This window comes from Podarcis bocagei (assembly GCF_964188305.1).
Source record: "Podarcis bocagei genome assembly, chromosome: 3".
Taxonomy (NCBI): Eukaryota; Metazoa; Chordata; class Lepidosauria; order Squamata; family Lacertidae; genus Podarcis; species Podarcis bocagei.
This window is the reverse complement of record NC_138127.1, coordinates 18,173,051-18,243,651: the sequence shown is the minus strand read 5'-3', so window position 1 is coordinate 18,243,651 and position 70,601 is coordinate 18,173,051. Positions and strand designations below refer to the sequence as shown.

General features: G+C 41.5%; 1 protein-coding gene across 1 annotated transcript; it reads right to left on the bottom strand.

The window, feature by feature from the left end:
* Positions 1 to 11,774: 11,774 nt before the first annotated feature.
* Positions 11,775 to 64,445, bottom strand: FAM83B (family with sequence similarity 83 member B). Its single transcript, XM_081187072.1, has 5 exons — positions 64,285 to 64,445; positions 51,264 to 51,767; positions 26,704 to 26,868; positions 22,999 to 23,123; positions 11,775 to 14,530 (listed from the first exon to the last, which is right to left on the bottom strand). Exons 2-5 carry the CDS (start codon positions 51,705 to 51,707, stop codon positions 12,103 to 12,105), a joined length of 3,162 nt encoding a protein of 1,053 aa, XP_081043198.1. The 5' UTR covers positions 51,708 to 51,767; positions 64,285 to 64,445; the 3' UTR covers positions 11,775 to 12,102.
* Positions 64,446 to 70,601: the final 6,156 nt, after the last annotated feature.

The window sequence follows — 70,601 nt, the reverse complement described above, 5'->3', positions numbered from 1 at the left end:
ACGGTGTCTGCAGGTGCCAGGAAGCCCAACTGTGCCTCCTGTGATGCCCACAAAAGGTCTCAGGAAATATCCACTTCCCAAAATGGGAAGCAGGAGACTGTTTGCTCTTCCTCCTCAGTTCATATGTGCACTGAGCAACACTCACATTTAACTGGATTCCAGAACTAGACACCCTCCCTCCCTCCCATTCTGAACAGAGGAGAGATGAAAAGAGCTTCTCTCTTTGATGTTCTCTCCTTTGCCGTTTTATGCCTAGTCAACTCCCCAACCCCACCCAACCACCACAAGCTCAGATAATGTGTGAATGGAGAATGAGAGAAAGGACCTTTCCCTACCCATCTCATGTGAAGCAGGCCCTGGTATATTCCAAAGGGGGAAGGGAACAGAGCTAAAGGAAGCTGTACGAAACAGTTAAAAGATAATTCATGCATCCAGAATGTTTTATTCCTAATAGATTCAGAGATTGCCCTGGAGCATGATTATATATTGGCATTTTATGTTTTTTTGAAGATTGAATCTTTTACTTCAGGCATGCTCTATATGCAAAGAATCAGAGTTGCAATAATAAAGCAATATCCATGTCTTTTGCTTCAGCTGACTAAACTGACTAAATTATTTGCATTTCTAATTACCGTACTAAGCTAAATTTGGAAGCTTAGTAATTGCTCACCTAGGACCTTGGAGGCAAAGGTTCAAATCCACACTCAGCCATGAAGCTCACTGGGTGACTTTTGGACCTGTCTCTATCTCTCAGCCTAACCTGCCTCACAAAGTCATTGTGAGGATAAAATACAGGGGAAGGGTGGGGGAGAGCTATATATACCACCTTGAGCTCTTTGGAAGAAAGGTGGGATATAATATATAAGTAGAAACAAAGAAAAATGAATTCTGAGGTTGTGGAGAGCTCTATAATGTTATGTGGGGTTGTAGTGGTAAAGGTAAAGGTAAAGGGACCCCTGACCATTAGGTCCAGTCATGACTGACTCTGGGGTTGCGGCGCTCATCTCGCTTTATTGACCGAGGGAGCCGGCGTAAAGCTTCCAGGTCAAGTGGCCAGCATGACTAAGCCGCTTCTGGTGAACCGGAGAAGCGCATGGAAACGCCGTTTACCTTCCCGCTGGAGCGGTACCTATTTATCTACTTGCACTTTGACGTGCTTTCAAACTGCTAGGTTGGCAGGAGCAGAGACTGAGCAACGGGAGCTCACCCAGTCGCGGGGATTCGAACCGCCAACCTTCTGATCGGCAAGTCCTAGGCTCTGTGGTTTAACCCACAGCGCCACCCACGTCCCATGGGGTTGTAGGGGAAATCGTCTCAAATTGCCTCCCCTCTGGTAGGAACCTTTGCTAGATCTTGGTCCCTCCTGTGAACAAAATGAAATGGGCTATTGGCTCCAATCCAATATTTTTATTGCGTTGCCTCAGCAAACTCATGTTCCCAGAAGGCATTTGCTAATGGAATGAGAACATGGGGGCAGAGAAAGGAAGGGGTGAATTGCCTTGTAACATGTAATTCTGCCATTAAGTGTTGCAAGGTCTGAAAACTTTAAAGATTGTAGTGCCTGTATCAGGAAAGAATGTCATTCTGAAGTGCTCTGCGTCTTGTACTGATGTGTTCAGCACGAAGGTTAAACTAAAAGTATGCTCCCGGGATTACCCTAATCTATACCTGTTGTCCAGACATAGTTGTGCAACTTCCTTGCGCTTCCCTGTGGGATGAGAAAAGGGAAGCTTAGTTTGTACTGTAGGACCGGTTAACATTCTGGGGAGCCCAAGCAAGCTCTTGGGATTTTGCAAGTTGCGTTTTCCGATGACTCAGCAGGGAGTTTCCTCAGCTTTATGTAGTCATGCCTGTAAACAGGAGCCTTGGTTCATTGGAGTCTTAGCTGCAAAGGGTGTGGTGTTACAAAAGCCCTTTTGAACAGGGTGGGGATAATGTGGCTTTATATTTCACCACCTAGCAGAGGATACTAACTCTTTTTACGGTATTTGGTCAGTCACGCACAACAGTGCTGGAAAGCTGACTTTAGCTTTTAGGGAACAATTCTAACTCCCACCCACCCCTGCCAGAAACCACATTCCCTCTCTGCCCTTGGACTTTATGCTGTTCCCTACCAACAACAAATACTGTCGGGGGAAGGACTCCTCCACCTAATCCAACACACACACACCAACGCTGAATAAGCAAGGTTTGATTGTTCTGCCTGTCTCTGCCTGTATCTCTATGTGTATTTGTACTATTATTAATTATAACTGGTTTTCTATCCAACAGCAGATGTCTGTCCCACCCTTCTTCCTGTAGGAGCCCAGGGTGGCAGACAGCAGTCACAAAACACAAGCGCAATTAAACGACCGTTAAAATAGTAACTAAAACCTGTATAAAAACCCAAAAACATGAAGTACCATGCACACAGTAATACTTGAGAAGGTTAGGTAAAGGTAAAGGGACCCCTGACTATTAGGTCCAGTCGTGGCCGACTCTGGGGTTGTGGCGCTCATCTCGCTTTATTGGCCGAGGGAGCCGGCGTACAGCTTCCGGGTCATGTGGTCAGCATGACTAAGCCGCTTCTGGCGAACCAGAGCAGCACACGGAAACGCCATTTACCTTCCCGCCGGAGCGGTGCCTATTTATCTACTTGCACTTTGCCGTGCTTTCGAACTACTAGGTTGGCAGGAGCAGGGACCGAGTAACGGGAGCTCACCCCGTCACGGGATTCGAACCGCCAACCTCCTGAACGGCAAGTCCTAGGCTCTGTGGTTTAACCCACAGCGTCACCCACGTCCCTTTGAGAAGGTTAGAACAGGCTAAAAGGTGCACCATCCCATGTGAGAATTTATTCAGCCAATCCCAATACTAGTCAATAATACATCTACATGAAAATGGGTGAAAATCTACCGTCCTGCACAAATGTAACTCTACTTGCACAGAGAACATGTTGAAATGGAGAACTGTAGGATGTGAAATGAGCCTCAGTCGATACACCTGCAATTTCCCAGCAGGAATTTCATTGGGTTGCAGGCTGGTAGTAAGAGGAGTTCTGCTCATGCTGGAGGAAGAGGGTGAGCTGAGAATACAATTTTTGGCAATTTCCCCCCTGTGATCCATTGAAAAGCAGCAGTGGAGAGTTTGGGGACCCTCCACAGCAGCACAGGATGTTGCACTGTAGGATGGAGAGGGGTGGGAATGGGAATCAGTAAACATTACCTACCCCACCACTTCTTCCAGTGGGAAACATCTGCTGGATCCTGGATCCCTGTGCAAATGGAAGGATCCCTTCTAGAGCCATCTTGTTATATAGAACAGATGAAAAAAACAGGTTGGAGCAATCCTGGATATAATTGCTGTTTCCCTGGAGAATGTGTGTGTTACACACCATTAAACTGATCGACATCACATTAAGGACAGGGAAGCGAAAATTTCATACAAGGCCTAATGAAACGTATGGGATTCGGTGCTGCTGGCTACTACTACTACTACTACTAATTTATCATTTATACCCTGCCCATCTGGCTTGGTTTCCCCAGCTACTGTGGGCGGCTTCCAACAAAGTATTAAAATACAGTGGTCTGTTAAACATTAAAAGCTTCCCTAAACAGGCTGCCTTCAGATAACTTAGATACTCTGGTCTCTAGCTTACGTGGCTTTGAAGCAGGATTAGATTACATCAGTGGAGGATAAGTCTGTCTGTGAACAAATGTGAAATAAAATGGGAACCTACTGTTTCAGAGGCAGTTTGCCAATGAACACCAGTTGTGGGGAGCATAAGGCTACCTCTGGCTACTAACCATGATGGTTATGTTCTGCTTCCACTGTCATAGACAATAGCCTTCTCAATCCAAGTTGCTGGAGACCACAGTAGAGGCAAATGCTGTTGCACTCATGCTTCTGTTTTCAGGCTTCCCATGAGCATCTGGTTGGTCACTGTGAGAACAGGAAGCTTGACTAGATGGGCCCTTGGTCTAATCCAGCAGGGCTCTTCTTATGTTCTTGTGACTATCAGGAAAAACAGTAGCCTTCATGCTCTACTTGTGGGCTTCCTGGCCACCATGTGAAAGAAGATAGTTGCCTTTGGCCTAATTCCAAAGGTCTGTGCTTCTGTTCTTATATTTCGCTGCACAAGGGCAGTCATTAGACCCATTTCCTGGAGCTCTTTTCCAGCATCTGAACCCATCTTAGGAAAACAGGCAAAATTTCCACATGAATAGCTAAAGGCTCACCTAACCCAAACTGGAATAAACAAATACCGTACGCACTTTCCTGGGCCTCCCATGGTGACTCTGTACTTGAGAGGGAAGATTGCACATGAAGGCATTGAGAAAGATTCTCATTTGCACAAATAGCCTCCGAGATTATTTTGGGTGTTTATGCTAAGGAACTAAAGCCGACTTTTATAACTAGTAAATTGGTATTATTAAGATGCTGTTGTATATATAGGGAGGGCTTGCCTACTCCAAGGATTAGAGTTGTCTGAATTGGAGGCAGCCTTGAGATGTCTTTATTTATTTGCATTTCTATCTCACCTTTTCCTTCAAGTACATGGAGCTGGAGCATGTGGCCTCCCTTTTCTCATTTAATCCCTAGGTAGGCTAGGCTGGAAGACCAAGATTACCCAATGAGCTTCGTGGCCGAATAGGTATTTGAACTGTGGTTTCCCAGGTCCTCGTCCATCACTCGAACCACTATCCCACATGGGGTCCCTTTCACTTGCTTCACAGCCACTGCCAGGATTTTGTGGGCAGTTGGTGGCGGCGGCAGCAACTCTTCAGGACATAACATCACTTTTAAAAAAATACTTTTATTACATTTATGCCCTGCATTTCTTCTGCAATGGAACCCAAGGCAGCATACATGTGGTTCCTAGGCAGTCACCCGTCTACAGAACCAAACCTGCTTAGCTTCAGCAAGGTGGTGGCCTCATATGACCCACATAGAGGATGTCCTGGGAGAGGTGGAGGCTGGCAGTCACTGCACAGTAGCTGTTGAGAAGAGTTGCTGCCACCATCTGTGAACCATTCCCCCAATTTCCCCAAAAGAATCCGAGCCACCCAGTGGCAGGGGTGGATGGCAGTCTTTTCCTCGACAAGACAGAAAGCTGCCTTATACCAGGTCAATTTACTTCTACAGTGGTACCTCGGGTTACATACGCTTCAGGTTACATACACTTCAGGTTACAGACTCCACTAACCCAGAAATAGTACCTCGGGTTAAGAACTTTGCTTCAGGATGAGAACAGAAATCGTGTGGCGGTGGCACGGCAGCAGCGGGAGGCCCCATTAGCTAAAGTGGTGCTTCTGGTTAAGAACAGTTTGAGGTTAAGAACGGACCTCCGGAACGAATTAAGTTTGTAACCAGAGGTACCACTGTATATCTAGGCCAGCACTGTCTACTCTGACTTGCAAGGGGTCTCCAGAGCCTTGAGTGGAGCTCTTATCCATCACCTGCAACCTGATTACTTTAGCTGGAGATGCCCAGGGATTGAACCTGAGACCTTCTGCATGCAAAAACATTTGTTCAACTACTGAACTGTGGTCTCTCCCCTAACAGGGTCAGATCTATATCTATAAGAACCTGGTTCTGCTGCATCATATCTAGTCACTCATGGCCCTTAGACACTTCCTACTAGAGGTCAAGGTTGCCACCATTCAAGATGGCAGGTGGCATGTCCCCTGTACAAGTAGGGCGGAATGAGTAGTGGAACAACAGGCTGGTTGTGAACACCTCCTAATCATGGATATCTGATCTTTGTTTTAATAGTTTCATTTGGAGTTGGAAAACAGTTTCGGTCATCATTAGAGTCATGCCTTGCATTGCATAGGACACATGTTTTAAGAGCGGATATGACAGATGCAAACACAAATCCCCAGGGACTTGGAAGGGGAGGAGCAAGACAATTAGCTGCTAATGATACACAAGAGAACCAGAGATAAAGACCTCAAGAAAAGGCAACCAGCCTTGCAAGCTCCCCTCCAGCTTCCTGCAAAGAAGCCTTCTTCCAGAAGTCAGAGCCTGGTTTACTCTTTGCTACTTTTTATATGATGGATACAGTGCCGGGGGAGAGAACATCTTTCAGCCTGATGGCTGTATTCCCTCATGAGCAACCATTCCAGTGATGGGTAGGACAAGAGGCAAAAGTAGGCATGGTCAGATGCAAAAGGGGACACGGCTACAAATGGAACTCTTAACTTTGTACAGTTGGCTACCTTCCAGCCATGCAAAATCCAGAGTTTTCTGTACCCCTGAATCTCTCCATCCAGGCAAGCAAAAGGCATTGTCACTGTCCACCCAGGGCTTTGGAGCAGGGGCAATGAGGAATGTGACCTGGGGAAGAGTCAGAGGAGGCCTGGAGGACTGAACAGAGAGGGCTGGATGGCTGCTTTCAGCCCCTATGGTTTGAGTTTCCTGGCACTCGGTGTAATGTGTAGCAAGGCTCTGTGGTAGAAAATGCATGATTTGATTAGTGAAACAGTGAATATTTTCTTGCTTTTGATCTGGAGAGCTCTGGATTTGTTTACTGTTTTCTTTCACAGCCCAATCCCCTGCTTCAGCAGCAGGGATTGAAAGAAATACGGCATCCAATAGGGAGAGGGAAAACAAAAGCATGAAGTTGAATTTACATCCTTGCTCTCCTGTGCTCCTGTGTTGCAGAGGGTTGGACCAGATGACCTTTGGGATCCTTTCCAATTCTATGAATTCAGTGAGGATCTACATCACTGGAAGCTGCTTCAACCCTCAGTTAAATCACAGGCCTCACCCTTGCAAATTTTCATATTGTCTGCATCTTTAAGCTAGTATACTAACAGCGCATTAGAGAGGCAAGATGAAGAGTAAATCTGTTCAGTGTTACATTTTCTTTAGTCTATAAACTGGACCAATGTGCTCAAAGAACCTAGTAGAGTGTGTGTGCATTTATTTCTTTTTTAAAAATTGAAGTGAATGCACCTTCTCCTATTCATTTGCAATCCATGTATATTAGAAACAAACAAACAATGAATGGGCAAATCAGCACTGGGAAAAATCATAACGCCATGTGGAAGAAAAACTCCAGAGCTCTAAACAGCAGAGCTATAAGCAGAGTCTCCACTGTGACCACTGAAGAAAAACGGCAAATTAGAGGGTTAAAAGGGAGAAATGAATTGAATATGACAACAATGAAAATTAAACGTCAGGCTGTCAGAAGCGAAACGGCAAATGGAATGATTTTCTTTTCAATTGTACATCTCTATAATCTAGAGCTTATTGGTCCTAGTTCAGAAAAAGCCATTAGCACTTAAGTCCTATTGAAACATATCAAAGGGAAAATTAGTCACAACTAACTGAAGTCCGATTGATTTACACAGCATGATCAATTTGAGAGATTGTTTAGTTGGAACATTAGATTTTGCTTTGTTTGAATTTCATTAAAATTGTGTTGTATGCTTTTATGATTTTATGTAGGCTGCTTTGTGAAGTGTTTTTGCCTTGAAAACCAGCTTACAACTGAATAATGAATAAACAAAAGGATGTGATCCAAGCATAACTAACTTTCCATTTTCTTTACAATATCCATGCCATCTCTTTGGCTGTATACGCACCATACATTTAAAGCACCCCCTCAAGAATCCTGGGAATTGTAGTTTGTTAAGGCTGGCAGGAACAGTGGGGGCAAACTACAGTTCCCATGATTCTTTGGTGGTGTGCTTCAAATACATGGCGCGTACAAAACCTATAAGGTTTGTTGAAGGAATGAATTTTTAACTCAATTAACGGTACAGTACAAATCACAAATTTGAACTCTTGCCCAATCATGAAGCTCCCATCTGGACTGGGCAACACACTGCAAACGTCTGGGGTTAGTGATATGCAGAAAACCTTTCCTGAACACTTGGGATTTAGATGTGGAAGACATTGAATAAGTTGATAGCAATGTAACCTTTTATTTTGATCTACTACTTCAGGGATACCTCTTTCAAATGAATAATAAAATGGACTGCTCCTGGGTCTAAGCAATTAGACTTAGCTTGCAAACTTGCTTTTAACCACCTGGAATAATTTCACTCATTTATTTTCATTACAATTGGCCTTTGGAATGTTTTGATTACACATTTCAATCGAGATGCTTAATTATGGAGAGTTGTTTTGATTGGTTCTTTTAAAATGTGACATTTAAAGGATGGAACAAACTCCTTCAGAACGGCAACAGAACAGTTTGTGAGTCACCCACCAAACCTCATGCAGCTCACCAGGGTGGCCTGTCAATTACTGGATACACCAAATGACCAGCAAAAACAGGAACTGCAATGATAGGGCTGCATCTAGTCTATTCATCAGACAAATTAATTGAAAGCCTTTTTAGTAATTAAAAAGTGGTCTTAATTAATTGGGTAACAGTTTTTTTAAAAAAATGGGGGGATGAGAAAAATGTTTTTTTTAAAAAAATAGAGGTGGCAAGTGACATCTTAGGAGAAACATGTCCCTTTTTTCTTATACAGAAAATAAAATTCCCTTAGGGCTCAGATTCATGGCATGCAGTCACAAGGAGTTGTGATCCAGTACTGGTGACCCAATTTTGTGGCACCCATTCCTGTTGAACGTCTTGTATTTAACTGAATTCTATTTTATTCCAGCAGACTTTTAATCAAATTCTGGTTTTATAGTTTTAACTCATTTTCAGTTTTGCTAAACTATACCGGGTCTCCTGCACACTGCTTAGAAATGCCCCTGATTATATCTATATATATCTATATATATATATGGGCTGAAATAAAGATGAAATGAAATACATAACATGGTACCCACTCTCTAAAATCAAAGAATGATCTCCCTTCCTTAGTGGCTTTCATCGTTTCTCTGGAAATGCCATCCTTTGTCTCCCCTCATTTTACAGACATCCCAACAACATTGTTGTCATTCCAATGCATCCTCCATGTTCATAGAATCGTAAAGTTGGAAGGTACCCGGGGGTGGGGGGCATCTGGTCCAACCCCCCTATACTTTTCCATACCTGAGTTATATCTTTGTGTAACATACAGGGTGTCTAGTGTAATCAGGCAAAGCACTGTTTGAGCTCTTAAGGGCTTTAAGTTAAACACATCCTGTGAGCAAATTCAGCCACTGAGTGGCTTCTTGATTAGTGTGTGGAATCAAAGAAGTGGCAAGCAGGAAAAGGTTAAACACAGAGAAACACCACATCTCTGCTTCACACACACACCCCCGGAGAATTTTTCCCACTTGGGAAAGGCAGGTGCTCATTTTTTGTTGCATACATTTGTGTGCAATGGGTAGTTAAGCCCTGATAACTACGGAGCTCTCCTCCTCTCTACCCTGTCTGGAGCCAGCCATGACCAATCACTTTGTCCACATAGGCTGAAAATTGGTCTTTGTGACACTAAACCATGGTGCATGAGCCTAAACAAACTCTGGTAGGTTTCAGAAGAAGCCAACTTCTAATCATGAGCTATTGGTGCTGGGCTTGTTAACCAGAGTTTGTTCTAAACCAGGATCCCTAGTTTGAACATAACACCAAGTTGGGATTCTTCTAAAGTGAAGCTATGCTGTACCAAAATCCTACCAGTCACACAGTGGGAGGAGAGCAGGAAGGAGTATGCAATCCCAAGTCCCTCATAGTTTAATGCTAAACTATGGTTATGCCAAACTATGGTTTAGCACTGTGTGTGAGCATGACCATTATTGCTTACCCCGTGGAGGGAAACAAGGAAGAGCCACTAATTAGTGTGCACATTATGGGATGCTAGCACATGTTCATCACACACTAACAGTCAAAGCTAGAAAGTACTAAAATCATTTAATAAAAAGCTTCTAAGCCTCTTTGTCACTATGCAATCTAAATTGTCATGTCTAGGAGAATTATGGATGTCGGCTTTCTATTATCTAACAAAACTCAGAAATAAAGTTCACTTTATAAAGCACAAAAATACTTTGATGTCTCATTCATAATGTAAGGCTCCCCTTCCCTCCTTTTTGGAGCTGAAAAATCACAAGTGGATTAAGGATATAAACCAAATGATTGCTAATAAAACCTTTATATCACCGAACTATGAACAAAACTTCACTTTAATGGCATGGCTTTAAAATTTATTGCTGCATAGTTATGCAAGATGTTAATGGTCTTATTTTTCACATCTCTTTAAAAAAAATGCTGAAGGCCATAAAATACAATTTTATGACAAAGCAAGTTGGGGCTTTTTAAGGCCAGCAAGCTCTTGACTATAAATTCTCGTTCTCTAAAGTCTGCCTCCCCTCATCTTTAGATATATACAGCAAACAGTAATAACTTAATGGTTTGTTAAACATAAGAATACAGTGGTGCCCCGCAAGACGAATGCCTCGCAAGATGGAAAACCCGCTAGACGAAAGGGTTTTCCGTTTTGGAGGTGCTTCACAAAACGAATTTCCTATGGGCTTGCTTCGCAAGACGAAAATGTCTTGCGAGTTCCTGCGGGGTTTCTTCCTCCCCCCCCCTTTCCCCCAAGCCACTAAGCCGCTTATCAGCTGATCCTAAGCTGCTAAGCCGCTTATCAGCTGATCCGCTAAGCCGCTAATAGCGCTAATCCGCTAAGCCGCTAATGGGCTTGCTTCGCAAGACGAAAAAACCGCAAGACGAAGAGACTCACGGAACGGATTCTTTTCATCTTGCGAGGCACCACTGTATAATAAAGCAAGTATGAGAATGGGCAGACTGAAATACAGTTGTTCTCTGCTTCCATAAATGAGCACAATCATCATTTTGAAGCAGCTACTATATTTAAAAAGACAGTGATATGTGGGTTTTTTGATCCGGAGACTGTTGCCTGCAGCAAGATCCGAACACGCTAATAATGTATGTGAGCATCCCCTGCACTGAATAGATAGTGGTTGCAATTGTCTTTGAAGGTGAGGCGTATGGCTTAGAAAAAGATCCAAAGGCCAATCAGAGAAGCCTGCATTTGGCCCTTAGAGCTGAGGTTCCCCTCTCCTGTGTTATGGATGTTTATACTCTCTGACTCTCTTAATTTCCTGTTTCTTTCCCTTAGCCACATTTTGGTGCGATGTCTCAACTGGGCAGCCATAGCTAATGACTTGCCTTTAAACTGTATTTTGAAACCATGGTTTGAATTGGGTGGGATCAAACAGTAACAGGGAGTTTGTTTTTATATATTTCATAAAAATTATAACGCTTGATTGTTTGTTTGCTTTAAAAAAAAACAAAAAACCTCCTCATACCGGCTTACATAACAATAAAACAATAGTTACCAATTGGGATGCGATGACAAAATATGGTTAGAGAAAACTGGGGGGGGGGGGGCTCATGTGTGAGAAAGGAGGAATGGTGAGTTTGCCACATTTTTGCGAGCTTCAAGGCACTGTTGGAAAAATCAGGTTTGCGATATTTCAACTGTGCCAATAAAGCATATTTATATCCTATTGATTTTGATCCAGATTTACCCATCCGCTAGATTGGTCATGTTAACTTAAGCTCATTCTTTTGCACTTTTTAAAGGATAGGCTTTTAGATTAATAGCGCCAACTCAAATACTGCACTTGTGTTATGGACAACTGCAATTACAGTCTTCTCCAGTCACGTGTTACTTTAGGGTATGCATATTACTATCACTGAATGTGACAATATACATGTAGCTGCTGCTGAAAATGGAAGCCTAGTAGATATTGTAATGGAGGGGAGCAGCATTGCTTCTTTCGTTTACAAAAATATAGCAAGTCCAGCATTCAGAAAACAGTATATTCCCCCAACAGAAGCACAACCTTGAGAGTAGACATGCAGACTGCATGTAAAAAGATTAGTAACCAATGAGCATTTATTGTGCATGAAAGCAATTTTATGGAAAGAGTGGCTCCACCTTGCATGTTCTGGCAGGGTTTATAAAAGAATGTTTATTGCCAGCACTGAGGTGAGTTACACCTCAAACGACATAAAAACGCAAATACGTATCAACAGGTCGGATTCCGAAACCTATGCTGAACCAAAGTTATATACATGTATAGCAGTGTTCTAACTCCTGTAGTGATTTGAGTTAAGCTTTACAAAAGCTGTCCAGCAGTCTGTACTTAAGTATTTACAGCAGGTATGTTTTAAAAAATAAAATAAAAAAATTCCATAAGTAGGTTTCATTTATTTTTGTATATAAAATTCCCAAACTTTTGCATAATTCCTCGCAACTTGTTTTCATTGGGGTGCAATGGGTGGTAGACACCAGGGTTGTAATTCGCCACCTGGTTGCTCCTTCCATAATTATTCCTAGAGGCCTTGCTATTTGTCTCCGGATAGTGAGCGCTGTTTTTCTGGGTGCTGCTTGCTTGCTGAGTTCCTGTTGGCTGAGCAGAGCTTTCCACTTTGCAAAATGGCTCAAAGCGACTGTAAATACGCCTATCGCTCAAGCGAGGTCTTATTAGCTCATCGTTTGGCTTGGTGCTTGATAGACGAGGCGCCGCTGCACTGACCCTGTGCGGAGGAATAGCGGCAGCAGTTGGTGGGGGGACCCGATCCCGGCCTGCATTTGCACGCAGCTCCCTGACATCCTGGTATTGAATTTGCTCGGTGTTGAATCTGGGAGCAGATGGGTCGCCTGGAGGTACTTCCAACAGCATATTTTCTATTGGTTTCACAACAGGCCCCCTTTTCATGTTTTCTTCTGATGGAGGTTTCAGAGATTTTTGAGACTTTGGTGATTTTGGAGACTTGGGGGACTTGGGAGATTTTGGAGATTTGGGGGACTTTGGGCTGACAGTAATGTCCTCTTTACTCTTATGTAGGCTCCCCTGTGAATTAGAGGAGGAGTTTCTTTTTTTCCTGGGAGAACATTCCACCTTGATTTCCGCCACTTTGGGTCTTTGATTTTCTTCACCTTCTGACACCAGAGTGTCAGAACTGCTACACATTCTGTAAAAAGCAGGCGCTTTGTTTTTGGACAGGCTCTCTTTCTTCTCCGGTGTGAGGTTCAGCAACGACCTCAGTTTCTGCGACCCCTTCTTCAGGAAACTTGGGGAATTCTTGTTCTCTTTCTTCGGTGAGGCATCTTTCCCAGGGTCATCTTTGCTCGATTCAGCTAGTGCAGCCACAGAAATGGACTTCGGGGTGGTGGGAGACCTGGCCTGTTCACTTTTCAGCTTATTACTGTCAGGTGATAGATGATTGGCAACATCGTACAAGCTTTTAGAGTTTTGTAGGTCCTCCTCTAGCGGTGGCTTTAGAGCAGCCGGTTGTCTAAGTCTATTCCTATTTAGTGTGCTGTAGACGTAGCTGGCTGCCTCTTTGTTATTCCCAAGATCCAAAGCAGATTTTGAATTGTCAAACATTGGAAAACTTCGCCTTTTCAGTATGCTTTCATTCTTGAGAAATTCTACTGGTCTGCTTGTGCTCAGAGTTGAATATAGGTAGGTAGGCTTCTCTTGACTAACTGGCGGAGTTACACTAGGTTTCTTATCTTCTGAAATTGGCAGGTTGTTGTTTTTGACTACCTCAGGTTCCAGTGGGACGTGTGTGCTTGGTTCTGCCTCAATGTCATCAGCTCCATCTTCTGGCTTGGGAACATGGTTGGGCGTTCCTTTGGGCGTCACACTGCCATCTGAACCAATGATAGTCGAATTAGAAGAACTGGCACAGCTGTTTACTTCTTTCTGCTCTGGCAAAGTTGGCTTAAAGACAAAGGAGGAGCGCAGGCGAGAGTGAGCATAAAGGGCATGGGCCTTGATATTTTCCGCTGCATCAAAGCCCTCACACCTATCACCTATCCCTGAGCCATTTGAGTCTGCTGGAAAATCCGACTGGTCATTTAAATATGATTCAATGCGCCAGTTGCGCAGGAAAGATTTTGTGGTACGTTCAAGGGTCGGCATTCTCTGCTGTAGGTAGCGGACGTGACTGTCTGTTCCATTGAAAGATCTCCGTACAATTGAGTTCCTGTCTGCAATATTCAGCTTTGGCTGTGGCAGCCGGTCAACCAAACTCTGTTGAGGCACATTGAGGTTTTTGTAACTTCCGTGCAACGAAGATACAACACTGAGACTGTCAGATGGCACCTGCCAACCATGCGGTTGATTATTTGCCCGGTTCATTGCCCTGTTGAGCATCATGTATGGAGTCCTTTCTGGTTTCTCCCCTGCATAGCTGTGCCTTTTCCAATGTTCATTTACTTCGTTGGGCTGGTACTGCTGGATTCTACTCTGCATATGAAAACCTGGTGCAAACTGTGGTTTCTGAAAGATGTGGTTTCTAGGAGTGAATGTGTCATTGTCATTTATTCCATATCTGCCTTGTTTCTTCAGAAAGCTGGTGTCTAAGTTGTGGGTTTTGTTGGCCCTCCCAAAAGGGTTACGCAGGCTAGAAGCTGAAGCTAAGGAAGACTGTGAATGCTGGTAGGCATCGTTCTCCCAGAGTGCTCGGCGGCTATTAATTCTAACTAATTCTGGAGCAAATGAGCTGGGAACAGAAGAACGGGCGTACAGTGTCCTAAACTCTTCATCAAAAGATTCAACCAGTTGTCCTGTGATAACCTGGACCATGCTGAGGTTTGCTTTCTCAAAGGACCACATAAAGCTGAAAGATGAAGAAATGACAATTAGTAATCCAAACCAGGAACAGGCAAACACTTGTTAACTAGTGGTCAAGTTACATAGTGATAGGTTTCTGTATAAGAAAAGAAATCTGTTCTCCTCAGAAATGTGCACAGGGACCGTATGATCAATCAGATTTTTTTTAGTGATGAGTCACTGATGATTAAAGCTGGAGAAGCATATTGAGAATGATACCTATTTTTACCAACACAAGCTATAAGTAGAGGTAGGTAGCACCTATCATCTCTGACAACTGGCCATTCTGGCTAAGGCTTAAAGGAGGTGGAGTCCAAAACATTTGAAGGTCACCGTGTTGGGGAAGGCAGACACACACACACACACACACACACACACACACACACACACACACACACAGTTAGCTAATAGCAGACATGGAACCACTTTTTCACTAGTGGTGTGTGTGTGTGTGTGTGTGTGTGTGTGTGTGTGTGTAACACGTGTTGACAATTGTAAGCATTCTATCTTGCAGACATGTGTCTTTCTGCTTGATAAGGAGCACCACACAGGAGGCAAAAGCCCTAAACTGAGGGTTATGAAGTAGCTCCCCAAATAACTCAATGGAAAATTTCTTCAAGGAGAGTCCCAGTAGCCAAACACAATCCCTGATAAATTGAGAGAAGCTGAAATGAATTTTAGACACAATATCATCATGAGTAAATAATTTCATGAATGGGAAAAAAGTAATTTTCAATCACACAGTTAACCAGAATAGTATTTTATATTTGTATACTTACGGGTGTACCATAAACTGAAACCATGCAAATGTATTTTACATTAATTTTCATAGTTATTTGCCATGAGCCTGTAGGATAGGTATTTACAGATATCAACACCACCTTACTAATATTTTCACATAGCCATGCTGCTCAAACATAGCAGTTCTGACTATCATGTTTTAAAATATTGTTTGTTTTGCTGGGATGCGTCTAACCAAAGACAATCCCTTGCATTCACATAATTTAACAAATACATATATTGGTCAAGCACTTCTAGAAACAACTTATTTGGAAAACACATCCCTAGAAATCACTGCTTTGCCAGGAATCTTCAGTAAAGTATGCATTGCATCCCCCAATGGTCATCTGTTTACAATCCATCTTATGCCAAAGTACAATCTGCAGAAGAATCTGAGGGTAAGAAAACGTAATTTACCTTACCTCCTCTGTCACATCTGAATGTAACAAAAAGAAGCAGCAAATTAAGAATCATGGATCTCAAGGGCTATTGCGAATATAATGATGTAACACATTATTTTTTTAAAAAAAATCTGTCCATTAAGTAATTATTCCAACAATAAACTAGATTCAGTGAGAATGAACTATTTTTATAAACCATGGGATGGCACTGAATATCATTATTTTCTTTTTTTTTATATAGATTTTTTATTGCGTTTCTTTTCATAGATTAACAAATTTGTTTACATGGCAACATACAAGAAACATTTTTTATATATATATATAAAGAAAAATAAAAACAAGAAAAAAAAATGTTATGAAACTTTCCTTAACATCTTTCAGCAATTCACTTTTGGACCTCCTCGCATCCTCTCAGCATTGCATTCATTGTTCTAGCCAGTTCAGCAATTTGTTATCTTGTTTCCCATCTTATTATACCTTTAAATATATTATGTTACCAATTTCAAAAAATTGTAATTTAATTTTGACATTCTTAATAAACATAATAATTTGTTTCAAATATTTCTCGTTTTTTCTATCAATACTTACTTTATCATTTCTTAAAATAAATTGCGGAAACATAACATTTCTTAATCGTGCGCTATCTTAACATTCAAACAACTTATAATGTTTTTGCAAATAGTCCTTAAATTTTTTCCAGTCCTCCTCCATAGTTTCTTCGCTCAGATCTCGGATTCTGCCAGTCATTTCTGCCAACTCCATATAGTCCATCAACTGCGTCTGCCAGTCCTCCAGTGTGGGTAAATCTGGTGTTTTCCAGAACTTAGCGATGAGAATCCTAGCTGCTGTGGTTGCATACATAAACAAGGTTCTGTCCTTCTTTGGCACCTTCCGGTCCACCATGCCCAAGAGAAAGGCCTCTGGTTTCTTAGAAAAGGTATATCTAAATACCTTTTTCAGCTCATTATGTATGATTTCCCAGAAGGCCTTTACTTTCGGGCAGGTCCACCAGAGGTGAAAGAATGTCCCTTCTGCCTCCTTGCATTTCCAACACTTATTATCAGAGAGATGATATATTTTAGCCAGCTTGACTGGAGTCATGTACCACCGGTATACCATTTTCATAATGTTCTCTTTCAAGGCACTACATGCCGTGAATTTCATACCGGTGTTCCATAACCTTTCCCAGTCTTCAGACATAATGTTGTGTCCCACATCCTGTGCCCATTTTATCATAGCAGATTTAACTGTTTCATCCTGTGTGTTCCATTTAAGCAGCAAGTCATACATCCTCGAAAGTACCTTAGTCTTTGGTTCTAGTAGCTCCGTCTCCAGTTTCGATTTCTCCAACTGGAAACCCACTTTTCTGTCCATTTTAAATACCTCTTGAATTTGAGCATAATGTAGCCAATCTCGCACCTTACCTTTTAATTTGTCCTGGCTTTGGAGCTTCCAGTTATCTCCAACTCTTTCAATCAGTTCCCAATACTTTGGCCAGTAGGCCTCCATATTGGGCTTTTTTTTAGAAATCTTGGCTTCCACAGGTGATAGCCACCTCGGGGTCTTGCTTTCTAATAAATCCTTGTACTTCGTCCAGACGGCAAAAATTGATTTTCTGACAATATGATTTTTAAACAATTTATGAACCTTCGCCTTGTCATACCACAAGTATGCATGCCAACCATACACATTATCAAACCCTTCCAGATCTAGGACATCGGTGTTTTCCAACAAGAACCAATCCTTCAACCAGCAGAAGGCTGCAGCTTCATAGTACAACCTTAGGTCCGGCAGGGCAAACCCCCCTCTTTCTTTTGAGTCGGTTAGTATTTTAAATTTTATTCGGGGCTTTTTGCCCTGCCAGACAAACTTAGAAATATCCTTCTGCCATTTTCCAAAACATTCCATTCTGTCCACGACCTGAAGGGTCTGAAATAAAAATAGCATTTTAGGCAAAACACACATCTTTATAGCTGCGATTCGGCCTGACAAGGTAAGTTTCAATCTTGACCAAATATCCAAGTCTTTTTTAATTTCCAACCAACATTTTTCATAGTTATCTTTAAAAAGGTTTAAATTTTTAGTGGACAAGTATACCCCCAGGTATTTCACTTTTTTAACCACACTTAGCTCTGTCTCTTTCTGATACTCCTCTATCTCTGTAGGTGTCAGATTTTTGACCAAAACCTTAGTTTTTTGTTTGTTTAGCTTAAATCCCGCCACCCGACCAAACTCCAAAATAAGTTCCAAAACTCTCTTTGTACTAGATACTGGCTCCTGTACTGTCAGGACTAGGTCATCTGCAAAGGCTTTCAGTTTGTATTGTTTCGCTCCGACCTCTATACCTTGCACCAGCTGGTCCTCCCTAATCATATTCAGCAATACCTCCAGAACAGAAATAAATAGCAGAGGGGATAAAGGGCACCCCTGTCGTGTCCCTTTTTCAATTCGAAGTTCCTCCGATACCACATTGTTCACTATCAGTTTAGCTTTTTGTTCTGAATAGATTGCTTCTAGTCCATTTTCAAACCCCCGTCCCACTCCCATCCCTTTCAAGTTCTTCTTCATAAACATCCAAGAAATGTTGTCAAATGCTTTCTCCGCATCAATAAAGATTAAAGCAGCCCTTGTATTTCTAATTCGCAACAGCTCCAAAATATCAATGATGTTCCTGGTATTGTCCGACATGTGTCTACCAGGGAGAAAGCCTGCTTGGTCTTTGTGAATTACTTCATTTAACACATTTTTAAGTCTACTTGCTAAAATGTCTGCAAAAATTTTGTAATCCACATTCAGGAGTGAGATGGGACGGTAGTTCTTGAGCTGAGTCTTTTCCCTTTCTGACTTGGGAATCAATGTGATAAATGCTTCTTTCCACGTTTCCGGTGCCTTCCTCCCCTCCATGATCTGGTTACAAACCTCCAACAACGGTTGTATCAAGAAATCCTTCAAAGTTTTGTAATATTTGGAGGTAAGTCCATCCGGGCCTGGAGATTTGCCCAGCTGCATGTTTTGGATGGCACCTTCGATTTCCTGTTGAGTTATTTTGCTGTTAAGAATTGATCTTTTATCTTGACTTATTTTTGGTAGTCCATTTGTTTCCAAAAATTGGTCCATTTCCGGTTCTTTCTGAGGCCCCTGTGCGTAGAGCTCTTTGAAATATCTGTGGAAGCACTTTCTTATTTCTTCTGGTTTCTGAACTATTTTTCCTTGAATCTCCAGATTTGTAACCGTATTTAACTTTTGTCTTTTTTTCAGCTGCCAAGCCAGCAACTTTCCACATTTATTTGCTGATTCAAATGATCTCTGCTTCATTTGTTTAATTTTCCACTCAATCTCTTGATTGATCAGTTTCGAATATTGTGCTTGATGAAATTTGATCTCTCTTAGCACCTCTTTGGATTTCGGTTTGATTCTCAATTTTTTCTCTCCTTCACTTATTTTCTCTAAAATTTTTTCTTTTTTTCCATTCCAATATTTTCTTTTTATCGAATTCTGTTGAATCAGAAACCCTCTCATTACAGCTTTACTTGCATCCCAGATTGTTCTTTTCTCCACCGTAGTGTTCAAATTTATTTCAAAGTAGTCCTTTAATGTTTTTTGGGCCTTCTTCACAATCTCTTGATCTCTTAACAAGGTGTCATTCATTCTCCATCTGAAGGATCCAGTTGGGAAAAGTCTCAGTTCCATTTTTATGGCATTGTGGTCGGAGCAGGTTTTTGGGCAGATTTCCACTTTTCTCGTTTTCGGAGCCAGCCCTCTAGATATCCAAATTTGGTCGATTCGTGTCCATGACAAATGGGCCTCGGAAAAGAAAGTTCCTTCTTTACCCAAGGGGTTCTTTGTCCTCCAAATGTCGATCAAGTCCATATTGTCTGTCATTTCAAAGAAAGTTTTAGGGAGTCTGCCGTCTGTTGTTAAGTTTTGATTTTGGGATTTGTCCATATTTGTAGACACCACCCCATTCATATCTCCCATCACAATAATATTAGCATAGTCCAAATAGTCCATCATTGTCTCATGCAGCTTCTTGTAGAATTCTGATTTTCCATCATTTGGCGCGTAGATTCCTAATATCAAAATCTTTTCCCCTTGTGTTTGAATTTCAATTGCGAGGATTCTTCCATGATCATCTTTAAATAAAAATTTTGGCGACAGGTTCTCCTTTGCATAAATTACAACACCTCTTTTTTTAACTTTGTCTGATGAGATAAATTCTTGGCCAAGTCTTTTATTAATTAATACTTTCCTGTGGAGCCTAGTCACATGTGTTTCTTGCAAACATATTACATCCAATTGTTCTTTTTTTAGGATATGAAATATCCTTCTCCTTTTTTCCGGAGAATTCCCGCCATTTATGTTCCAACTAAGTAGCTGCAGAGACATCCTGTTCTATTTAAGATGTTCTTAAGATGGGGTGTCTTCCTTTTGTTCAGATCCCGAAGGTATAGGCGTTGGCCCACTTCCGGGCGGTGCTGGTGCTAGTAAAACTGGAAACCAATCCGCTCCTTTTTGGAGATCTTCTCCGTGGTCGTGAAGGAACCTTTGGTTATCTTCAGGTGTTCTTATTTTAACCTTCCTTTCTTTGTAGGTGAAGGATAATCCCTGTGGAAACTCCCACCTATAGGGGATTGCGTTGTGTCTCAGCAATTTTGCTAGTTCTGTATAGGTGGCTCTAAGGTCCAGCAGCTGCCTCGGGATATCTCTGTAAATTTCCACTCTTTTGTCTTGTATTTCAATTGCTTTTTTGAAGTGAAGGCCTAGGATCTTGTCTCTCTCTTCCTTTGTTCTTAAAATTATCAAGCAGTCTCTGGATCTGTCTTTCCTTACCAGTCTTCCCAATCTATATGCCGAGACAATCTTAAAATCCGTGTCTTCCTTTAAACCCCAGAACTTCGAGAATTCCTGTGTTAAGTATCCAATCAAATCTCCTTGCTCGAGTTCTGGAATACCTCTCAATTTGATGTTGCTCTCACGATTTTTCAGTTCCACCATTGACAGATAGACTTGTTGTTCACCCACCTGTTTGTGCAGGGGCCTAACTTCTCCTTTTATTTCTTCAACCTCTTTTTGTAGGACTCCCACTTTCTGGATTGCTTCTCCAGCTAATTCTCGATTTTCCGCTGTTGCTCCTTGCAATTTCTCTATAGCTTGCGTGTGCTGGGAAACTTGGTCAGTCAGTTTTTGAATCGAGGAAGTTGCTTTATCTATCTTCACAGACTGATCGTCCACCTTCTGATTTAAACTTGATAGTTGCTCCAATATTTGTTTTAATAATGTATCTGACCCACCTGCTGCCATATCTTCCTCAGTGGACTTCTCAGTTATTTCCCCTTGTTCTCTATGAGACACCAGTACAGCTGGAACCGACGAGCGGCGTCCTTGGGTCAATGTTGTTTGTACAAATTGTGCTGGTCTTCTTTCCTTTTCCTTTTCTTTTTCCTTAGCCTCTTTAGATTCCTTTGCTTTAGACGCTCTTGTTCTCCCTGCACCACTCATTACACATCTGTCAATGTTCAAGGTCAAATTGTCTATTGTTCCATGGGAAAGACAAATTCAGGAGTAAACAGCCAGTGAGATGGAATTCAAAACAAAAGTCAGTTCCCAGGATTTTGTAATCCGAAAGCCCTGTAGGGGGAGTGCCACCCGATTTCAAAGACAAGGAAGGAAGTAATCCGCCATTGAAGTTCCAGATTGCTTCAAAACAATAAATTCGTTAATCCAAAAGTCCCTTCATAAATTCAAGATCTCCCAAAGCACCTTTTATAAATCGACAAAGTTTCACGAAAGGTGCTTGTAACAGTATCCCAATCAGTCTTTTCTGCTCAAATGTAACAATTGCTTTCTAGCACAGTTTGCAACTGTTTCCGCAGTTTGACACAGTCTCTCTCTCTGGCAGCCCGACGATCTCTGGCAGCCCGACGATTCAATAACAACTATTATTATTATTTCTTCCAAAATCACTCCAGATGGCAGGCATGGGATTATCCAATAGGTCTGGTGAATGAGCTGGGAGCACCCAATGCTACAATGCTGTTTAGGCAAAACAGATGTGGACTTAATCCAATTCTGCGTAACAGACTATGGTAAGTTCTAGGTTAGCCACTATGAGTTTTCTTAGAAGATGCTGCTGCTACTGATATTTGGTTCTCATAATAATCATGCATGCTCCCCCAAAGAACCCATGTTGACAGTATATTGTAAGCTGGAGCCAAAAGGAAAAAGAGGGACTGAAATCTTTGTGTGAAGACATAAATTTCTCTGGCTACTTCACCCAAGCACTCTATGGTTTAAGAGCTCAGTCTTAAAGTGACAGATACCAATGGGTTGCTTCAAATGTCTCCTCCTCTCAGTGTGCTATCAAAAATGCTTCTGTTTCTGGTGCTCCCGCGTAGAAGCTGTAAGTTCAGAAACCACCGTCCCAATTATGCACATGGATACCCTTATGAGTCACACATTTCACACAAAGTACCCATGGCAACAAAATGTACCATCCTTCTAACAATGTACATCAGAGCCTTTGGTCTGCTCTGACAACATTCCTCTTGTTCTTAGGCTAACGGGACCCGAAGGGCTTCTTTTCCCACAAAACAAAAAACCACAGATTTCCAAAGGTAAATCAGCCCCTGTATTGAGGTTGTTCTTGGGATTCATAGATTCCTCCAGGAAAACAGCCTTTGTTCTTGCTCCATTTGAGCTATGTAAAAATCTGTGCCTTAACGTCTTTTTTAAAAAAAAACCTGACTTCTCTCCCTTCTTTTAGATTACCTATGTTTTCTCTCAGCCAAATGTTAGTTCCTCTTATCTGCCACACACAACCTTCATCTCTTCATATTTGTAACCCAATATGTACTCTCCAGCTTTCTTACATAGGGCAAGGACATTGATTATGCTTGACCAGGCATAGGCAAATTCGGCCCTCCAGATGTTTTGGGACTACAACTCCCATCATCCCTGACCACTGGTCCTGTTAGCTAGGGATGATAGGAGTTGTAGTCCCAAAACACCTGTTTGCCTTTGCCTGTGCTTGACTCATCTATCTCCATCCCCTCTATAGAGTTGGTCTCACAGTTGCTGGTCTCTGTAAATAATCTTTCACTCCTGTAATAACCCTGATCCTGGCTCTTCATTCCATTGCTAACCCCCTTACGGGAAAGGTTCAGTTGTCCCCATGGCACACCATGTCTCTTGGCCCAAGACCACCCTAGCACACGTTCCTCCTGTGGACAAGAACACACAGCAACATTACACTGAAGATATATAAATTATATCTAACATGTGCATAGCTTCTTACCTATAGGTACCATACATGACTTTCTTACAGTCAACGAGAAGAAATTTTTGTTCCATTTTCCCATGGAATTTCGCCCCTGACTTGGAGTAATAATCTTGTCCTTTTACTGTACGCACCCTCATGTTCTGGGAAAAAAAATGAGAAATTGTATGAAAAAGTCGGAATGCATTAATATAAACAAATACAGAACAATTTACAAGCCGGTCTTATGCCTAATTTCCAGTTTTGAGTAAAATCAAAAGGAGGTTTAGCCCCAAGCAAGGGTACAGAGGGTTGCAGCTTTAAACACTACCTGTGCTGAGAAAGCCAAAGCATGTTAATGCAGGGGGGGAAACCTAGTTTGTTTAACTGGATTAACTATCTAGTAATTGGATTTAAAACACTTCACAGTTCTTATTACATGTAGAAGGAACCCTAATCTCTTTAATCCAGACAACACCACAGAAAGAGGTTTTCATATCCATATTAGTTAAGATGGGACCATAAAATAGTGTGTGAGAGAGAAAGATTGGGAGAGAGAAAGTGAGAGCGAGAGAGTGTGTCTGTCTACCCAGCGCTGTTTTTCTGGGGGTACGCATATCCCTAAACATTTTGTGAATCTTTGTACTTTTGTCCATTAACTGTATTTATTCCCCCGGTTTGAACTATAAAATGGTGGTTTTCTTGAGTCAAAAAGAGAGTACCCCTAAACATTTTTTTTAGAAAAAAACCACTGTGTCTACCTATAGCTGAGGCTGATCACAGGGTTTATCAATGCTTATCTTTCCTCTGCTCTTTCCAGGCTGCAATTTAAAGTGCCTCCTTTTTTTGGCCCCAGAGTTTTCCTCACAAAAAACCCAAAAAACACTCTTTAAAGTTCTATCAGAGGAAGCATCAATCTGTGCAAAACCCAAATTGACTTTTGCTCCAGTTTGGCTTTAGAGAGTGGGTTTCTGCAGAAAAAGCTTAGGGAAACAACAACAACAAAAAGACAATGCTCACAGACTGAGCATTAAAACACAGATCTCTGCCTGGAAAGAGTAGGAGAACAGGTAAGTGTAGATAAGCCCATAGTGCTCTGGTACTACACATATGAATAGAAGCATATTAGAAGAGTCCTGCTGAATCAAAGGCTTCTCTAGGCTAGCAATCCATTTCCCACAGTGGTCAACCATGTTGGCTTTTTGCAGTATGGTAACGCTGCAGAGAGCTTGCTGGGGAGATCATGCATTAAAAAGAAAGGACTCAAAAATAACTTAAAGAAGGTTTTAATAAGAAATACAAAAACTCCATTTACACTAAATATACTAACAAACAAACAAACATGACCCAACCACCAACCCATCCCCCAGGGTAATGGGAGAGCTAGGTGCTGCTCCTTATATACTACACCCAGATGCTGACACACCTTAATCAAATACAACTCAGCAGCACCTGCTATGTTACACAGCTGTAAAGCTGGGTCTCGTTAGTTTGCTCTGGCCCTTGCTCCGGCCCCTTAAAGACATACACATGGAGTGGAACAATGATGAACCTTTACATTTAAAGAAACCATTCAACAAACCAGATGTCTATGGTATCCCGTAATTGAGGCATGAAGGCAATAGCATACCGCATCTATTTCTGGAATGATCATGACTTGTAGGCAGACTGATAGCTTTACCCTCCATGAATCTGTTTAATTTCTTTTCAGAGCCATCTTCGGAAGCAAATTCCGCAGTTTAGTTAGTTACTAAGTGAAGAAGTAGTGTCAGTCCCACCCTTCAGCCTTTGGTTGCCCATTGCTGCCATTTCCCCAGCTCTACAATATCATTTTTTTCGGTGTGGTGACCAGAACTGGCCATAGTTAGTGATATTCAGAAAAGCCGTACTCAGAGCAGACACACTGAAATCAATGCAGATAAGTAAATCCATTTACTCCTACCTTGATTTAGTCAGCTATTACTCATAATTCCAACTGTGGTCACATCATCGATTTATATCATGGCATTATATCACCAGCCTTATTTTCAATTCCTAGGGCTCTCCTAGGGCTCTCTAACATGGAATTTCTCACTGCCACATACTAAACCCACATTTTCAATGAGCAACCCTCATATATGCTTTTCCTGGTTAATCACCTCATTATACAGCATATTTTTGATAGGCAAAACATATTTGCTCTTTTGGTTACCATAGTCTTTTGATAAAATGAAGGGATCTTGCTGATGGAAGAGGACTTGCCACTTTTGCCAATTCCTCCCTTCCTCAGCAGCTCCAGACAGCACCTCTGACACGGTCCCAGAGAGTTTCTTAACCTTCTGAGATAGATTTTCAGAGAGTGCAAAGGGATGATAATTCCCCCCCCCCCCATTTTCTATTTTTATTTTCTTTGTAAACCACCCTGGAACTGTGGTATGTAATTTTTTGCAGCGTAAAATAAAAATGAAAATATTATTTTACTAAGGTTTGCATCACTGCTAAGGAGCTTCACACAGTAGCTGGTGTTGCTTCATGGGTTCCACCCAAATAATTGGTCAACTACAAGCCAGCCTAAGTCACCCTGATACATTATAATTGCGTACAATTTGCTACAAGAGGCGCAACACAAGTGACTTATAGGAGTAAAACCAACACAGCAGTGTGTGTGGGGGAAACAGGAACCTATTAAAAAAAACAAAACAGGAACACCCTCAGTTAAGGGCAGTTGGGTCAGATCAGTGCAATGATACCATAATAGCCAATTAAAATTTGCAGGCATGGAGATACAGCCTGTTTATCGCTTTGCCAGTATAAAACCTGTATTTGTGAAATGTCCTTGTGGCAGCTTGAAGCTGGAATCCTAGGGATTCCTCCATTTGAAGATCATAAAACATTCATTTTTAAAAAATCAGAGAGCCAACAGAACATGCAATTGCTGTTCTAATCACACAGCACTGGATTCTGGTTGCCAAAGTTCTTTAAGGAAGGAAATACCTTCTGCGTGTCTTCAAAAGAATGGATGCAAATGGATGGAAGGGGGCAAAAAAAACCCCACCTCCCGTTCTCCTTGCTATTCTCACCCACGCTATTGACTCCAGGTTTTGTTTGGCTCTTGGGCAAGATATCTTTAGGATGGTAGCCCTAGCTCTACTTCACTGCTGTTTCTCCTGCCCAATCATTTCCTGTTTCCCTCTGGGCTAAACACACACTACTTCCAGGAGGAGATGAAAGCCCGTGGCTCCTTCTTTTTGCTCCCATCACTGCTCACTTCCTTGCATCAACAGTTTTAAGCAGCTCGCTCCCTGGAGATCCTGGGGTGCACTGTCTGCACGTCCCAGATAAAGCCCATCAGATTGCACACAATTACAGCTGCACACCTTTATCCTGCCCATGCTTGCTCAGAAAGAAATCCAATTAATTTCAATGGAATTTACTAATGAGCACTTGAGAAAGGGTGTCAGGTCACCCTCCTTAACCCACTTATTGGAGGGTAAAGCTCAAATTGGACACAGTGTGACTTACTCCCAAGTAAACACAGATAGGATTGTGCTGTTAGAAAAATCTCGCTCTCATGTCAGTATCACTGCAAAGGCAGCTTTTAAGGTGCAGCATATTTGCAAGACCATAGAAAGTTTTTCTTTACAGACATTGCTCAATGTTCATACACTGCTGCTATATTCAATTTTTGCAACTAACATGTCAATTTATTATTTTGGAGCACTTGAGTGCTAAATATTTTCCTCTCTCACTGAACAAATGACTTACCCTGAGCCTTTGAACTTGACAGCCTTGTTTCTCTGTCATCTTCAGAAAGTGGTTGAAGTTAGATTCATCAAGTAGAAGGTACACTGAAATTCCCCTAGTAGATGCTTCTACAATTTCTTTAAAAATATCCACATCTGTAAACATATCCATAACGATGGCAACAACCTGCGGATAGCAAAAAGTGTTGATAGCATTTAATGTACTGATGATGATAGCCATTATGAAACATTACAGAATTTAAAATGTGCACCCTACACAAAGTGTTGCTGATGACATCTGCAATGAACCATAAGCTCTATGTAATGGACATTTCTTTCTTCCTCATACAGGAAAATGGAAACTGGTTATTTTATAAATTCTTGTGCTTAAATGTAATTCACACGCAGTGCTTTTTTTCAGCCGGAACTTGCTGTAACTCAGTTCTGGCACCTCTCAGGTGGGTGCCATTGCCATTATAAGAGAACAAGGGAGGCATTCGTGGTGAGTTCTGGCACCTCTTTTCTAAAAAAATAGCACCGTAAAGTATACGTTTAATTAAGTCATAGGACTTTAAACCCCCTCATACTTATTCCAAGCAAGTCCCACAGAACTCAGAAGGGCTAACTTATAAAGAAAGACATAAGCATTGCACTGCACACCTAACTGGTGAGTTGATGTATTGTGGCACCTTAAAATATTAGCACATTTATTGTGGCAACAGTAGTTTTAAGGTTTCACAATAAATAAAATAGTGCAGCCAATCTTCTGAAGCAAATTGTACTGGTGTTGTAAAATTTTCTTTGGAAGACTGAGCTGAGAAAATTTGACATTAGGGAGTTTTTGCTGTTCACAGCCACCAGGTGGTGATGATTGTGGGGAAATGGTCAATGCAGGAGTTTACAGAAAGAAGCACTAATGAATTCTCTCTCACACATACAACAAGAATACACAGTATAGTTGCTATGGAGAGGGTGGAAGATTTGGAGTGGAGGTCAGTTTTCCACTTACTGCAAGATACACAACCCAAAGAAGGCAAGAAGGTAGATTGCTCCTAAAACCATTAGTTTCTATTAAAAAAGGACTAACGTTGGCAAAAGCCAAGGACTTTGGCTGTGAACAAATCTTATTCAAGGTATTTTTTTCAGGAACTGAGTGGGCAACCCACTTTAGCAAAGGTTGGGTGACGCACCTCTCAAAGTTAGATAAAAATTAGATGTCTAGACTTGGTTGTGTCTAAGGATGTAGATTGATGCTTTTGAATTATGGTGCTGGAGGAGACTCTTGAGAGTCCCATGGACTGCAAGAAGATCAAACCTCTCCATTCTGAAGGAAATCAGCCCTGAGCGCTCACTGGAAGGACAGATCGTGAAGCTGAGGCTCCAATACTTTGGCCACCTCATGAGAAGAGAAGACTCCCTGGAAAAGACCCTGATGTTGGGAAAGATGGAGGGCACAAGGAGAAGGGGACGACAGAGAATGAGATGGTTGGATGGTGTTCTTGAAGCTACCAGCATGAGTTTGATCAAACTGCGGGAGGCAGTGGAGGACAGAAGTGCCTGGCGTGCTCTGGTCCATGGGGTCACGAAGAGTCGGACACGACTAAACGACTAAACAACAACAACAAGGATGTAGATTACTGTATTGAGGTTGGAACAATGGGGCTTGGCAACAAATATGAGTGAGGATCATGACAATAAGTTGGGGGCCCTGCAAAGAATTTGACATTGGTTGCCTATAATTGTACATTTAAAGTGTCCCTCCCACCCCCCAAAACCCAACAACCCTAGGAATTGTAGTTTGTAGCTCTGTGAAGGTTAATTACACTTGCCAAGATTCTGGGGGTATGTTGTTGTTTAGTCGTTTAGTCATGTCCGACTCTTCGTGACCCCATAGACCACAGCATGCCAGGCACTCCTGTCTTCATTCTTGGGGTATGGTGGTGTGCTTTTGATACGCTTAAAATGTATAGCGTGTACATACAGTGGCACCTCTGGTTAAGATTCCTTCTGGAAGTCCGTTCTTAACCTGAAACTGTTCTTAACCTAAGGTACCATTTTAGCAAATGGGGCCTCCCGCTGCCGCAATGAACCAATGCCGCCGCCTTGCGATTTCTGGGTTAGCGGAGTCTGTAACCTGAAGCGTCTGTAACCCGGGGTACCACTGTACAATACACTGTCAACACATTCAATGCCCAAATTTTGACCAATGAAAACAGGTTCCGTTTGCCTTTGGCTTTCTTGGAAGAGTGCTATGCACACTATTTTCCTTTCTCCGCACCCACTCATACCACAACACATAAATATGAGAGAGAAGCTCTACTGGGTACAGGAGGCAGAAGATATTCAGTAAGTGAGGCAGAGAAATCTGCTATTAATTTATTAATCCATATGGTATTGCCCACTAACCCCGCTCTGTCTGCTAGCCAGGCCTTTCAGATAGACCAATCATAATCATGGACCAAGTCTGAGCAGACAATCTAGAAATCCTCTGAAAAAGAATACTTCAGTGGCTCGCAACTTGTTTGTGCAGACATAGACAAAATACTTTGGCAGAGGATGCTGAGCAGACCACCCTGCCAAATGGAGAGCCCTACTGCTGCCCTGGCTCTGGCTGTGCTTTGACGCCACTGAGTCACCTGGCCGAAGTAGCAACTTTATTGCTTTGCTGAGGAATGCTTTTTGAAAATCCACTGCAAGGCCAGTTTATCGGTAAGCTTATCTCATTCAAAGGTATTTTTCAGATAAGCGGCCTGGAAACCTTGTGCGCCCCAGTCTGTTTGGCCTAGTCGATGTCAGCCTGGGAGCCTCTCCCAGCTTGTGCTGTGCTTGCCAGCTGCTGTAAACTGAGAGGAGACGGGTTGGAGGAGGAGAGATGAGGAACCTGGAAGCCCTGAAGGAAGAGTTGGGGCCTGTCCTGTGATATTTTTCTAAACTGAGAGAGAATGGGCAGTGACTCATCACTGTAAGAACATAGCAGAACCAAGGGCTGAGCAAGATGACCCTCATGGGCGTTGCATAAATATATGCCAGATGGCAGAGGTGAACAATAGCCTGGGATAGAACAAGCACAAGTCAGGGTCCGTGTCTGACACAATGATACAGGGATGTTTTTAGTCAGGAAGGGGAAGGAGTGGTTACCTTGCTCTTTCTTTACTCATATGTATGCCCTCCACCACAGAGCCTATAAATATCCAAAGAATAATACCACATGATGTCTGGAGCTACCCTGATGGCAGTCAATACTGAAAGGCTGCACTGTGGGCCCAAGTGACTGCAGCATAAAATGAACAGGCATATCCCACCAGCAGAGTTGTACTTAACAGGCAATCTTGGTGAAAACTGGAAAAGCGAAGTGTTTGAGAGGTATCAATTTTGGCAGCACTAATTTGATGAATCAGCAGGAATAGGTAAGATAGCTTTCAGGATGATCCAATGGCCCTTGTATTGGTGTGTCGCTGAGTTTCGATCTTCATTGCTGCAAGGGCCACTGGATTGTCTTATTTGTTACTGCATAGCCAATAAGAACGACTGACTCCTGTGTAGAAACTGCCACTGATACAGGGTGCAAGCAAGGAGCAAATAACACTTTGTGTTAATTTGGCTTTGGGTTTTTTTCAATGTGGGGCGATGGATGGGGAATTTGTGAAGCTGGAAAATCCACTTTAAAAACTCTGTTGAAACCTCTCTGGAACTAATGGAGCTTGTTCTTAATCATTTGAAAATCACAACCAGCTAACACAGCATAGATTATTAGTCAGACTTCTGACTGGTTGTTTGTAAACAGCAAGAAGCATATCTGAATGGTTCCCCTGCATCTTCTGCATGAGTTTGCAATATAAGTCTGCATGGAGGAGTGAGAGAGCAATAAAGCAAAAGATTCAAGCGTTATTCATTTATTTGTGTAATTATATCCCTCCAAGGATTAGAGCAAGATTTTAGCTTCATGTCAACCTGAGGTATAAAATGAGAAAATGACTTGGGTGAAGCAGTTCAGCAAAGGCCATTCTTCAAATATGATCAGCAACCTTGCACCATATAGATAGATTATAGATAGATAGATGATAGTGCATCTCAGGAAACATGTCATGACAAACCAGGAAGGAAACAAATGAGAGATTAGGGATAATTAAGACTACACTGAATGATTTGCAGAGTAACAACATCTCAGCACCCTAGATTTGTCTCTTCATAGCTCCTTGTGGAAATATGTAAAAATAAACAAAACAAAAACCAATGCTATTGCTTTGAGTCTGGTCTGAGTGAACAAAATGTTTATGCATCAAGCTCTAAAATATACAAAGTATTTTGTTAAAAGTTTTTAAGATGAACATTTTTCATTACACCCCCCTTCCGAGTAGAAACACCAGAACATTCATTGATAGTAATAGTTATATCTTAAGGAACTTAAACAAGAAAAATATATACAGCGACTTCTGTTCATAGAGTTCAGCTCTGGTTCGTATAGGATAGTTCCATTTTACTCATATCTTTGTCATACACAAACAACAAACCACTTTATATTCCTCCTGTACCAGGTGTGGGAAGCCTTTGGTCCTCCAGATGTTGCTGAACTATAACATGATGGGAGTTATGGTTCAGCAACATCTGGAAGGTCCAGTGTTCCTCACCCCTGGCCTATACAGTGAACACACAAAGTACAATGACATTTGGTCCCAGGGAAGCAGCAGATCAGACCCAGGAAAGATGCATCCATTTTTGTCACATTATGGACTCACCAACCGAAGCTTCCATATATGACGGCAATCATTCTCAATGGGAGGTAAGGTCATTTGGTGTCCTATTTTCATCATTCGATGATACTGAGTGTCAGAACATTGGTTTATTGATCCCAGTATTGCCTACCCCAACTGGCAGCAATTGTCTGTGGTCTCAGATAGGCTTCTTGGGAGCCAGTCCTTGGAAATGCCAGGGATTGAACTTGAGAACTTGCACATGTAAAGCTTCTCCTGGATTTTTCCTCCATGATATTTATTTTGAGAAGGGTCTGATACGAGGTAGAATGGGCCTTCCTACAGCTTTAACACCTTTGGTCATGATCAGCTGATTGCAAATAATAACCAAGGCACATGTGTAAGAGGTTGGAATTCTTTGCCTGTGTGTGTCTATAACTATGCAGCATCAATGTAATTGTTCTTGTACTAGTAATAATTCTTGCCGTTACTGTGCTTAGCTGTAGAGCAGCCTTCTTCCCTCTATTTGACATTACAGACATTACAACAATAAGGTGTGATTTGCAATTACCAACTGTAGGTTCTAACCATATTCATTTGCTTCTTATTTTCGGGAAACCAGTAGGAAAAAGACTTGTAAACAAAACAAAATAATTTACAGGGGTTGAAATCAGTGTTCACTGCATGACTGACTGTCGGTCATGACTCACAACATCAAGAAACCAATGATCTCTAAGCCCTTGGGACAACACACACATCAGTCAAAATCCTATTATCTTACTCATTCCACCTAGTCAAGCAAAGCTGCTGACCTTGTCTTCTAGCTACCATAATGGAGTAACATTCCATCTAGAGAATCCATAAGATAAAACCTGAAATCTAGGCTGCTATTGGAAAAGCCCCTGGTCTCCAGGCATGTAAATGTGCTTGTAAGCACATTGTGGAATTACTTCTGCAATCATGTAGCACGGTGGACTGATTAGCCAAAATGGGGAAAGAGACAGCGTAAAACCCCAAGGAAATACAGAGCTTGCCATGCAGATTTCCCAATAGCAGCTGCAACATTTAACAGGAAAGACTGTAAGCTTGAAACAAGAAAATAATCTTCTGTCAAACGGCAAAAAAGTTCTGGTGTTTCTGCCCTCTAAAAACAGAACATAATTCTGCAGTGTGGTTCTGCCAAATACAATGACAGACCCTCCCCCAAGTGTCCCTATTTTCCAGGGAAAGTCCTGGGTTCACAGAAGCCATACCAGTTTCTTATTTGATCCATGAATGTCCTGCTTTTCCTTAGGAGGTCCCTATTTTCATTAGAGAAATATTGGTGGGTATGGAGTCATGCAACCCCTGAGCCAAGGAGATATATAACTATACAGTGGTACCTCGGGTTAAGTACTTAATTCGTTCCGGAGGTCCGTTCTTAACCTGAAACTGTTCTTAACCTGAAGCACCACTTTAGCTAATGGGGCTTCCTGCTGCTGCTGCACCGCCGGAGCACGATTTCTGTTCTCATCCTGAAGCAAAGTTCTTAACCCGAGGTACTATTTCTGGGTTAGTGGAGTCTGTAACCTGAAGCATATGTAACCTGAAGCGTATGTAACCTGAGGTACCACTGTACAACCTTTAGAAGACATCTGAAGGCAGTGCTGTAAAGGGAAGTTTAAAAAAATGTTATATATATATATATATATATATATATATATATATATATATATATATATATATGTTGGAAGCCACCCAGAGTAGCTGGGACAACCCAGTCAGATGGGATATAAATAATAAAATTACTACTGCTGCTGCTGCTGCTGCTGCTGCTGCTACTACTACTACTACTACTACTATGGAATAGTACATCCTTATTTTCATCGGAGAAATGTTGGAGGGTATGCAATGCCTTCTGCTATATCACTTCTATTGAGGGTTTAAGTCCTGCTTGCTGCTTCATTAGACTTCTATTTAGTTTGGAGGGATAGTTTGAATACAAGGTACAGAGCGGTGGGTCAGGTCACCTGTATTGCTCCCTAGGTTTGTCACCACGTCCCCCACAGACCCCTCCCTAAGGGGTGCAGGAGATTGTGATCCTCAGGAGATCCACAGCCCACCAGTTCTGGATCCCTGGTTGAATGTAAATTACCATTGCTTTCCATTTTGGACTATAAATGTACTATCACTCTAGTAACAGACTGCAAGGGAACTGCAGAGAGCTGCTTTACTTAGATCCTTGGAACACAGCAGAAAAAGTGTTTAGTGCCAGCGGGAAAGATATGCATCAAAATGAAAAGGGGCACCAGGAGTGCCAGTCAAGTTACTTAAAACGAAAACAAACAAACAAACAAACAAACAAACAAACAAACAAACCAATAAAGGAATCCTGAACCTCAACATACAGTTATTTATGCTGATGAGAACTCTGTTGTTACAGATGGTTTTAAAACTCAACACTTTCTAAAACAGGCATTAGGCTTACTGAAATAGGCATTGCTTGTTACATTGCTATTGCCAGTGCTCCCCCCCCCCCCGCCTAGAAAAAGAGAACTCACTATGTTCTCTTAGAATGGCAACAGCGCCCACCTGAGAGGTGGTTCCGGCTGAAAAAAAAGCCCTGGCTATTGCCCTGTGCTTGCCATGATTTTATAAACATTTTGCCAATCCACCCCACCTTCACTGTTGCACCTTTAGAGCTGCAGGCTTCCTATGACTCACTTATTTTACAAGAGATATAAATACAATTCCTGACATCCATATCAACTTTTGCTTAAAAAGTCCCCCATCCACCCTTACATTTCTACAGTACCGTATGTTGTCACTACTGCTCCCCACCCCCCATGGGTTGCCCCCTCTTCACAAGAAGACTCATGCTTTCAGGATCTGGGGATGAAGGTGGGATCACCCTTAGAAACCAGTTCTCTGTCCTAAGTACAGTGGTACCACAGGTTACATACACTTCAGGTTACATACGCTTCAGGTTACAGACTCCGCTAACTCAGAAATATTACCTCGGGTTAAGAACTTTGCTTCAGGATGAGAACAGAAATCGCGAGGCGGCAGCAGGAGGCCCCATTAGCTAAAGTGGTACTTCAGGTTAAGAACAGTTTCAGGTTAAGAACAGACCTCCGGAACGAATTAAGTTCTTAACCCGAGGTACCACTGTATTCTAAACACAGTTTGGGGCGAGGGATATACTTTTTCATAAGCAAAACAAATACCCTGTGCAATTAAAAACAAACAAACCAGTAATGTTTTGTCATTATTGCTATAGCAGATAAAGTAAATACAAACGGGCTTCTTTGGGAGAAAGGGTGGAATATTGAACGAATATTAAGACAAACAATAAATGTTTAATTTATTGAAGAAAAGGGTAGGAGAAATCCACAAGTCCACGTCCTGATTCTCCCCAATTGTAAACAAATCATGCCCACCCCAACAGCCTTCTATTGTAAAGCAAGGGAAAAGAAAGTGCTGTAAAGTAAGTGTTCAATCACTTTTAATTAATTAATGGTGTTCTGGGGACTGTACAGATTTAACATGTAAGTTTTATTTATATTTCTATTTTATTGGGAAAAAATCAGTAGAGAAATCAGGTGGAAAAGGTGAAGAAAAATCAAAAAGAAACAAAAAGAAAAATGTGTTTGAAACTGATACAGTACAAAATATGGGTACTGTATATAAGTAGCATGATTATTCTAGCGGGTATAAAATTATTAACAAGTCATTGTGCTTTTTATAAATGAATTCCAAATATCATTATATTTAGCCAGGGGTAGTCAACATTTTTATACCTACCGCCCACTAATGCATCTTTCTTGATGGTAAAATTTCCTTACCGCCCACCAGTGCTCAATGGAAGGAGAAGTCAGTTTGTGCCGTAAAACCCCCTACTGCCCACCTAGAATCCTGAAACGCCCACTAGTGGGCGGTAGGGACCAGGTTGACAACCCCTGATATTTAGCCATATACAATCTACATCTAAAAGCAATCCGTCTGTATGCTGCAAGAGTTGTCATATCTTCTACCCATCGTTCAAAGGGGGCCATGGTGTTATTTTTAAATATCAGTCTTTTGGCAGAAGTAGGGGCACAAAGAGACCATTTATATTGACCCTCTGTCAAACCACGTATACTGTAGTTGGTATGTGGTGTAGGATAATATTATCATCTGACAATTTAATCTCCCGCAACGTACAGTGGTACCTCTAGTTACCATTTCGGGGTGCCATTCGCACCCCAAAAAGTCCAAAACTAGAGCACCTCTTCTGCACATGTGTGTGGCGTGATTGAGTGCTTCTGTGCATGCATGAAGTGCGCAGATCACTACCGCACAAGTGGCAAACCCGGAAGTAAACACTTCCGGGTTTGCCGCGTTCGTACCTTGAAAGTCCGTAACAAGAGCGGAACGCAACACAAGGTATGACTATAGTATTTCTACATCTTAATACATTCCTCCAAAAATCTGTGAGCATCGGACATTGCATAAACTTATGTTTCAAAGAAGCATTTTCTGTGTACATAAAGGGAAAAAAGATAAGTATAGTATAGGGGAAAAAACTTATTTATAGAACAGGAAAGGACATTCACAGAAAAGAGATCTGAATGCAGCAGCTCAGTATTATTGAAAAATGAAAAAGAAAGAAAACCTTGGCATGTATGAGTGAACTTTTGCCACTATTCAAAAAGAAATCCAGCATTTTCGAACACTGCAATCTTTCTTTTAAAAAATAAAATAGCACACAATATTGAACACAATATTGTGTATACACTGTTCAGAAAAGTTCCAAAGTTCATAAAAGGCATCAAGTGAAAAAACATAAAATTCCTGTCTTTTACTTTTATTGGGATTCTGGTGTAGGCTTTGCATTGTCTAGAACTGTGCACATCACACAACAGAAAGTTTAAAAAGAAACCCTATGATCACTTATGCCTTATTCAAAACAAACTGTGAAATTTCATTAAATGCCCTAAATGTGTTAGCATCCCTACATATGATGAGTCAGTAGCGGTGGCTGCATGGCTCCGCCCTTACTGTGAACGTACTATCTGTAGATCTAGGGCAACCAGGAAGGCCTCACTGAGATAGAGAGCATTCACAGTGTGTGTTTTTCCTATGAAGTCACCTTCACAGTGCCCTGACCCAGGAAGAAGCCAAGCTGCAAAGGTAAAAACAGTGGTTGCCGCCAGAGCCAATCCCATCAGTAGGAGCAGATTTAGCACATGATTTAGCACATTGCCAATGATACGCAATGGCAGTCCTTGTCCAGCAACATGGGGTGGGGCAGAGGTACCCCACACATTTTTTTGGGGGGGGGAGTGCTACTCCATACTGTGAAACAGTCCTGCAGAGCTACTACCTACCACGCTGGGGCAGAGATACTTCTCCTCTCCAAGGAGTGGAGTACAGGAGAAAGGAATGCTTCCGAGGGACACAGACACAGAGCCGAGCACGCTACCACGTTCAACACATCTTGGTATTTAATATGCAAAGAAATGCAAAGGAGGAAATGCAAAGAGTAGCAGTTGAATTGCCTGCCAGTTATCAGGATAAGAGCAGGAAGTGGGCAGGTGGGTTAACTTTTCCTCTCCTGGAACTATTTCATTGGGAAATGTCTGGGCATTGTGATTATTTTATAATTAAGAAGTAAAAGTTGATTGTTCACTGTATTAATGCATACTGCCCTTCTGGCAACGCACTCAAGGTGGCTTACAATTTTTAGGTTGTGAACTGCCCTGAGGTCTTTGGGTGAAGGGTAGTATATAAATTTAAGAAATAATAATAATGAAGAATATTACCCTTCATTGGTGCCAGTGAGAGACTTCTTCCAATGTAAATAGGCTCGGCAAGGGAGCAATATTCATAAGGACCACAGGAGCGGCGAAGGGATTAAACTCGCCCCACCCCCCACCCCAACTGGCTGCAATCCAAATATACCCACTCCCCAGCAGCTATTTGTATTTTTAAAAATATGTTAATTTTAAATACAAAGAAACATTTAACACTGTTTTTAAAGGTAAAGGTAAACCATTAGGTCCAGTCATGGCCGACTCTGGGGTTGCGGCGCTCATCTCGCTTTATTGGCCAAGGGAGCCGGCATACAGCTTCCGGGTCATGTGGCCAGCATGACTAAGCTGCTTCTGGCGAACTAGAGTAGCGCATGGAAAGCCGTTTACCTTCCCGCTGGAGCGGTACCTATTTATCTACTTGCACTTTGACGTGCTTTCGAACTGCTAGGTTGGCAGGAGCAGGTACCGAGCCACGGGAGCTCACCCCGCCACAGGGATTTGAACCGCCGACCTTCTGATCAGCAAGTCCTAGGCTCTGTGGTTTAACCCACAGCACCACCGTTTGGCCCTAATCTATATCACTGGATACGAATCTGATAGCAGTCAGATTTGCTCCTATGAAGTCTTGCCATGATGGTTTAGCTGCCTTAGCTCATGCAGCTAAACCTGGTCAATTTGCTGTCTATCATGCACAGACCAAGGGGACAGAACGGAAACCAATGCCACTTATTTGCAACAACAACAATAATAAGAAAACATTACTGCAAGGTACAAATTTGCTTATGCTCGCAGCTCCTTGGCAAGGCATAATCTATACAAATCACCAGTCATCTCCAAAATGGAAACTAAGGGCCATTTTTTCCAAGATGGTGTCATGAATATGCATGGTGGTTACTAAACTAGCAGGTATTCAATGCCACCTCACCCCTGCCTGGCTTTAAGGAAAAGTACGGTGCATTTCTCAAAGTATTTTCAACAAAGACTAGCTACCAAGCTTAAAGAGAAGCTGCCAGAAAGCGTTTCCCTCCCTAAATAAATATGTGTCCTCAGAGGGACTATATTGCCAGAGGGGAGAGGAAATTGAGTGGATAGGAGCATACGTGCTTAAAATGAAAAACATTTCTGGAAATAATTCACAAAGGTGACAGAAACTGGATTAGGAAAACACACACAGATGCTAAATTGCATGGGTTGGAAATGGGCTGTGCTATTTGAAAAACAGCCAGGGCATGTACCGTCTGTAAATGGAGCACAGGGGCCACCGGCCTGGACTTAATTATTGAAATTCAATAGCTCATGGCGTTTTATTCCCCACTGAGCATAAATTACTGCTAACATGAAATCTCAGTGTTTGATACTCATAGGTCACAGAGTTGCAGTGTGGAACTGCTTGGATTGTTATTAGTTTTTTAAAGAAAATGTTCATGGATTCCAAAGTAAGATCAAATTCTTACATTTGTGGACAGTGTATCTGGAAAACAGACTATAATGATAACAGCATGACAGGTAAGTACGAAATATAATGTAACTTTTTTTAATCAGCATTTTTACTGCCTACTTGTATGTACAGTGGTACATACAAGGGTAAAGGTAAAGGGACCCCCTGACCATTAGGTTTAGTCGTGGCCGACTCTGGGGTTGCAGCGCTCATCTCGCTTTACTGGCCGAGGGAGCCGGCGTATATCTTCTGGGTCATGTGGCCAGCATGACTAAGCCACTTCTGGCGAACCAGAGCAGCGCACGGAGATGCCGTTTACCTTCCTGCTGGAGCGGTACCTATTTATCTACTTGCATGTTGACATGCTTTCGAACTGCTAGGTTGGCAGGAGCAGGGACCGAGCAACGGAAGCTCACCCCATCGCGGGGATTTGAACCGCCGACCTTCTGATCAGCAAGTCCTAGGCTCTGTGGTTTAACCCACAGCGCCACCCGTGTCCCAACAGCGCCACCCGTGTCCCACAGTGCCACCCACATCCCACAGCACCACCCACATCCCATGAACTTAATCCGTTCCGAAAGTCCGTTCTTAAACCAAAACCGTTCTCAAACCGAGGTGCACTTTCCCTAATGAGGCCTCCCGCCGCCAGTGCCCTTCCACCGTTCAGATTCCATTCTTAGACTGAGGTAAAGTTCGCAAACCAGGAAACTACTTCAGGTTTTGCGTAGTTCGTAAACCAAATTGTTCTTAAATCGGACTGTTCTTAAACCAAGGTACCACTGTATAGTCAGAAGATGCCTTGAGTACAGGTCTTGTAATCTACTCAGCCAGAAGAATAGGTGGCTAACTAGAAGTCTAGCCGACCAATCCTAAGTGACATTGCTTTCCACTTATTGTCATTAAAAAATGAACTGGTGCAATCTTTTTTAAAAAAGCATATCTATGAATTTAAAATCATCAACAGCTGAACGAAACACAATTGGTTAAACAGTGATACCAGGCTTTAGGGGTAATCACAGCAACATGGAGCCATCACTGATCAATAGACTGAAGAACTTAAATATTGTATCTGGGCCCCCGTCAAGCAGCAACAATTAAACTTTTTCCATTTGTTAGTAGCTTAGCTTTGTGTTTAGGCAAGATTTAAGTGACTTGCATATTCTTAAAGTGATGCAAGCTGATCCAAAAACTAACAGAGGATGACTCCTTGGACAATAAGACTGCATAGGTTACCGGTTGTTCAAATTTCGCAGCATTCTTTCCTTGTGTTATCAACACAATCACTGACAAACTCCTGGGAGTGCAGATACATCATTCTCTATGGAATGATGCATTGAAATGGGCTCATTTGCTTTATAAATGTATGTATGTGTATATATTATAAATACACACACACACATATAATTATAAATGTATATATGAAAAGAAAGTAACTTGTATAAATCTCAAAACTTAAAGCAATATAACTATTTAATTTGAAGTTAATTTGTAAACATTTGGAAACACCCCCCCCCCAAATTATATTGGGGGCGAAAAACCTTGCAATGAAGGAGAGTCCATTACCTCCCAAGCAAATCCATTCCACTGTTTGCAGGGGGGGGGACACTTAAAACACTTCACTAATTTATTTTCAAATATGAAATAACTACACTAGATGAAGACATGTGCCATATTGCTGAACTTGTTCAATTATGTTTATTACTGGTGCATAGAGCAAACGCTAAATTAAATCCCAGAATGCACAAGCACATAATTTTCATATAGTGTGTGAAGAATATTTTGAATTCTGACTATAATTTTAGCATACTCAGATGTCTTCAGTACCGAGGAGGCTCATCTAATTGCAATTTTTATTTTATTTTTTAAAGAGCTAAGCACAGGCTCACTTGAACCTAACCAAGAATGTAACCACCAGCTCCTATCTATTATCCTTGTCTATGGAGATTGTCTAATCTGTTCCCTATGTGTGACAGATGCACATGTTCAGTCCTGTGGATATACAAAGCACTATACATGCAGGAGCAAGGCCTTTGGCAGCTCTGCGTGCAGAGTAGCATGGACAGGAGGACAAGAGAAGGATACAATGAGGTATTAGCATGGACACCTGCAGGATTTTTTTTTCCAGGGGGAAGGGGTAAATACTGCAAACATGCATCACTAGCATCAGAGAACTGGCCTACCACTGCTGGAAGAAGTGATGACTGAGCTGCAGTGAGGTCTGAGTAGACCTGACCTCTGAGAAACTAGTATTCCAGGTTAGCCACATCTCCCAGTCTTTTGTTGTTTTTCATTGGGTAGAACTGCTATTCATCTATGGATTGACCTACCTCCTGACACCCTCCAGTCCTTAATTAATTGCCCTGCTGCTAAAATAAACTTAACACCCACACTGCATTTACCCAGCATCCACACACACCCCAAGATAAACAACGCTGGACTATACTTCATTGTTGACATACACTATTTTAATTCCCCCCTCCACCCAGTTAAATACTCCACAGGGCTGATATAACCTCTCTCAGCCACAAGCCTATCCCTTGCAATATGAGATAATAATGATGGACTTTATCCGCATTGGTGCCAGCAAAGCAATTTTTTAAAATGTTTATGAAGTTGGAGAAATAACCTTTTTTTTGGGGGGGGGGACGTGAAAGAAGATTTGACATGGAAAGGTAATGAACTCCCACTATTACTGCTACCTTTCAGTTTTGGGAGAGTCACCCACCAGCTCCTTGTTCACCACACCACCAGCAGAATATGGACTCAGCTATACAGCTGCAAATAGAACGTTTTAAGTGCGTTTCAAGTGCACTATACAAATGTGACTCTAGATGGTGATGGTGAGCTTATGGCAAATTCAATATATCTTTAAAACTTTTTTAAAAAAGCATTTTCACAGCGGTTTTTTTTATATGTGTCTAGATTCCACATCTGTGTTTGTTTGTTGGGGGGAGGTCCTCCAGACCAAATCTTCCTGCAGACTCTTTTGTCTCACACATATGAGGGCATCAGTAAATAAACTAGGCTAAGGTGTGTTCTCACAGTTTTGGGTCTGCATTTAAGTGATATTCAAGAGAGTTGGCAAAGAATCCTGTTGAGATGATGAAAAAAGGAATTTCTCAATCCAGTCTTCCACACCCATCTCCTGCAATACATTTCCTTCTACATACAAAACATTTCCTTTTGATACAGATGCAGAAATTTACAATGCTTAAATTAAAACCGTATATTTAGTATACACTAGACTTCAGAAAGTTGAATGCCTAGGTCTTGGAAATGCAAAAGGAAATAAGTCCCCCCCCCCAAAAAAAAAACCCCAAGCAGGTTTTGTTTTACTGGCTTGTTATGCTGAAACTTAGATCTGGCTAATTAAATCCAGCTAAATTAAAGCACGCATAAGTAGCTGTGTTTTTGCAAGGGCTTGCATTTCTTTCAAGTCATATCAAACTGACAGTACACAAGTTCTGTCATGACTCCAAAAGCACACATACACATTTATTTTTACAGACAAGTTCAATGCAGGTCCAGCCTATTTGCAATCTTCACTAGCAATCAGTGAGATTCTTAACTGATCAGAGAAAAATTGACCTAGCCTGCTTTTTTCAGCAGCTCGGTATGTAGAAATAAACAGATGAAAGTTTTCACAGAATGGAGGTAAATGCCGATCTCAGTGTCACTGTTTAAAAAGGATAGCTAAAGGCCAGATAAAATGTTAGCAACCCATTAGCAATTTCATCATGCACAACTGCATTTGAAACAAGAAACAGTATTTTCAGATACTGTTAAACTGGCTGTCTAATTTAGGCTACAATCCTAAACACTTACCCTAGAGTCAAATCCCATTGAACCTAATGGAACTTGCTCTGAAAAAACATTCATAGGATGAAGCAGACCTTGCCAACTTGGTGACTAGGGCTGGGAGATGTATCAATATATCATCCAAAACTGGTTTGAAGTCCATAGAGCGATATCATTTTCATAATTTTTGACCTGGCAATGTATCGTGAATCATGATGTGTGTTAGGACTGGGTGATATATACAAAAATCATGATGTATGAAAAACTGGGAAGCCAGCCAATGCCTCTATCCTTATTTCAGACATCGTGGCATATCATTATATCGTGACGTTTAGCTGGTGATATGTTGAAAAGCAGATATCGCTCAGCCCTACTGGTGACCTTCAGCTGCTTTGGAATACAACTCCTGTCAGTCCCAGCCAGCACAGCAGGGGGGCAGGAGGTTGATTAAGGCTAGGATCATAAGACAGGTTAGGCTTGGCAGAACTTTTCCCATCCGAAGCTTTTCCCATCCGAAGCTTTTCCCATCCGAAGAGGGGAAAACAATGGAGAAAGTTGGGTATCTTTAGGATTTGTGGTCTCTATCTCAAGGAGAATCAAAAAGCTGCTTCTAGCAAAGTAGGGTATGTGAGTGGAGATATGAATGCTGGATCTGGTCCTTGAGATAGTTTTTTCCTGAGTGCCCAGAGAACCAGGCCTACTTTTAATCAAGATATGGTGAAATGTTTTCACCCAGTTTTCCACTCCTAAGGAGCAGGTGGGATATTTAAGTCCGTAAGAGGAACCCTACTGGATCAAGGCAGCATCTAGTCCAGCATCCTTCTTTCCCACAGTGGCCAACCTGATACCTCTTAGAAGTCCACAAGACAGATACAAAAAATAATAGCCCTTTCTCAGTGTGGTTCCCCAGCTATTAGTATTCAGAAGCATACTGAATATGAATGTTCCCTATGCTCATAATGGCTGATGTCCACTGATAAGTCTATCCTCCAAGGATAGACCCAATCTCTAATAAGTGGCTAAGGAATATTTAACTATTTAATGTTGCATGTCTCTTTGAAGGCTTGTAGGCAAGATGTACATGTGTGTAGGTATGCTATGCCCGAATGGAGGGGCTGCATCATTCCTGGCATGCTGTTATTGCTAAATGGTGCCAATTTTCATCACATGTGAGGTGGCCAGTTTGCAAAGCAGAATTCACTTCCATAGCAGGGCACAGAAGACTGAGAACTTCTGTTGTCCTTGTACCAATCACTGTCTATCACTCAGAGGGAGAGAGAGGGCCAGGGATTCACACTGAAAATTGAAGTTGTCTGGAGGGATCAAGAAAGCTAAACTGATGTGCCTTTGGAAATACTACGTGGTCTGCAAGCCAAATGTGCTGTAACCTTGTAGCAGATATTAATAGAGACCTCAAGAAGAGAGTCTTTAGGGCAGGCACAGAATCATGAGCAATTTTACAACATTTGTTCTCAAACAAATAGAAGAGAAAATCCCAGTTAGAAGACACAGTGACCTTATTCCAGAATCTGAATTACCGGTACCACAGAGGGGAGCAACAGCAGATGTTTGTACACTTTGTCATAATTACTCCAAGAGGGGGGGCAGAATTAAAGTTGCAAAGCAAGTGCATCCAGTATTGCACTCCATTGCATGTCCCTTTGAAGACTTGTAAGCAAGATGTACATGTGTGTAGGTATGCTATGCCCGAATGGAGGAGCCCCAAGGGGCTTGTGAAAATGTGGAGTCAATTTTATAAAGATGACAATACCTGCAATACTACTTCATCCCAGGAGCTGAGTCGAGTCAAGGGCTTATATTGACTTTCATTTTTGTTCTATTGGAACAATTATCCAGCCACAGTCTCTCATTTATTGGGTATGATTGTTATGTCCAGTGGTGCTTTTTAAACATCTTGACATAAAGGGAACACTACTGATCATTAATTACACACATGCTCTCAAAACCTGCTCTACTGTTTTCTTCCTATAATAGAACATATTTATCATTAGTTGGAAGTTGATTAATGCTTTTTTTCCAATCTGAAAGCAGATTTTTATTAAGCTTTGTTGTACTAAAAATAAAGAGGGGGGGCAGCCTCTGGTTTTCGTATTAAAATGAAACATTAGTCCTCCTAAAAACCACTGTACCACCCTACTAACTCTCTGTAATAGCACCCATCTATACCAGACTACAAACTTAATAACTTATCATCGAAGGCATACGGAGGAAATATGGGGGAAACTTGCAGCAAACCAAAAGAAACCAACAGAACTCTCTCTTGCTTGGAATTGTCATGGACTCACAAAACAATGTTTGAAAGGTGAAAATCTATTGGAGACATTCAGGACTTGAGATTCCTACTCTTCAAGCAATAGTTTAAGCACATACCACATTTATTTAGTTGCCATTTTGGTGTTAAGTGTTTTCACTTAGGAGTAAAGAATTCCCCACTCAGAGCTTCCAGTATTTTGTTTAACTTCCATAGCTGCATCAATAGTAACAGCGGCCAAAGCCATCACAAGTTCCTTAAATGATATTGGTCTTTAAAAAAAGAGAGATTCATCTTGTAAAAAAAGAAAATCAGAACAGTTTTTGTGAGCTTGGAGTCACACTGTTCCTTTATATCAGCAGTTTGTGTTGTTCACAGTATGCCTTCATCATATTCCCCATTAGAATATTAATTACCGAACAAACTGGATATAACAGCCCTGATAATGAACGCTGCCATGCTACTACTCATTGTCCACCCACTGTTTTCAGACTTCTCATTAGCTCTAATTCGATTATATGGTGGAAAGACGGCTCAGCCCAACACCTCTCTTTTCGCAGTGTGACATGTCTCCATTTTCAAATGATTAATAGATGCCACAATGCTTTTCAGCAAACATACCCACATTCTGAAGATAGGATCTGAATGATTTGTGCATTTGGTGTGACCACAAGCAGAAAGACAGCAGCTTTTGTGAAATTGCAATCAGATATAGTTTTCATAGTCCTATGAATTCAACCTTTATGAGAAGGAATGGTAACCTGTGCTGACCCCCCTGATGTTCTGGGACCCCAACTCTCATCAGCCCCAGTCAAAAATACGTTTATAGAATAAGCTAGCATGTTTCAGTAGATGCTCCATGGCTGGGGAATGATCTTCTTAGGTGTGCCTTGAACCCACAGAATATTCACTTCAACAGGTGAAGACACCTCTTACATTAGGCTTTTAGAGATGGAGAGCTGTGATAGGTGAAATCAGTTTTATGTATGATGCAACTTACTCTGTTATTACTTGACAATTTCATGTGAATCTTTTTTTAAAAATGTTTTGCTGTGTTTTATTTTGTTGTATTCTACCCTGTGACTGTTTTTTAAAACTGCTTTTTTATTAAAGGTTTTCTGGGGTTACAAAAGTACACACATAGTCACTATTTTCAGATTGTAAAGTCCTTTCTACAGATCAGTTTTATATTCAATATGAGACTTCGATGTTTTATACAGTATAAGGTTGGGGGAGAAGAGAGTTGGGGAGACAGCGTGGTGTGGGGAGAGAGAAGGGGGTAGTAAACTTTCATTCTTTTACATGGTATTTGTGCCAGGTTTTTGTGTCGGTGTCACGTGGGAAAGGTTCCCTTTCTATTCTTTATTAGTTATCATTGCAACTGAGAGGAGGGGTGGCTGCTTCTGATAGCAGAGAGACTTGGCTTGGGGATAGTATCCACAATATAAAAAACACTGCTCCAGAATCCCACCAAACCTCTCATCTCAATCTAAAAACAATAGGAGCATAGCATAGGCTACAAATAAACCCTACCCAATGGAACTATGTTCTAAACCTCCCTTTAAACCCACCTCAACCAAAAGAAGGGAATTCACCATGAAACTTATCTTTGGATGGTACCTAACACCCTGTGACTGTTGTGAAGGGTGATATAAAAATATATTTATAAAATAAGTAGTCATCAGGGATAATGGGACTTGTAGTTCAGCAACATTTGTAGGGCCAGTTTTACAATATGCCTATGATGTCCATGTAAGAAGCCAAATATTGCTGCTCTAACCTTCATTAAATTTGCTTTTCTGTCATAAAAAAATTTATTTGGGTGTTGTCCAGTGGAATCCTGGTCAATAGTTGCATCCTTTGATGTTACTTTATTGAAAACATGTTGCAATCCATTTCACTCGTCCAACATCAAGAGGACCCCATTTGTGAATCATTACCACTATGGAGTTCCAACATGGATAGGCAACAAGGAGAAGCACTGACGGCAACATATTGTCTAATTCTCCTTGAAAATATATTTCAATAAATTCAGTCAAGAACTCTTAGGAACGTATATCTCCTCCACAATCCCTTAGATCTGTGCTATGATATAAGCAATGCACCAAAAAACCCAACAATCTTTGAAGTATAAAACTCTCCACCAGTCAGTACAATATTTTAGTAGCTGCCATCTTCATGGCATTCCCAAGCAAAGGGGTGATGAAAATGCCTGCACTGGTATAAATTGTTATTTTCCCAGATCAGCAATTAACACTGCTGTTGAAAAGGTTTAAGGAAAGGTTTACCTTGAGGCAGACAGTACTGGCCTTTTCAGAGTGGTCTCTGGTATAACTGTGATCATTGGTTTTCAATTTATTTGTTATATTGCTTCAAGGTCAGTTTTCCAACTTATTCTTTGTTATTGTGTGTCCTTTTCCAAACATGAAAGAACAAAAGTATGCGATTTGTTTCAAGTTAGGAAGTCTAAAATTATAAACTTGCTTTTTTATACAAAGTACCCTGAGGAGACTGCTGTATATTAATCCCCCCCCCCTTTTTTTTCTTGATAGATGCCATCTCATTTGGTCAACCTTTATATGGAGAAAAGTATCCAATTTAAACTAAAGTCTCTCATAGCTTCATCAAAGGACATGGAGGGGTTCAACCTTTTCTTGAATACCTTAGGGGTTTTTTTTAATCAAAAATGCTATATGCATATACACAATAGGAATGAGACTTGGAGGAAAACTGGGAAAAGAAAATGCAATGATACACAATGGGGGAATAGAATAAATGAAGAGGGGAGAAAGGGTCTTAAAATAAGCCTTTAGGTTGCTGAAGAGAGAAGAATTAAAAGCCTCCTAAGAGCAGGCCTGCATGCTGCTGCTGCTGTGTCAGCTGAAAGAAAACAGAGCAGGATGGTGCTTGCCCTGCTCCTTTAGGTATGTGGGTGAAGACACAAATTCCCCTTAAGGAAATGAGTTCTTTACACAAAATTCAACGGCTTTAGCTTCAGAAAGTTCCAAACATGCCTCTGTGCTGGCACAAAGCCTGTGTTTATAGAATGGGTCAAGAAACTGCTATCTGCATTTCAAAGATTTTTTTTTAAAAAACCAGTACTTAAAAGATTTCTAGGGCAGTCTATAGGTCAATGAGCAGCAAGGATGGAATACCAGAACATGATAGGCCAGCATAAAATAACCTCATATGAAAAAACAAACAAACTTAAAACCAGCAGATTAAAGCCTATATTCCAAAACAGCCGTGACCTAGAAATTACCTCACGTAAAAGCCAACTGTAACAAGTGTAAGTTCAAGGCATTTTTAAGGGTCAGTACTGTATTGATCGCCGAAGGCTGATCGCCGAAGAATTGATGCTTTTGAATTATGGTGCTGGAGGAGACTCTCGAGAGTCCCATGGACTGCAAGAAGATCAAACCTATCCATTCTTAAGGAAATCAGCCCTGAGTGCTCACTGGAAGGACAGATCCTGAAGCTGAGACTCCAATACTTTGGCCACCTTATGAGAAGAGAAGACTCCCTGGAAAAGACCCTGACGTTGGGAAAGATGGAGGGCAACATGAGGCTGCCAACATGAGTCTGACCAAACTGCAGGAGGCAGTGGAAGACAGGAGTGCCTGGCATGCTCTGGTCCATGGGGTCATGAAGAGTTGGACACAACTAAATGACTAAACAACAACAACTGTATTGATGGACATCTTAAGGTATAGATCTTGGGGCCATGTAGAAGCTCTAACAGCGTCAATAAAGCAGGGTCGGCCCAAGACATTTTGGCACCTAAGGTAACCCCCAAAATGGTTCCCCTCTCCCTGTCAGGGAGGAAGGGGTAAGTGAAGCTCTACATCATGAACAAGTGGTACTGGGAAAGAGGATAATTGTGTGATTGTACTCAAGCTGATGTTTATTATTGCTTTTACAAAAAGCTTTCTAAATTTTAAATGAAATGCCAATAGCAGCTTCTGAGGGGCAATTTTACTTGAAACCCTGGCAGGGTAAGAGTTAAAATTCCCTCTCCATTATCTTGAGGCAACTCAGCCTTCCCTGCAGTAGCTATTTACAAAACACATAGTTGCATAAATGTAATCCTACATGTATCTAATTCAGCCCAAGTTACAGTTTCTTAAATTATTGAATAAAACTAGAATGTAGAATGTAGAATAGTCATTGGAGGGGGCTGATCTTATTCCAGTTCTCATTTAAGGTGACACATGTGCTCTTCTGAGCTGGGTTACAAAAAACAGACTTCACTGTTTTAGTTCACCTATAACCATTCACTCATTTGAAGTTCTTCAAAGGGAAGTTTTCTTTACACAGTTTATAACCTGCACTGACACAGTACCCAAAAGAAACTGTAAATCAGAGCAACTGATAATTTCATAGGAAAGTTCTATAATACAAGACTCAAATAAACCTCTTTCTCCACTTTCAAGTCTGAGCGATTAACTCAGTTGGTCAATCCATCCACACAACATTGACAATGGTCTTAAAGACAATGTTTTTCACTTTGTGTTGTAGTGACTGAGGTATACTGTAGTAGCCAAACAACCTTTGTGCTGTCTCATCTGTAGTCACTTGTCAGCTAGTAATGAGGTCATTAAATAAATTGTCCTCTTAAATCCTACAGAAGCGGCTTAATAAAACAAAGACTCAATCCCAAGTTCCATCTGAGTTCAAAAACGTTGCGAGTGCCATTTATTTCACAGGAAAGATCTACCCAGTGGTTCCCACAATGGGTGGTAGTACCTTCTCAGAGGCACTGGGGTTACTTGGCATTCCACTAAGAGGGAAGGGGGCAGGAGGGGAGTAATGGGGTGTCAATGGCTATCAAACTTTGAAAAGCTGGTATCACTGGATCAAGTGAATCAATGTTGTTGAATTTATTAAGCTAAATGGTTTCAACTGGATTTTGAATAAATGTGGCAATTAATTGCTGTTTTAAAAATGGCTATTGTGTTACCTTAGTGGGTTGGGAAACCTGCTATTCTTAATAATGCTTTTTACAGAATAGAATATGGGGCACCAGGCATGAGTATATGGAACGAAGGTGGTTGTGCCTGAAAATGTTTGAGAACCACTGATCTAACCCATGGTTTGCATCCCAAGGTATCTGGCCAAGCAGAAAATCACTTCTTCACCTCTCCCGAAACAAATAAAAGTTCCCTAGAAGGCACAGGAATGCTAAATAGGCACAAAGCAGCACAGAAGGAATGAATATGCCCTTAAATTTTAAATTGCCAGGAGGAAAAAGGGAGGTAGCAACAAAAATGCAAAAGGATGACATACAGCGGGGAGGGGAACACACATAAATTTTGCACACATCTGTCAATACTTTGGGTGCTTATGGTGGGAAGGAGCTATAAATGAGTGCGAGTGAGTTAGTAATACCTTTGAGAGAGACATTACACTTTTAGCTAGTTATATTCTGGTATTTCAAGTTTATGTTGCAAAGCCAAACCTGGACAGCCATTGCCTGCAAGGTTATCTGCTACTAATACTACTGCAGAGGGGAGGCTGGTCTAAATACACAAACATTCGTCTCTTCCAAAATTAGTTCACACTGAATTTAAACATACCACAATCAAGGAACAAAAATGTAGATGATTACAAATATGCATGAGCTGTATTGCTTTCCTGCTTCGTACAACTGGTGGTTCTCATGTTCCAAACTTCTGCAACCCATCCAAAGGAAATCACAATTAAATCCCATTGATTTTGCTACAGAAGTGGTAAACTTCCTTCACTGAAATCCACCAGCATTAAAAATATGTTTAATAGTTTGAGAAAATAAAGAAACTGGGGCCAAATGCCAAGCTATACTGGAGATCCATTTCTGGAGCTCCGCAACTATTTTTCTCTTTCTAAAGGCACCCATGGGCCCCTCATGTTAGACTGGGGGCACAGTACATGGGACAGTCTAACCATTCCTCTGCTATGTTATCTAGATACTCTGCAACCAAACTGAGCTGCAGTTAGTCACAGCTTACCTATGGAGGGGGAAACTTGTGGGCTTAAACATTTAGATCACACACACTAATAAAACAAAGCTTAATCTATATCACACTTAATAAAACAAAGCCCAATCTATATCAGAAGCCGCTTTTTCAAAAAGGAAATAGTTTTGAAAGTTTTAACACCAGAGTTGGTGATGTCTTGCCCTAGAGTTTATTTTTCTGCTTGCTTCTCTGTTTCTTGGTTTGCTATATATTTACTACTACATTCCTAATTTATTTTATTGATTTCAACTATTCGTGTGCTGCTTAATCATTGTCATCTCAAAGCAATGTACAGGAGGTCCAGTACAATAACAATAAAAATGAGTTTCAACTATTAAATCAGAATTAAATTTAAAAGCCCGGCTGAAATTGCATAAATAAATAAATAAATAAATAAGAGTCTCAATGACCATGTGTCCATGATGGCTACATTCTTATGATTCTTTCACAGAAGTTCAAAATCTGAGTGGAAGCACTTTAAGTAATCTGGCAGATAAAAGTGTCCCTTTGCATTGTTATGAACTTCAGTTTCACATTGATATGAATAATGAAATAAAAATGTCACTTATCTATTATAAATTAGATGCTTAAAAAAGAAACTATAAAAGTTTACCTTTCTTGCTTCTTTTACCATCTTCCTAATAGTTTCCTTTATTGTAAAAGGTTGTATTCGAGGGGGATGGAAGAGCAACTCAATATTTGTACCACCATTAATTCCAGGCATTACATAAGGCCAACCCAAATCAAGATTAGGAGCTTCCACATCTGATTCCATCGGCCAATAAGTTCCTGAGGAAGAGGTATCATCAGCAGCATTGTCAGTAGCACAAACTGTGTTTTGAGGGATTTTCTGAACTGTGTTCAGTATATAATTGATTTCATCATCTGCTAGAAACTCTGCACATCTCTCCTTGGAAAGAAATTCTTGGTAAGCCTCTGAACCACTTTCAATTAACACATCAATGGCAAGCCTGTAACATTCCTTGTAGTGCGGTTCAAGGTAGTTGTCTGATCTACAATCATCATGTAAGGATGACAGCAGAGATGAGGTTTCCATTTTCACAGTAATTTAGGAGCAAGGCTTCTTAAATGCCCATTCATGCACTATGGGATGTATCTGAGAACAAAACAGAAACAAACAACAGTCAATAGTGTGTGCATCAATATTTACATTATTTTAAGCACTGTGCAGATACAATATGAAGCCAAGCGAGAGAAAAGACCTCCCTTGTTTTATCATCACATTTCTTTTTCTTTTTAAATGTTTTTATTAGCAATTTCAACATACCAAAATATCAAAACATATCATATTCATTATTTTTCCCCTTCCCCGCCCATCAAACCCTCCCCCTGAGACTTCCCTCAGGTCCTCTCTCTGATTTTTCAGCACATATTATTCTCTGCTGTTATAAAATTACACAGATCCTTACATTATTTATCTACCATGTTATCAACCAATAAATTTGTGTATGTTTATTCACAACCTGCCAAGGAGTCCAATTCATTTTGTCTTTTTAAATAATTTATGAAAAGTTCCCATTCTTCCTTAAAGTCACAGTTGTCCTTGTCTCAGTGTTTATATGTCAGTTTAGCCAGTTCTGCATAGTTCATCAAATTCTCTTGCCATTGTTCTTTTGTCGGGGTTTCCTCATTCTTCCATCCTTGAGCTATTAAGACTCTTGCTGCTGTTGTAGCATACATAAATAAGTTCTTTGTTTTCCTTGGCAGGTCTTGTCCTACAATCCCTAACAAAAATGCTTCTGGTTTTGTTGTTTTTTACAAATGTCATTTTAAACATTTTCTTCTTTGCACAGTGACTGAGAGCATATCATGGACAGACTGACCATTTTAGTCTCTCACTGATGGTGTTTTTAACACATGCACATTGCAACCATCATTGTTGTCTTATTACGAGTTTATCATCATTTGATTATAATGTTCATCAAGGCCACTTCACAGATCTAAGTTGGTTCCATTACTGTCCTGTCCAGCCTCATCTCCCATCACCCTAAGCACCTGCTTCTTAGAAGACTAGCTTGAAGGCATTCAAACAGTTAGCAATGGCTGCAAGTAATAGTAGATGGCATCCAGTTAATGTCTAGAACTGTAGTGGCACTTGATGCCCGTCTGATGAGGCAGGACACAAAATAGACAAGGCATTTTAGAAATGGTTAATGGAGGCAGAGATACTTTATTACAAGAGAATGGGTAGGATGGCTGGGAACAAGGAGAACTATATTGCCACCTGCGAGTCTGCAGCATGAGCAATTGCCTTCCAGCTACTGACACACCCAGATCTCATCAAACTTTCCAGACCTCTGCCAGCCTGGTTTGGGGAGTGGTGTGGTCTGAGATGGCAGCGGCTGTCAATCTTAACCTAGAGACTGATAAGGAAGTGTAACTGTACCCTTTTGACCCAGTTGTGGCATTTAATGTGGCTGAAATGTTCATGACAGTGTCATGAGACTTCACAGGTATATTGAGAAACATTTGGTGAAGAGATTCCAGAAAATGAAGACAGGGAGGTGCTTGTCGTTAATCCATGATATTCCCTGTGAAGCCCCTCAGGGTTATTGCTGGTCCCTAAACATTAGATATAGACAGGGCCAGCCAGGACATTTTGCCGTTTGACACCACCAATAAAAGAAGACCACAGAGCTACAAGTGATATACTCCTCAGTCACCACATCTGCAGCTTGAGGTGACTGACTCATCTTGCCTTATGGGCTGGATTTAAGAGCACCTGAATGTATACTTCTATGTGATTTTATACATAATTGGCTGTTTTTTAAAACAACAACAACAACACATATTACTGTTGTTGAATGTCATGAACAGTGAGAAGGTAAACCTTCAATGGTTGCAGCTCTACACACATTTATCTGAGAGCAATTCACTGAACTCAACAGAACTTCTACATACATTTGCACAGAATAGCATTGTAAAAACCCATCTTTGCCTTCTCCTTTTCAAACACTTTCCACCTCTCATGCCTCCTGTACACAGTTTATAGAAAAGAGATACAACTCATCCGCTGCTCCCTAGAACGTGCCCTTGAGTTTACTACATTCCTCTTTCTTTTCCCATGCTGATCTAATCCATTTTCTGCTTGCCTCCACAACAAACCTACATCTCGTCCATGACTAATTAGCAGAGAAACGCTTAAGAACTGCTTTTCTCCCACACCTTATATCAGACACTGAATCAGCAAGGTGGTTATAGGTATCCACCCTGACTGCTCTCGAAAGCAGCAACATATATCTGTAGCGATATCAAAACTTGTTCATTAAGTCTTGCATTACAAGCAAAAGCCACTCAGTATTGCCACAGGAAGAGATACCAGTTAGGGTTAAATGTAAAACCTACATTCGTTGCTAATCTTTTATAGAGTTTAAGAAATAGTCTACATTCATGTGATTTGCCTTTGCAGCAGGGAGAGGAAGTTCTGTTGAACAAGTGCCAACAGGACAACTTTGTTGGCTACAACTTTCCCTCTCTCTCTCTCTCTCTCTCTCTCTCTCTCTCTCTATCACTCCACACGTACCCACACCCACACCCACCCCTTATGATTATGATGACAATACACTTGATATATTAATTGCTGAGAAAGAGAAATGCATAGAAAATAACACTGTGCTACATTTGTTACCAAACATATACAAATCGCTGAACACGCTGCTCTCTTTTGATTTATTTCCTTTATAAATCTTGTATATACCTTTCCTCCAAGGAGCTCAAGGTAGTGTAGATGGTTCAGCCCCTCCCCATTTTATCCTCACAACAGTCCTGTGAGGTCCATTTGGCTGAGCTTTTAAATCCTTCTGCTAATGATCTGGCACATTAGTAAATGCATACCTTGGCCATTGGGCATTATCTGATTGGCTAGTCTTGTGCACCCATTGAGAATGAGATCCAGTGCTTGTGGAAGACCAATTAGCTTTGGTAATTTAACAGAGCTGCCATCTTTCAGTGGAATACCAAGATACAGTGGTACCTCGGGTTAAGAACTTAATTCGTTCTGGAGGTCCGTTCTTAACCTGAGGTACCACTTTACCTAATGGGGCCTCCCACTGCTGCCATGCTGCCGCCACACAGTTTCTGTTCTCATCCTGAAGCAAAGTTCTTAACCCGAGGTACTATTTCTGGGTTAGCGGAGTCTGTAACCTGAAGCGTCTGTAACCCAAGGTACCACTGTACATGCAGGACACTCTCAAGATAACACTTCCTTCTACCAACATACAAGTAGCCAAGAAGGACAGCTCAAGTCCAATAGTCACTGCAGCAACCACTGGCTTAGAACATTTCCTCTGGGAAACACCCATGGGACCCAAGAGCAAGCTTTGACTGATTCAAATACTAGGAACTGTTTTGCATATATATAACTCAATCTATAATCTTCGTATTCCCATATTGAAAGGCCCCAGCAGAATTCCCTTATGAATCATTCTCTTATGAACCCTCTTGCCCTGAAAGCATCTTCTTAACGGCCATCACTTTCCTCCCTTCTGAGATACATGCAGCCTGCAGTCAAAGCCTAGCCAAACCCTACTCATGTAGAGAATCTCTGTACCACTTGATCAAAGGGTCACTCCAAGAAGGGCACAAATAAAACTGTAAAGAAATTCCACAAACCAATAAAAAGCAAATATTCAATAATATATGTGTCTGGGTAGACTTGGCGGAACAAAAATAAATAAAAAAGAGTGTTCAACGGGCACCTAAAACAATATAGCCAGGATTTCTGGCTGATTTAAATTGGTAGGGAGTTCCAGAACATAGCAATAGATTCCTCAGAAATAGACCTTATGTGGGGTACTTGCAGAAGTGCAAGTTCTGCAGGTTGAAGAAACCAAATTGTTACATGCATGGCAAGCTGAGTGCTTAAATACTAAAGACCCTCTTGTAGAAGACATGGGGTAAAGGTATTTTTTATTAATATGCATTGACTGGTTAGAATGATCTGAGCACATTGTATTGTATATGACAATTGCTTTTTTTTTTTTTTACTTATTACTATAATTATACAGGTTGAGTTTTATTTTAATCAACTGTTTGTTCATTCAGCTTTTGAAATTTATTATTATTATTATTATTTGCTTTTAGCCTTTATATTGTTTGACATCTTGGGTGGGCTAGGTTCAGAATGGCAGTTTATGAAGATAACTCACCCAGGGAAAAGCTTTAGCTGTAGATTTAAGATCTGCATCCCAATTAACCGGAGGGACTAGCAACAAGCTAAGACTTCAGCACTTTCAATTACAGAAGTGCTGGTTTCTGTAAAGGCCACACAAGAAGAGCCATCTCTTCTCCCCAAGCCAAATTTGATGGAGTTTAATGATTTTCTCTCTCTTCCGTCTTGTTTTTGTTTTGTTTTTTTACAAAGCTGGGAAATATTTTCTACTTAACATGAAACTCTTCTAAAGTCTCTTCTAGCAATAAAACCCAAAAGCAAACGAAGATATTTCTTCCTCAAAGCCAATGTCAGCACATATTTTACACTAATGTAATCTTAAAATGTGTTTAGTATTGGGTACTTAATTTCACTGTTGATATATTATATCAGGCACCCCCAAACTTGGCCCTTCAGATTTTTTTGGGACTACAACTCCCATCATCCCTAGCTAACAGGACCAGTGGTCAGGGATGATGGGAATTGTAGTCGCAAAAACATCTGGAGGGCCAAGTTTGGGGATGCCGGTATTAAATAGTGCCTTTCTTTAAAGGCATGTGCAACAACTTTTTAATTGTTACATCAGGAGTTCTTACATATAAGACAAACTGTTTCATTCTATCAGGATCTTCAAATGATTTGTAATACATAACTAGAAATGTAAAAAAATAATTATTATTCAGTTAATTGGTTAAAAACTAGCCTTTCTGGGCCATAAAACTGGCCACAGATGCCCTGCTCACCAGCTCACCATTACAACCCAGTAGGTTTGAGGGGTGAAGTACAAGAGATTGGGCCTTTTCAGTAATGGCCCCATCCTTGTGGAATTCTATTGTGTGGCTCCTTCTGTTATTATCTTTCAATGGACCTTGTTTACCTGGCTGTTCCAAGTTGCTTCTAACTGAATAAAACTGGTGCTTTCACTACGGCGTTATGTGGCATGGTTAATTGCTTTATGTTTTAACTTTTTATTATTTAAATTACCCTGAGAGTACCTTTGGCTTTGAAAGACAGTACAAAGATATCTTAAATAAACACAGCCTAACATGGCAGGCACTGTAGTATCACATCATCAGTTTTCTCTGGATTAACTTTCAATTTGTTCACCAGCCACAAAATCTCTAACCACAGTGAGACAGTCCTTTTTCAAAAACAAAATACAAAACATCAAACTGAGAGTTTCTTTTGGTCATTATTCCAGTTCTTCACAGATTCCGTGAGGACACTTGTAGATTAGTTGGAATTTACCTTTTCCCCAATCCTGCTCCCACCTACCGACATGTTTATCTATTAATAATCTGGGAATCACAAGTGGGAATAGTGCTGTTGGACTCAGGTCTTCCCAGCTGGCCTCTCATAGGCATTTGTTTGGCCAATGCGAGAACAGGATGATAGATTGGATGAACCACTGGCCTGATCTAGTAGATTCTTCTTATGTTCTTGGTCAATGGCGCAATCAACTATAAGAACACTCAGCTCAGTTTAGTACAGATCCATCTACAACCATGAGTAATAATCTGTGCCCCCCCCCCAGGTGCTGCTGGGCTCCAAATCTCATCAGCCTCAGCCAACATGGCCAGTGGGTCAAGGATGATAGGAAGCGAGCTTGGCAACATTTGGCAGGCCACAGGTACCCCACCACTGTCCTTAAGAGTGTGCATTTGTAGGAGAGAAGAGCTACTAGTAGTCTCTATGATAGAACTAGGACTGGGTGATATTCTGGTTTTCAACATCACAATATATACCAGCTAAACATTGCGATATATATCACACTGTCTGAAATACGGATGGAGCTATGTAGAGGCATTGATTGGCTTCACGTTTTTTCTCACATTGTGATTTTTACATAACACACACACACAAAAAAAAACAAACAAACTAACTAACTAACATCATGAAACCAATTATCATGATATGGGCTTGAAACCAGATTTGGACGATAATATCGCCCGGCTGAAATACACATCATTATTCACGATGTATTGCCAAGGTCCAAAACTCCGAAACCAGTAACACCATATGGACTTCAAACCAGTTTTGGATGATATATTGATATATTGCCCAGCCCTAGACAGAACCTAGTGAGAAAGTGTAGGAAAATAGAATTATTACTTTACCCAGGCTGAAAATTCAGATTTAATACCAGTGTGGTTTTTCAGTGGTTAGAGAGAGTGTAACATAGGGCCTAGACAGATGTGCACTAGGTGGAACTAATTTAAATCTCTGCTCAGCCATGAAGCTTGCTAAAGTAATCCTTGGCCAGTTACACACATTCAAGACTATCCTACTTCACAGGGGGAAATGCCACTCTTATCTTATTGGGGGAAAGTTGTGCTATAAGTGTGAGAAGTAAATGTTTCTTACACAGAATACAGTTCTAGCAAACTTAAATTTCACCTCACTTTGGTTTGGTATAGACTCTATAGAGACCATTACTGACATCAAACAGATCCTCAAAAACATCAGCTTATCTATTAGCAATTGAATACACAAATGTTTTAGCTTATGAACAGATCTGTGCAAACCGATGGCTGTATTTTGTGCCTCACACCCCATAATAAGCAATGTGCACAGAATACAAAAAGCAAGCAGATATTAATATAGATGTAAATGAATCGCATTTGTATTCGTTTAAGGCAGCAATCCCACACACATTATCTGGTAGGCAGATGTGTTACCCACATTATACTGCATGTGGTTAAAAACTGGGATGTGAAGAAAAATTAATTACATGACAGTTATTAAAATCACTGAATTAAATCCAACAGTTTCCTCATAGATTGGTGTTGGTTATTTATGGATCATTAACTAAATTAGCTGAACATTCTACTGCCCAAAACAGTATACAGTGCAACAAAAATCCAACAAAATCAAGTTATGCTTAGACCCAATCTACCAGTCATTTCTAAGGCACTCATCAGTACAGGCCCCAGAAGTGTCAATAATGAATGAAATGGAAACTACAGAGCACAGCTGCATTATAAAACAGTTCAATAAAAACATTTGCCACCTCTTTGGGTTCTGGGAGGTGTGTGGAACAGCTGGAAGCAACAGCTCATCAGTGGCCTTAGGCAAGTTACTAGGTCTCAGGCTAGTATCCCATCTGCTTTACGGGAATAATAATAATTAAACCCATACACATGCACACACAAATCCTCTATAGAAAATCAAAATGTTAAATTGCAGTGTCTTTTAACTTTTGGCATTGTAGCTAATCCCTGGAAGAAGCTGAACGGAACCAATAAGTACCGTATTTTTTGCACCATAACACTCACTTTTTTCCTCCTAGAAAGTAAGGGGAAATGTCTGTGCGTGTTATGGAGGGAATGCCTACTGGTGGCATGCCTACGGATTTTCCTCCTCTACAAACTATGTGCGTGTTATGGTCAGGTGCGTGTTATAGAGCGAAAAATACGGTACTTTTATAGCTGGATCAATGGTCATAGTAAATAAACTTGGACTTTTTCACAGGGTCAGAGACCAACACCATTGTTTTGATCAGAAAACAAATGTATGCATCCCTGTTAAAACTGATTTACAGCACACCTGTTTTGTTCCAAAACCCACACCTCGGAAAATCCCCTCCTATTCTTCACGAAAGACCAAACAAGAAAAGCTGCAGTTGTAAGTGATCCACGCAGATTAGCACGTTCTCAAATCCCCTTCTGAAACATAATACCCCACCCAATTAGGACATTATGAGTCTTGCTAAAACAATGCTTCATTAAGCAACAATAACTGTTCCAGACACTGTTGCACAAGAATGCCATTAATAACACAACAAATAAATGTCTACTAAGACCTACCCACACCTATGGCACTGTTGAGTTAATTACTATATAACACCAATACTAATGTACCACAACTATTAAGTGTTATTTCATCCCTACTGTCTTTCTTCATAATTTGTTATTTAAAAAAGAGAAACAGTTCTTTATAATATAGGTCATTAAAAAATATCTCTAAAACAAAACAAACAGATTAGTAATATCTGTTTAAAGCAGAGGTTTAACTTTTTGAGTCCACAGCTCCCTTGACCAAGTACATTCTTTCTGTGCCCCCCCTTGTGGGGCTCAGGAGCCCAGTTATGGCGGCAAACAGATTGAGATTGAATCCTGACAAGACAGAAGTACTGTTTCTGGGGAACAGGAGGCGGGCAGGTGTGGAGGATTCCCTGGTCCTGAATGGGGTAACTGTGCCCCTGAAGGACCAGGTGCGCAGCCTGGGAGTCATTTTGGACTCACAGCTGTCCATGGAGGCACAGGTTAAATCCGTGTCCAGGGCAGCTGTGTACCAGCTCCATGTGGTACGTAGGCTGAGACCCTATCTGCCCGCGGACTGTCTCGCCAGAGTGGTGCATGCTCTGGTTATCTCCCGCTTGGACTACTGCAATGCGCTCTACGTGGGGCTACCTTTGAAGGTGACCCGGAAACTACAACTAATCCAGAATGCAGCAGCCAGACTGGTGACTGGGAGCGGCTGCCGAGACCATATAACACCGGTCTTGAAAGACCTACATTGGCTCCCAGTACGTTTCCGAGCACAATTCAAAGTGTTGGTGCTGACCTTTAAAGCCCTAAACGGCCTCGGTCCAGTATACCTGAAGGAGCGTCTCCACCTCCATCGTTCTACCCGGACACTGAGGTCCAGCACCAAGGGCCTTCTGGCGGTTCCCTCACTGCGAGAAGCCAAGTTACAGGGAACCAGGCAGAGGGCCTTCTCGGTAGTGGCACCCTCCCTGTGGAACGCCCTCCCACCAGATGTCAAAGAGAACAACAACTACCAGACTTTTAGAAGACATCTGAAGGCAGCCCTGTTTAGGGAAGCTTTTAATGTTTGATGTATCACAGTATTTTAATATTCTCTTGGAAGCCGCCCAGAGTGGCTGGGGAAACCCAGCCAGATGGGCGGGGTATAAATAAATTAATTATTATTATTATTATTATTATTATTATTATTATTATTATTATTATGTCACCCCTTGCATGCAAAGCTGCCAGCCTCTCACCCTTTTTCAGACACCCTCCCCTTGTGGAGTGTTTCCTCAGCCTCCTCCTCTCTCCTCTCTCCCCTCTCCTTGGGAGTCCTCTGGGCAGCTGCTGCTGCTGCCCCTGGTCTCTCAGTTGCCCCCCTTTCACCCCAAAGAGAGGTGCCTTCTCACACTGCCCCACAAGGGCCTGGGACTTGTGTGTCCATTCCCAACAGCAAGGGCTGGCTGGCTGGGCTCCTTCGCCTGCTTGCTTCCTTGCTTATTCTGAGGATGCCTCAGCTTCTGGCAACCAGCACCCCCTGACCAGCCCCAGAGGCACCGTTCGCCTGGGGAGCTTGGAACCAGGGCTGCTGCAACACACAGTCATGCAAGCCTTTGGCATACAGAGTTGTGAGAGGGCAACAGAGGAGGGAGGGAAGGAAAGAGGGACACAGGCCTGTGTTGCCCGCGGGACCCCTGACCATCATTCAAGGCGCCCCAGGGTGCCACGGCACAGTGTTGAAAACCACTGGTTTAAAGCAAGGAAAGTATCAAAAACTCTGATGCAAAAGACCTACTGCCCTATATTTAAACATGTATATTAATACATTATCTACCATTTATACAAAAAGGGAGAACAAATGTAATCAGATTTTGTTAGGGACAGGTATCCATATACGTTAAAAGCTTAAAATATTATGGCTTCAATTCTAAGGAGACTTGCTTGAGAATAAACACAGTGGATACAGAGGGACTTCTTTATAAACATGCACAAGAACGTGCTGTAAGGCTCCAGTAGGAAGTGGGGCCTATTGAAATCAGTATGACCCACTTCCAAGTAAGCATGCAGAATAGGCTACTGCCTGGTGATCAAGCTGCAAAGACCACTTATAGCAGATGGGAACAAATTCAAAGAAAGAACTGAAATTTAATACGTTGTTTTATTTGAAGCTTAGGTGTCTAATGGGAATGTATTCTTGAATCAAACTGCTCATGGAGAAGTTGCTCAAGGCATTTGAATTTAATGGAGATCACACTAAGATCACTGTCTTAAACATTTTTCCCCCACTGAAGCCATATTAACTTACCTTTTGAATCAGGGATTTCATCTCATTAATACATATAGTTCTTTGATATGAATAATAGAAATTCATTGTTACGGGCTCGATTAGCTACAGGTTAAAAGTGCAAGCAAATATTGTATATAGGAAATATTAAAAGAACCCAGGAGCAAAAAAAGCACAGCACCCAACACTCCCCTAGTTTTTGTGTCTTGTTCAGTGTGGTATAATGTAACACCCAAAAGAGGGTATTTTGGGTACATACTGATGTCCTCCAAACAATTTTTTAAAATTTAAATAAATCAGGCCCTTTATAACCATAACAGTGTCATATTGCCTCTGTTCTCTAGGAGGCACTAGACTTAATTGTACTGGGGTAGAGTCGGGTGGAAAAGAAACAGGATGGAGGTAGAGTTGGGTGTTTCCTGTGGCTGTGTTGTTTTTTGTGTTTGAGAAAAATAACACAGTTCTTGTTTAGCTTCCAGATGACTGTGTCCTCCAAGCATCCATGACATTTGGGACATGTGATTTAAAAGTATGCATGTACATAAATGCCCACGTAAGATGTACAGTCGCCTTGAGAAATGGCTTAAAAGGAGGTATGCAAAACATAAGGCACCTTGAGAAAAAATAAGTGGACTGCAAGTTTGAATGAACAGTATGCCTCTCATCAGCCAGCCTTCGTTTTACATTACTGCTATTTTTCTAAAAACTTTAAGGACACCAGCCCCCCCCCCAATTCTAAGCATTCTATTGCTCTACCCATTTGACCTTAAGGGTTTTACTATTGAAGTTAATTTATCCACTATCACGCAATATGAAAACAAATTATTATTATTATTTCTTTCATCTGTATACCGCCCATCATCTGAAGATCCAGGGTGGTTCACAAAATAAAAATACAAAACAAGAACACAAAATCCATAATAAAACAAAAACAAAGCAATTACACCCCCCCCCCAAAAAAAATAGCCCAACACATTTAAGAGGTCATGTAATGTTAATCCGCCAAAGCCTGGTTATAGATGAACAAATGATGTGTTGCAAAATTAGATGGCTGTTAGCATGCTAGCAACCAAGTAAAGATTTTTTGGGTTGATTAATTGTGTGGTTTTTAATTATCTAAACCTCAATAAAAGTGCCTTCGTGAGACTATTGATTTAACAGAGGTTGAACTCTGCGAGTAATTCTGCTTCTGCTCCTGTCGTGCGGCTGGTGGATGAATCTGATTTTAAGAGCAAAACAAATGCACTGTAATACCAGTTCCTAAGAATCGCTCGGGTTGGGCCTGCCTGCTTTCCAAAGACATCTGTTTGGCCATTGTGAGAACAGGGCGCTGGACTAGGTGGGCCATTGGCCTCATCCACTGGGCTCTCATTTTTGATGTACAGGCGCGGGTTGCTTTCCACCAGTCCAGTCTTTCTACTAATACTGCTTGAAAGCTAGACTCAGATGCTGAAAGCAAGCCCACCATGTTTGAATGACTTACTCCCAAGTAGCCTTACAACCTGAAGGTACACCATTAACCATGTAGGTTTTGCATTTGCCTTCCAGATCAGTTAAACAAAAAACAAAAAAAGACAAATGTTAGCCTCACAGGTGAAAATAGCCTGGAATTCTTAACCCTGTTCTCTTCCACATGAAACACATCAAATATTACTGTGGCACTTGAAACAGGAATGATTTTTATCTGGTGAGAAGGGAGACAACCAAATCACACCAACTCTGCCCTTCCCATCATGTGGTAGCTCTTCACCTTATCCTTACTCCTTGGTCTCTCCAACCATGGGTGCCCAGATGATCTTGGACTATAACTCCAATCTTCCCCAGACAATTTAGCCAATGGTCAGGGATGATGGGAGTTGTAGTACACCAACACCTGAGAACTTAAGGTTGAAGAACACAGCCCTAGTCAAAACTTTGTTGGATAGCTTCTCTTATTTTCCTGTCCTGCCAAGTCCCTCTAAGATACACAACCGGGTGTCCTTTCCTTACAAAGCAACGTCCTTCCCTTTTACAAGACCATTAACTCCAGGGCTTGTGCCGCGTCCGTTATGGGCTGGAGTGAGAAAAGCCTCCTTGGAGTCCTCGGTTTTATTTTCTCCTCACGTCGGAAGAGCAGCCCCATCCATTTTAAACTAGGAGCCATGAGAATGTCTACACACTTGGGCAAACAAAAAAGCACTAGAAACCGGAGTCAGACCTTTCCGCCCTGTCGACAGAAAGAGGGCGTCAGTGGAGAGGAATGTGAGATGACCAGGCGCGCATCGGCTTCTGTTCAAAAAGAGAACGGGAAAAGTGGGGGGGGGGGGCTAGGCTGGTGTCTTGGCAAATTGGGAACTCCCGCCGTTGCCTGCCGTGCACCTTCAAGAGAAACTCGCCCAAACTGAGAGGGCGGAGGGGAAGGCTGGAAAAGAAACTCGGGACCACTTACTTTGCTGCGTCCCCGCGCGCTTGGCCGTCCGTCCCCTCGGAAGCTTCGCCTAGCATGGGAATTGGCGCGGAGGCAACTGCGCGCACCGGGGGAAAAGTGGCGAGCTTCAAGTTGCAACACGGCTCCCCTCCTCGCAGGTATTTCCCGTCCTCCTCGCGCTCGCTCTCAGGAGCGTTGTGGGCAGGGATGGGCGTGGAAACCAGTTCCAACATGCTCGAGAAGCGCAAACCCAGCCCTGGCGGCCGCCGCCAAAAAGGAAAGAAAAGAAAAGCAGCAGCAGCAGAAGTGGAGCAAGAGCTTGGTTGAACCCAAAAGACCCAGCCCTTTCCCGAGCAAAGTACATGCCTCCTTTCCATTGTCAGCTCAGCAGCTGCTGCGGCTTCAGAGGGGCGGGTGCTGGAAGGGCGCCGAGGGCAAGAAGGTGGCCTCAGAGGAAGTGGGAGACTTCTTAGGGTCTCACCAGGGCCGTCCCGTCTGTAAGGCCCAACGAGGCAGCTGCCTCAGGCGGCGGCCCCCTCCCACAGAGAAGCCAGCTCTCACAAGAATTGGCTTCCATCCAGGCATTTATCTCATTTTTTAAGGCACCACGATACGTGCCTCCTGCCAGGGTTGCCATATTTCCGGACATATGGCAACCCTCCTAGTGCCCCCTTCACTGGAGAAGTTCTAGGTTCTGGTCACCAGCAGGTGCTTCTCCTTGTCTCTCTGGTGAGGGTGGGTGGGCAGGAGGCACCTATTGTGGTGCCAGAGAAGTCCTCTACTGCCTCTGCCTCCACAACAACAATTTATTTATACCCCACCCATCTGGCTGGGTTTCCCCAACCACTCTGGGTGGCTCCCAATAGAATATTAAAAACACAACAAACATCAAACATGAAAAACTTCCCTAAACAGGGCTGTCTTCAGATGTCTTCTAAAAGTCTGCTAGTTGTTTTTCTCTTTGACATCTGGTGGGAGGGTGTTCCACAGGGTGGGTGCCACTACCGAGAAGGCCCTCTGCCTGCTTCCCTGTAACCTTGCTTCTCACAGGAAGGTAACCACCAGAAGACCCTCGGAGCTGGACCTCAGTGTCCAGGCAGAAAGATGGGGGTGGAGATGCTCCTTGCTACCATAAGAGAAGCGTCATAAGAGAAGCGAGGAGAAGCTACTATCACTCCTCCTGTGTTGGTGGTGTCTTCACCGCTGGAAGCTGTGCAACCAGTGCTATTTTTCTATATATAAAAAAGAGATGCCAGAACTCACCATGAACTCCTGCCTTCTTCTCTTATAATGGCTAGGGCGCTCACCTGAAAGGTGCCAGAACCACGTTCCTGCGAGTTCCGGCTGAAAAACAAGTCCTGTGCACAGACTTGGGTTCAGGGGTCAGGGAATGGCAGAGGTGGCAGTTGCCAGGTGAGACAGCACCTTCCTGTTTTGCTTCAGGTGGTAAAATGGGTCAGGCCACCACTGGTCACTTCAGGGTGATCTGTAAATTCCACTGGTTTATATCGATTCAGTTCAAATGGTAATTTATTTGCCAATGGCAAAATAAAGCCACCTCTGCTGCTTCATCATCTGGTGTCTCCAAGACTTGTGGTGAAAGAGACTGATAACAAAGAGTGAGCAAAGTGAATGGTGACTGCACTGCCTGCCTCCTGCCTCTGAGGTGGAGTGAAGACTAACTAGCTGTGAGGGCCCAAATCTCCCAATGGGTTCTCTCACACTAGCAATGGTGCATTTTTCAGTTACAACTAGTCTTAAGTTGGCAGTTGTGGGTCCTCTCAAGGCACTGGGGCCTTGGCACTGGCTCATCTGAGATCATGGTTTTGGCAATGATTGCACCAAGCTTGAGTTCTTGTATATTTGCATACAAGAATGAATGAAGTCTCACTAGAATTCTTTCGTGTCTACTAACAATGGAGAAACAAGTTGTCTTCCCAGGTTATGTTTGTGCTCATGATGCACACATGTAAGTACTGCTCAAAAACCTCTTTCATGTGAAAATCCTGAAATGTGTACACAAAACGTGAAAGTGATTTGCACACCCAGAGTTAAAGTTTATGCAAAAAAGCCACCTTAGAAAGCACTTTGTTGGTATGTGGATTTTAACTGTCTGAAATTTAGGCTGCTCATATTATTTCTATTTATTAGAGAACTGTAACCACTTGTGGCTATTATTATTATTATTTCCATTTTAAAAAAGGGAAACTGAAGCTGAAAGATAATGACATTCCTAAAACCATATATCAAGGGAAATGGACTCTCAATAGAAGCTTTTATGTTTTGGATTAAGGAAGTCGGAGACACTTCCATCAAACTGATTTATTTTAAAGGACTTCCTTCTTACTCTAGAACAGTAACATTCTACAAGTGTACTTGATGCCTCTCTCACCAGAAAAAGAAGTGAAAGCTAACAATGGGTAGGTGGGGGAATAAGAAGAGGGGGAGGAAATAGGGAAAATATTTAATTTGATTTTTTTAAAAGTTTATTTGGTTGAAGAGTTCAGTAGTTTTGAGGATGTTGAAATGAAAAGCAACTTTCTACTAACAGTCTGATTCTTATGTGTAGAGGAACATTTAATCTATAGCAATCCAATTAAAAACACTAGCACCATTTAATTAAATTAAATGCATATGTAACATTTCCAATGCCAATTTCAGGAAGTGGTGCTTAACAATTCAATGAGCAGCAGGCAAGGCAGTCATTCTCAGGTTTTCAGCTGTGTTACTGGTTTTCTAGGAAGCTTCTTGCAGATGATTTTTTAACAGTTTTAAGGGATGAATATTCAGAATTTTGCAGTGGCAGGTAAAAACTATGGATATGCTTCTGAAGGATTTCTGTTTATAAAACCCTTTGTGAGATACAGTTTACCTGGTTATCTGATCGACATTCTTCTGCTCTGCTTTAGGAAGGATGGCCAGCACACAAAGGGGTTGTTTATTCTTCAACTAGCAGCAGAGTTCTATTATGTTATTTGCTGTACAAAGAGTCTTTCAAAACACAATGGACTAATAAGCTTACTTTCCTGAACACCTGTTATATTCCATCTCCTCCTTTTTCTAATGATATATGCCTTCTCTCTTTGTTCTGTGTTCAGCTTACACGCCACAGAAGATGACACACAAGTCATAAATTACAGTTTCTATGTTTCTTGGTCCATGATGAGCAAACGCTTCTCTTAATTAAAAAAACAAGCAAACGAGAATTTGTAACGGTTCACTGCTATGCATTCATTCAGGAGCAAATCCCTTTTAGTTTAGTAAGGCTTCTTCTCAGGAACATGGGTATAAAATTGTAGCCTCAAAGAGAGCAATCCTAGGGTATGGTAGAAGTTTGTGTTATCAACAACCTCAAAAGCCCATTTCACAGTCAGCGAAGGAAACACCAAGCTAAAGAGTACAGTGGTACCTCAGGTTACATACGCTTCAGATTACATACGCTTCAGGTTACACACTCTGCTAACCCAGAAATAGTGCTTCAGGTTAAGAACTTTGCTTCAGGATAAGAACAGAAATTGGGCTCCGGCGGCGCAGCAGCAGCTGGAGGCCCCATTAGCTAAAGTGGTCTTCAGGTTAAGAACAGTTTCAGGTTAAGAACGGACCTACAGAACGAATTAAATACTTAACCTGAGGTACCACTGTAACAGTAATGAACAGACCACATTTTAGAGAATGAAGCGCATGGCAAAGGCATGACAAATGGAAAAGAAAGCAGATAAAAAAGACATTACAAAGCCATATAAATAACAATATTCCCACCAATAGTGGCATCTCGGCTAAGTCGGCAGCAGCCTAGACTGACAGGTTCCTCCCCCTTCACTGGAACCTTCAAACGTGTGCAAGACACAGTAAATATTAACGGCTAAAATGTAAATCACATAACGTGAATTTAGGAAGAATATCTGAAGGAAAATGTTTTCAAAGCATTTTACAAAGTAAAATTGGACGACAATATAAAACAGCCTATGTAGGGGCTCAAGGTCTGTCAGTTCTAGCATACCATCTATCAAAAGCTCATAATATCAGGATGTATTTCTATTGGCAAATGTCATCATAAACTTAGAGTGGTATGGGCAACTAGAGGTCTCTGCAGGCACAGCATGGCCAATTCCAAAATGGGCACAATAGGATCCCTCCATTCTGCTTAATCTCTAGGCTAGGAGGTCACAATTAGTAGTCTCCTTCAGATTGGTTTTGTATGGGAACGTTCTTATTCTAGCAGTTATCCTTTGATAGAAAATGTTGTTTCCTGACCCTTTAGTGCCTCCTGAAATCTTGCACTTTAAGCAGGGTGTGCCCAGGGAATGCCTTGGGGATTCAAAGAAATACAAGAATTTAAAGAAACATAAAACATGTGTAAATGGGAAGTGTGATTTGTGAGGTTTGGGGCTGTGCACACACTCACAAACTGACACACAGTACCTGATGACATCTAAACATACATAGAAGCCATTTTCTCCAACTCAGGAAGCCTTGTTTTTAACTGTCACGCCAAAGTCATATTTGATCTCCCATCTTAAATTGGTGTCTGGTGGCCAAACATAGACAAAGATCCCCACCGCCATCTTGGGAACTCTCATACACTGAAATATGCCACAACAAACAGGGCAGGGATTATTTTTTTTTAAAAAAAGCCATTCTAATGAATCATCAAATGTAATATGTGTTAGAAGACATCTGAAGGCAGCCCTGTTTAGGGAAGCTTTTAATGTTTGACAGACTATTGTATTTAAATATTTTGTTAGAAGCCGCCCAGATGGGTGGGGTATAAAATAATTTATTATTATTATTATTATGAGCTGGGAGCTTGTTACAGAATACTACAAGCGATGACATTTCAATTGGTTTCTAGTTAAATTCAGATATTTTAAACTATATATTGAGTCTGTTGCTTGTGGATGACATCTGTTTTCCCCTCATTTCTTGATATTTTTATTGTTTCTGTAGGGCTTCACTCTTCATTGATGAGATCACTGTGTGCTAGTTTAGGCTAATGATAGGAATATGCATATAAGATGGTTGCTTGCCTCCCAGTGAGGTCAGGTTTATATAGGATTGTCATATTTCAAAAAGTAAAATTCCTGACACCCCCAAAACAGTGATTCTGAGCTTTGGGAACTGTTTCCGCTGCTTTTCCCCTCATGTTGCCATAGATCTGGGTTTCCCCTGACATTTTGCAGATTCAGCAAAATCCCCCCCCCCATGCCATTTTTACACCTGAAAACCAGGACATGTCAGGAATTTTCCTGACGTACAGCAAGCCTGCCTAGGTTCAGAATTCGGTGCCATTATCATCATTCAGGGCATGGCAGTTTTGTTTGATCTTTTGCAAACAAACCTCTCCAAAGTGTTTTTTTAAACCTTCGGATTTCTGAAACCTCCCTGTATTTAAAAAATGCCTTTAGGCTGCATAAAATTTCATAATCCATTCTTGTTCAGCAGTTGCTGAGAAAGCTGCCTTTTCACTTCTATTTTAAACACAGTTAATGAAGTTGAAGGTTTCTTCATGTTACATTCAGGGTTGTTTTTCTGCTGTCCTCATAGGCGGCATAATTAGTTTTGCTTGGCTTTCTTCACTTACATATACCTCCTTCTTGACAACACAATATATTGGCCCAGACATGTTTTACTAAATTCCAAACATTTTACAATTCCTTTTTACTTTTGCCTGAAGCTGAGTTAATGAATTTCTATAATGTGTCAGAGAAACGAATTACTCCTCCCATATTCTGAGTATGGATTTGCCATTTATGCTTATTTATTTATTTGGTCAGGCGGACATAGCTATAGGGGTCTGAAACTGCTAACCCATGGATAGGCAAACTAAGGCTCGGGGGCCGGATCCAGCACAATCACCTTCTCAATCCGGCCCATGGACAGTCTGGGAATCTGTATGTTTTTACATAAGTAGAATGTGTGCTTTTATTTAAAATGCATCTCTGGGTTATTTGTGGGGCATAGGAGTTCGTTCTTCCCCCCCCTCCCAAAATATAGTCCGGCCCCCCACAAGGTCTTTTCCCCCTGCTGGAAAAGTTTGCTGACCCCTATGCTAATCTATACATGCAACAGTTTGTTTTTCTTAGATACAACATTTACAACCCCATGCATCTGAAGAATAATTCGCCATATAGTCAGTTTTTACATACCAAGCATTTATAAAGATGCCTGTACTCCTCATGAAGTTGTTACAGTAAGTGCCACACTTTTAAAATTGGGGGGGGGGGGGAGAGAAAGAGGTGCCAGTACTGCATACCCTTGAAAAGCACTGATCAAGATGATCATCAAAGAATCAAAAATGTTAGCACAAAGTTTTTATAACAGAGTTTGAGTTGTACAAT

Excerpts from the sequence above, each read along its gene's own strand:
- FAM83B (XM_081187072.1), bottom strand. The coding sequence starts at position 51,707 with ATGGAAACCTCATCTCTGCTGTCATCCTTACATGATGATTGTAGATCA. Across the intron at positions 26,869-51,263 it reads TGGTAAAAGAAGCAAGAAAG|GTTGTTGCCATCGTTATGGA; the intron begins GTAAACTTTTAT and ends TGCTATCCGCAG. Across the intron at positions 14,531-22,998 it reads GTCATGTATGGTACCTATAG|CTTTATGTGGTCCTTTGAGA; the intron begins GTAAGAAGCTAT and ends TTCATCTTTCAG.